Source organism: Hippoglossus hippoglossus, chromosome 19 (genome assembly GCF_009819705.1).
Source record: "Hippoglossus hippoglossus isolate fHipHip1 chromosome 19, fHipHip1.pri, whole genome shotgun sequence".
NCBI classification, from domain to species: domain Eukaryota; kingdom Metazoa; phylum Chordata; class Actinopteri; order Pleuronectiformes; family Pleuronectidae; genus Hippoglossus; species Hippoglossus hippoglossus.
In genome coordinates this window covers 2,871,327-2,943,415 of record NC_047169.1, presented here as the reverse complement: position 1 = coordinate 2,943,415, position 72,089 = coordinate 2,871,327, and the positions used below count along the sequence as shown (strand labels likewise).

Sequence of the window (72,089 nt, the reverse complement as noted above, 5' to 3'; positions counted from 1 at the left end):
TGATCATCTGTTCCCACCGACCCACTGCTACAGGTGTCACTCATGCCCAGTCGTACTTAACTGGCCTCGAACAACCTCAACCGGGTCATTGTTCTGAAACGGTGATTATTATTATTAACACATTTTTTAAAATCGCACAGAAGTTTGACCATTAGTTCTGCTGGTGAGGCCTGAAGTGACGCTGCAGTGTTTTGGTTTTACAGCCGTTCTCTCTTTACTCTTTTTGCAGAACAAGCGTTTAGAAAATCCATTAACACCAACGTGCCCGGCAGCTACAAACAAGACAAAGTTAGCAACTAGCTGGAAAACAGGATGTTGGCAGAACCGTGGAGACCAAAACAAAGAATATTGGGTTTCGTGGTTTCTGCACAACAGAGGCTTTATTTACACAAAAATCTATAATCAGGACACCAGCAGGCGTATTTTCATATCACCACTTAGATGCACAATGAGTGCTTTGGAATATTGCGACACAGAAATCAAACTCGCATAAACAGCAAAACATGTCAAGACACTTGTGCTTTTTGTGTTAACATGATAACTGATTGCCCGGAGCATAAGAAATTGGGAGGAAGCGGAGTTTGTGTCTTGCTCAAGGGCATGAAGACAGATGCCAATCCATGTAAACTACTTATAGCAATGTTTATTGATTTGTAAAAGGATTCCAACCCACGTACTTTCAGTTACAACCAGCCTCCCGGGTACACGCAGCAGTGGTAGAAACAGTAGATAAAACATACATATGGTCAATTTGTTTTTAATGTCCCACTTCAGAATCCTGGTCCTGTAAATAGAGTCCATGGTTCAGAGGCATGGAGACATGAGATGAAAGCCCACTGGGTTTCCTAGCACAATGGGGCCAGTTTCTTTCCATGTGTGTTTGTGGTTATACTTGCTCTCGTAAAATAAGCCATTCATGTACACGTAACTCTTGGATTACCGACCGCACTAAAGCAAATCCCTTCTCCTCGACGACATCAAAGTTAGCATTTGAATCAAAGGGACGGCTTCTAATCGGTGACACGGCCCAAATAGTTTCTGGTGTTTACTTGGAGCGGTGGCATAAACACACACAAGCTGGGCCATATTAGAAAAAAATACATTCGAAAAAATATTCATGTGGAATCGCTCACTTAACTAATCTCGCACGGCCCCGGCGCAGATTTTCGTCTCCTCCGCTGATTTGGTCGTCGACCTTTCATGTCTGGCTGCTCAAATATTTTGAAGCCATTTGGGTTTTTACAAATATTTTGGAAATGTTGTGGACAGAACCGTAGCCTGCCAGCCGCCGAGCGGGGTCTTGAGAGGGTAGGAGTACGTGGGCTTGGCACACACACAGGCTGAGAACTGGCTGGCCCTGGTAACCTCTGGCAGCATGGCACTCTGACTTGTGCCTTGTAGCATTGACCTCCAACCAGCTAGAGACGTCCCAGGGAGCCATGGGGACCAGTGATTAAAATTTGGGGGGCTTCCTATGAGCCCTCTCGTGGGCTCTAATTAAACAGATCACATTCCTTCAGCTGGAAAGCACTTTGGTGAGCACTGGGGAGCGCCGACTTCACCCCTGTAACTCAGTTTCCCACAGTATCTGTTGGTAAAGACGATTCCAGTTCTGCTGAATAATTAATAACTCCTTGATTTGGACATTTGTCTGAGGAGCGGAGACGTACGGTTTGTTTGGATAATAAACACAATGCTGGGCATGGGCCAGGAGACGCGGCCAATCTTTTACAGACTCAGAGATTCAGATGTTCAGCGGGACAACAGATCTGTCAACAGAAAATAAAGGGATGAGATACTTTTGCTTCCCAGTTCATGATGTGGAGACTAACGATTCCTCTGCGGTGCCATATATGAAAAAGTGTTCTGTGAGTGAATCATTGCATCATTTCAGAGATATTTGGTTCCGGAGCTTATTTTAGCGGCGTGTGTGTAAAGAAATGTGACAGCATCATCAATTACATCCGCGAGAGCCGTGATTTGTGATAATTTGCATACGAATAAAAAGCTTTTTCTTGGCCTCTGCCATCGTGCAGATTTCATGGGAAATCACTTGAGGGGTCCAAAGTCCAAAAGGTGAAACTGCAGGTGTGGGATACGTTTTGTGTGAGATGGAAAAAGGGGATAAAGATTCAGCAACGCTCACGTCCAGCATTTGAAATGAGGCGAGACCTCACCAGGGATCCGGGGAAAAGACCGAGGAGGTAAGGTGAAAACTCTTGTAGCATTTACTCAATTAGCCGCCTGGAGCTGCACCAGTGTAAACACGGGCTTGATGAAGAAGTGATCGCAGATTCTTGACAAAAGAACTTCCAGTGTGTGACCTGCATGTGGGGTTTGTTTTGGCTGGTGTTCATGGCCCGTTGCCACTCGGAGAAAAAGAAAAATCTCTAAATCCTCTTTTCTCATTAGACTTTATTCAGACCACAAGGACCTCCTGTATCAGAGGAGGCCTTTCGGAGAGAGAGAGAGCTGGAGTCTGCAGCTACTCAAGAAGATATTTATTTACTTCATATTTCAAATCTGGATCAAATTGGTGGACGGACCGACTGACTGACTGAGGGACAACTTGGCGTCCACAGAGCCTGGATTCAGCCTGGATATCTGCACCACGTCTCCCGTTGTTGTCTGTTGCACAACATCTTTCTCCAAATTGCACTTTCAGACATGACCTTGGGAAAATGTCCACAAAATTGTTTTTTCTTTCACCCATGAAAACCACAGCAGGAGATCACAAAAACAGCAGAATGACGTAGAAATTCTGCTGTGGAAAGCTCAGTATTTATTTTTCCAGCACATCAACAACAGACCTCATCATCTAAAGCTCTCAAATCTCGTTGCCCTTTTCTTTCACCCTGAGGCTTTTTCATTTTTACAGTTAAGCGTCCATCGTGTGTTAGGAGCATCGTCAACACGCCCAGTCGCTCGCTGAGATTTACCTGCTGTATTTTCTTATAAGCTCACTCTGACATTTTCACAAGTTCCAGAAAATGTGCAGAGCAACTGACTTGAAACATAAAACTCCTCTGGAAAATTTCAGGAAAACGTCCCAACTTCAGTTCATGTCTGAAAGCAGCTACAGACTGTGCCTCTGACTACTTTTAAAGACATATTACATATAGATTTCTCCAGCTACGCAGCGGTGACAGAACCCGCCTACACACCTACAAGAGCACATGTTCACACACGGATAAAGGAGCGGAGGCAATCATCCACACAAGGACACTGACCCGGGCCAGACGCTGTTTTCTCATCAGCAGGTCGGGTCAAGGAGAACAAACAGAGCTTCAAACACAGAAGAAATGGGATTCAGGTGTGTGGGAAGTGGAGACGTACAAAGTGCAGCAAAGCACTTGAACTTGGCTGCGGAAGCATTTCTGAAACTCGGAGTGGGTGAGACGGACACAATTCAGACATCGTGTCCCCGGCTGTCGTCCTGGAGGACACAGGGAACAGAAGATGATTAAATGGCGAGAGGCAACAGAGGTAGAGCGGGTCCGTCCACTAATCAGATCCCCGGTTCCTCCAGTGCACATGTCCAAGTGTCCTTGAGCAAGGACACCGGACGCCAGAATGGCTGCTGAACAGCTGTGTGTGAATGGGATGCGTTTCAGAGTGGGATGAGCAGACGGCTGTGAGTCGTTGGGTAAAGGGCTGCGACTGGTCGTTAAAACTAGAAAAAGCATCATTTAAATGGAGCCCGTTCACCATTTAACGGGGTCATCCTTCATCAGATACTTAAAAAAAAGCTGCTGTTGTCCACTTCAGTGAAGGAGAAAAGTCGGTTTCTGAGAAGCGGAGGCATCGCTCGGGTATTTATTCAACATGAGTGGGTGTGAAGTGACATTGTTTATGCACAAAGTTGTGCGGCATGACATCAGCTGCATCTGTAAGCGCTGGCTCTGCGCGGCCACGATCACGAAAAATTAATGCAAAGCATGAACCGCGTCAAATGATTTGCCAGACCCCCACAGCGTGAAGCCGTGTGCCATTTTTCCTGGGAGGCCTTTCTGCACCCCCGCCCTCTCCCTGCCCCTCCCGTCCACCGGTGCTTCTTCTTAATGTTGAAGGGCCTCTTTAACCCCGGTAATCATTTTAAGATGTCACAGACAGAGAGCCCTGCTTTTTGTGGGCAGAGTATCTATCACAATTGATGTCTGTGGCATTCTAATGGATGTTAAGCTGAAATGATAAAGGGGGCGAGTTCAAAAGCACAGAGGAAAAAACTCCCTTGTACCTTGAAATCTTTAAAAGCCCTCCTCAAAGCCTCTCCGCCGGGCACCACCCTTTCATAAATTTGGCTCCACTGCCGGCGACTGCCAAGAATGTAATTGATGGGGGCTGACCAGTAATACTTTGAATGCAAACACTCTGGGAGGATTGTGATGGTTCAACAGCATTTCTAGGAAGGGCCCGTGGTCTCTGGGCAGTTTACTGGCTCTCTGCGACCAGTGGGAGAGGTGAAGCAGAAGGCTGACGCGTAATGGACACTGACAATAGGCCCTGGTTTTCATTTGGACCTGCGTTTACTGCATTTTCCACCATTAAGTCTCAGAACAACAGAGAATCAGCCTAAAGCCCCTGTGCTGGAGCAGGGGACTTAGCATCAGACTCTTTCAAACATACAGCGCTGCGTGTAGCTGATGCGTAGAGGAGGACAGCGTGTGCACGGGTAATGCAGCTTGGATTAATTAACCCGGAGCACCTTGAAAACAGAACTAAAAGCTCCATCTGTCAGAGCGGAATGATTCCCAACACACACAGCGCGCCTGCTGGTACACACAGAGCCAGCGAGCAGAGCGACAGCCCCTCCAAATATTTAGGCCAAACGTCTTCATAATCTACTGTAACTAAATCTACATGGTTCATCTGTGCATGTGTATATTAAAAACCTGTGTGTGTGTGCATCTGTGTTCGGTGCTGGAAGAGTCTCTCCCATGCATCGGGTAGCGATCGGACAAGATGTTTTAAACGGTGCACATGTCTGTAAATCGAGGAAAACATCGGGTTCGGGTTGAGATCGGCAAACTTTCTCTCTGGTCGGATTTTGTACAACTGGTTACTTGTCAAAACAATGAAAAGAAACAGAAAAAAGATGAATAGATGAATACTGTGGATATAATTAGCAGTTGTATAGCTGGAGATATTCTTATATCAATCAATTCATTGTTTGGTGAATGAAACATCAAACCAAATCATCTATGACAGAGAAGAAGTTAAATCAACTGTTTGTCAAAAAGACTTAAACGATTTCAAACTAGTCAATTCTTTAAATCAACTAATTTATCTCATTCTAACTCTACGAGTAAAGACTTTCTGAGTTCAAAAGGAGAAGAGGCGACGCATGGTGGTGACTGGAATGTCTTCAGGAAGCTGCATGTGAACAGACTCCTCTACCTGTAGGGGTCTGTTCCCCGTCTGTCTGCACTTGCATGTGAAGTTTGAAAACAACCCTCACTGGCACAAGAGCAGCAGAATCCTCCAGGATCTCATGGTCTGGTAAAGACCCCGAATCCAAACACAACCAGGACGTTTCTGCTACACTTGATTTTATCACGCAGGAAAAACATAGTTACTCTCTTCACTCACTCCTGATTCGTAAGTGGAGGTTCTCCTCCGTGTGCCGGTAGACTCAACATGCCCTTATTTAGAGAACGAGGGGATGAGGACTGAGAATGGGTGATGGAGGGACGGCGGGGCAGGAGTATGAGGGAGGCATGGATAGTGAAGGATTATTGGTTCGGCCTCGACCTCTGGGCTCTGCCAGGTCGTGAGACTGCGTCCCCGGAGATGTCGGCGCTGTGAAACCCGAGAGATGGAGACCGGTGATAAGGCCTCGGAGGCTCCACCCGTTCTCACTATCTCCATCTGTAAGTGGGGGGGGGGGGGGGGAAGAAAGGGGTACATTCCAATTATTAGCCTTAAAACCCACAATCGACCTTTGCATTTGCGTAATTTCTTTGTAAACATGTTTCTGCACAAACAACAATCGCTGCACGGGACCGAATCCGTCTTAAAAACAAGCATAAATGATGATGAATGACCGGTGCAGCTTTTTTTTATTATTTCAACTTCTGCACATGTACACCTAAAAAAAGAAAGATAGCTGTATCATGTTTTACTCACTTCACATTCACCAAGGAGAATAAATCCTCGCTCCTCAGTTTTATAACCGAGAAATGTGTTTACAGTTTTGCCTTTAATCCGATCTCTTTATGCAATTGTTTTTAAATCTCGAGATAAACGTGTTGCTCAATTGGTGAGCGCAGGAGAAACGAGAGTTCCCAGCATGAATTTAACACCGGATTGGTTTTGATGAGATGTAACTGATTTGAATTGGGAGATCCAGTGCCGATATCCAGCCTCACTTCTCTCTCACACACACACACTCGCACACACACACACACACACACACACACACACACACACACGCACACACGCACACACACACACACACCCTTCCTCTTACTCCAGTCTATACCAGCTGCATTCCTCTAATGCCCACGGGATGGCTTCATTCTTCTCTCCTCATGTTTTGCGTATGTTATGCACATGTATGCTGCAGACACACACACACACACACACACAGACACCTCAACACACACACACAAACGCAGACGCACTCGCCGCCACAATTACACTCTGATCTTAGATGTGATCGATGTACGGGGCCCTCGGTACAACATGTGCACCGTGTCAAGCCCCGGCCCCAGAGAGAGATGACTAAATCACTCGTTGAGTACATGCTGACGATTGTGTAGTCGTTGTCCGTTTGGAGGAGGTGTCTGACATCAGCCTTTCACTGCGGCGATGAGGTCTCGGGCCCCGGGTGGACGCCAGTGATGCTGCTTCCCCCACATCTGAGTTGCATTTGTTTACATTCATTTATCAAAGTATTTTGATGGAGCCTTGATTTATTTGCATGAGCATTTTTGTTTGTCCCGGAGGAGGCTTTGAACCGAGAGCTCGGAGTTCATCAATAAATATTAAGCCAAGCAACATTTATATGAGACGTCCACCGAGGCTGGTATAAAAATACAACGTTGGCTTGACGGCAACATGAATCTAAAAGGCTGTTAAAACCTTTTTCTGAAGATAATGTTGGAATATAAAAGACATTTGCAGGACATTATGATATTGGCTGAAAGATGACCGCACTCATTAACATGTTGCAGATATTGTCTGTGAATCTGGAAATCAACTTTCCTTCTCCAACAATAAACAAATCTAACCCTGGAGTAGAGTTAAATGAAGCGTTTGATAAACAAGGAGGTTTTTATGGACTTTTCACTGATACTCTAATAGAAAATGAATGTACACATTAAAGACTCAATTAAGTTTTGATAAACAGTAAGTTCTGGGATCATTAAACCTTGTACTCCTAACAAGATGTTGGTTTATATAATATAATCATTTTATGATATGTTATATCCTCAGGTTCTTATGAGTCGAGCTTCACTGAACGTTGAATAAACAGGTGACGAGTCCAGCAGCAGGTTTTTATTGTTCTCGGCTCAAAGACTGAAGGTCAGAAAGAAAAAACTGCAAACAGCATCAGTACAAACCAAACAGGCAGAATGATCGCTGCAGCGTTTCTCTGGTGTCAATGACTCAAAGTGCTTTACAGTAAAAGTCACAGAGATCGAACCACCAACCTTCTGCTTAGTGGACGACCCGCTCCAGCTCCTGAGCCACAGCTTAACGAACCAAATGAATAATAATGCAATCTACAGTGAATTTGTTTTAACGTTACAAACAACTAACGATTGCTACCAAAACATTTGCATCGACGGCAGTTTGAACCAAAGAAACAACATATTCAACACAACTCTGAAAGTTAGTCTCTGTGTGGGTCTGTTGATCCTGGGAGATGTGTTGTTGGTCTCTCAAGGCAGATTGGGCCCAGGGGGAGGGGCCAGACTAAGAGTGACCCCTGATGAAATGGTCATGAGCCGTGGGACCTTGCACAGAACAAGGACAATGGGGGCCCCTCCTTGAGTCGGATCCAGGAGGGGCCTTGATCCAGGAGGGGCCCCGGTTGAGCTTAACCCGAAATAGCAACACGGATCAGCCGCCATATGGAGCAAACCACCTGCAGGGAAAGGCATCAGGGTCAGGTGCAGCGTCACAGGTTCTGGAACCACACTGCTCGAGGAGCTGGAGTCGGGCCACTTGATCCACTTCTGACAAGTATTAATCAGTGCAGATGGAAGTCTGTGCAGGACGGGGACAACGTGCAGGATGCGGTGTCAGACAGCTGCACGGGGATAACGGGTTCATTCGTTACCAGGTAGTGTTCAGAGAAGTGGATCTGTCGGCCGAGCAGGGCTGGAGGGGGAGGACGATGCTGGCGATGATGATAGCTCAATTCTTCCATGGAAAAGCCTGAGTCACAGGGTGAACATCCTCTGTTACATGTGTCTGAAGGAGTGGGCCGCACGTCCATGGTTATTCGATTACGGCTGTACCTGCTCGCCTTGCATTCCCCAGATGAAAGTGGTTAAGACGGCCCAATTAGGAAATTACGCTTGATGTTTTTAATCAGGCACTTGGCTAGAACAAAGAGAAAGCGGCTCACCCCGGCCCATGGGGCTCGAACGCACGCATGTGGCCACAGATATGTGCGTTTGCCTTCATGTGAATGACCGAAATAGAGAACATTGCTTCAATCACTTTTGCACAGATACATCATTGCTCCCCAGTGCCTCCCTACTTTTCTCCAACAATAATTACAATTTTGAAGATAAATATGGTTTTCATTAACGAACTACCCAGCCCGCCTTAAGTATGACTAAATATCCTGGTCACGGTTGTTGTTTAGTTGTCCGCGAGGACCTCGCTGCAGGTTTTCGTTACTAAACGGCCTTAATGACATAGAAAATATCATGTTCAACCACAAACATTTTACATAAATTGCACTGCTTCGAGCTGCACTCATTTTTATGGACCAAGTTCAGGCATAGTCTGCCACGTTTTTGTTTTTTGACCCGAGTTCAAGCGAGAGAACGGGGGTGATTTTTGCAAAAACCCACAAAAGCCAACCGTTGTTTTAACCATTTAAGAGATTCGACCACAAGCCTGTGTTCTGCAACAGGATCCGCTTTCATGTGCCTGCAGAGCCACTTTTTTCACACCACTGCGCCGCATGTTTGTGCCAACTCTGGAGACAGAAATGCTTTTGATGCATTGTTAGTCGGTGCATGCAGAGTTTAAGTTTAGAAGCTGGTTCCACTACTGTCCGTCCAGAGAAAAGAGTCTTGTTTAGACTTTGTTGTGATCCATTTTACAGGTGACAAATTCGGGCTACACTATAAAACTACATGAGATATCATCTTCTAAGTGACAGCAAGTCTTCTGCATTTAAATTTTAGGGTCTTCAGCTGCATCAAAACAAACACTGCTACTTTCTTCCTCAACCAATGACAAGGCGATTTGCGCAGTAGAATAAATCCAGCAGTGAAAAAGAGAGCGGGGCCTCATTTCTCTCCAAACGTGGGCGAGTCCGAGAGAAAACGAACCGAGCACCATCCAAACAAGACGTGCAGTGTAAAAACATGACCGACCCGACTATCACTTCAAAATGTTTGTCCGTCAGGTCCCGACAGGCGTGCGTATCCAAAACACTGGATTCAGACAAACTGATGAAAGTCAAAACCATATAAAATACAGTCAATTTAAAATGTACCACAAACATTACAAGCAGTGTTTTGCCATAGAAGCAGCGCCACAAATGTCACGACTGTAACGTGACGAAGCCGGAAAGGCCAAGAAAACGTCACGTTTCCCTGTTTGAGGTCAATGAGTGCAGAGAGTCGTGCAGCCCTGTGACAAATGCAGTTTGCAACGGAAATCAAACAAACGAGCCTCAAACCTGAAGGTTATCGTGTTTCGGTCGATGCAGAATCATGGAGCGTTACACCAACATTTCCACGGTGCATAGAAACAATAAAAAAACCAGGATGAAACAGACTTCAGGCTGCACATGTAAATAAGCATCAGGCAGTTGGCCCATAACACTATCACAATGTAAATGTCTTTTTCCGGGGCTCATGTTATCCTAACCGCATTGGGAAACCTTAGAAATCGGGAAACCTGTGTAAAGTCACTGGAGTGTGCAGGGCTGGAACAAACTGAGCAGCTGAGGTTGTCCGCGGGTCACGTTATGAACACGAGGGGTCATCGTTAATATCCTCTGTGGGGGAGATCACATCACTCCAGAGAGGGGGGGGGGGGGGTTTGGCAACCGTCCACGAGCCATCACTTCGTCATCGGTTCACCTCTTCATACACTTCTCCAAAAAAAAAAGCTGTGAGCATAAAGTCAAAGCCACGTCAAGTGTACTCGCTGCAACTTGGCTGTCATGTTGGGTGAACTATCGGATGGGAGCAGTCTTCACCTCCTCCTCCTTCTCCTCTTGGCGGCTTTATTATCACCGCTTCTCTTCATCCCTGTCCGCCGGCTCCCAGGAGGGCAGAGTGCGGTCGTAATGAAATTGTTCAACTCGACTTTGGAAGCACTTTAGAAGTAGGGTTAGACAACTGTTAATGCACGGCCCTGCCAAGATGAACAACGGCCGCCAAAGCAAGCAGGCTGCCCCCTTGGAAGCCGAGTTAAGACAAATGCACTTCAGGAAACACGCAGTCCATCTCGCCTCAGCCGACACGTAGCGTTTATCTTTCTACTCTTTGTCTTTCGGTTTTTATTCCAAGATTCTTTGAGTGTTGTTGATCTGGGTTTGCGAGTCCACCACTTCTGGTGGAGACTGTGAAATCTCAACGACTGATGGATGGCTTGTCATTAAATTTTTATACAAACAGTCGTCGTTCCCAGACGATAAATCTGACTGGATTTGCCTCAACCCCCTGACTTCACAGTAATATTGTAGTGTTGAGTTAAACGTCTCAACTACTTCACAGTGGATTCACAGAATGGATATAAAGATGGACGGGTGAGTGGCTACTTGCTCTCATGGTACAAATAGCTGCCATCATGTACATGTGCAATTGGGCTTCACCTCTGAGGAGCCGTCACATCTTTATTTACAGTCTATGGATGAATTCTAATGATTTGACTGATCCCCTGATTTTTTATCTAGCCCCATTATCTCCAGGCTTCAAAGCAGCAGTTCACAAACCAACGGGTGACGTCACGGTAGGTTCGACACTTGCATAATTTGCCGTGACCCGACTCAACATACCCTGAACCGTGAAGTACGCTCGCTCCCTGCAGGATCATGCTTCTCAAACCAACTTGTGTCATGACGTGCTCGGGCACAGAACGGACCACCAGAGTGAGTCCACCCTTAGTTTAGCTCATTTCTGTTTGAGGTGAAGCAGACTCAGATGTGGCCGGTGCTGCAACAACAACATATTTGTACAGGTTTGTGTCATCACGATCTGTGTTCATCTTTATTAAAATGTCTCCTGCTTGCAAAGCTCCCTTGACACAGAAGAAGAAGAGGCCCAGTGAACAGTGAGTCTGAGTCATGGGGGTTTAAGGCCGGTTGACGTCTCCCAGGTGCCTTGTATAAGGCCTGCGAGCAATGGGGTGAGTGTGATGATGTTATGGGATTATTTTTATAGAACTGCAGCATGAGGACACTTTGCCTGCGTTGCCATGAATTATTCAACCCCCATCTGCGTTTGTTGGAGAATGCAGTGTTTCTTTTGGGAACTCAGAGAAAGAGAGAGCTGCTCTTTTTCAAGACGGAGATGAAACGCTTGTGGCAGTTTTTTTTTTTATATGACGCGTCACCTCAGATGTGCGCTCGGCTGCCAGTGCCTTGTCCTGGGTGAGCTGTTTAAATTCACGACGGCGCTGCCTGCTCTCACACCAGGCGCTCAAACCCACGTACCAGGGTGCAACGTGCCACACGCTCCTGTGTCTCTGCATGAGGAGCCAGGTTGCCAGGTTGGCCTCCCTGCCAGCTCTCCCTTTGAGCACTTACACGGCTGCATGAGTTGACTTATAGGCTGAAGACCACCAGGAAGGTGGATGAGAAAAACCTGCCAGAAAAGTGCAAAAGTTGCCAGATTTTGCTGGTTTGTCAGCTCGGTGCCAAAGCACTAAAAACCCCACGGTGACAGTCCACCCACACGCAGGTATTTCAAAGCCTCGGCTCAGACTGAAGTCATTTGTTTCCCAGAACAAAGTCTGAAAACCCTAAAAGACATCAGCGTCATGCTTCGGCGCGGCATCAGTCTGCGACGCGGGACCAGCTGTGGACAGGTGAAATGGCTTGAAAAATAGGTTTCAGTCAAAAAAAGTATAAGCTCAGGGGAGAGCCCTCGTTTTCCTCGCATCATTAAACTGAAATACGTCTTGGGAAACATAACTGCTGAAACGGCTACCACAGAGCGGCGCGTGTGCCACGTCTGGCACGGGCCCCGGACGTGTGCATCACCATTTTCCAGCGCATCGTCAGTAAGCGTGGCCTGATTGGGCAAGATGATAAAAATGACAGTCACGGCAGATCGTCAGTCGGCTTTCAGCAGAACAGGCGAGGGCTTCGGTTTGCATCTCCTCAGTCAGTCAACGCCCCATGACAAATACTCCGAAAATATAAGGTTACCTCCGACTAAATCTGTAAGACGGAACGAATTTGCACCCACATGTGTTCACTCACTGGCAGCGAGTGCCCCAGTGTCTCCCTGCATTAGGAGACGTTTCTCTAGATTTGTGGCAGTGGAACCTGACGCAGTAATCAGCCTGGTAAAGGTTGAACGATGTGATTCGAGAAGATTGAAGACAGCAGCAGATGAGCAGGAAGAAAACTCCCAAATAATCTGTGTCTATAAGAACTGCCTCAGCCGAGGAGGTTACGAGTTTGTCCATGTTCGTTGAGAGGCAAGAAACAACAACAACTCAAGATTGGTGGAGATCCAGGACTTATTTTAGACTTTCTTTAACATCGTGGGGGTGTTTTTTCCAAATTGACCTTGATTTCTTTAGAGAATTATTCATAGAGCTTGGCAGAGGTGAACGCTCTCTGGATGCCCTGTTGAATTGTGGGTATGGTGTGTGTATGTGTTGGCTTGTTTGTCAGCAGGGTTACGCAAAACAACAACCGAACGGATTTCCACAAAACGCTGTGGTAGGATGGAGCAAGGGCCAAGACAGAACTCATTAAATTAGATTCAGACAATTGGGAGGAACCAGGAATTTTAAACGATTAAAATGTAAAAATCTGACACATGTAGGGAAGTTATCTATGATTGTGTGTAATTTGGTGCAGTTTGGTTCAAATTAATCGACCGTCAAACCAAAACACCACAGCAGAAGTTAGACTGGAATTAAAGAACCATATTCTTAAACAACAACCTTAATTCTGCTCATACACATCCTTATTAAACAGAAAACATTAAAAATCTGTCTAATCCTTATAAGGCCCAAAATCTGCCTGTTACGAATCCCAAAGCTCAAGATGATTTCTTCTTCTTCTAGATATTCAGTTTACAGTTATAAAAAAACAGAAAATATACATTCTGAAAAAATTACACCTCCTAAAAAAATGCATCAAAATGTATGTTATTGAAGTTTATCGGTGTTGATAAAAAAATTCTAGATATAAACCAAAATGTTCTTGAAATAATATCAAATAATGTTTAAATCTTTCAAAATAAGTCATTTAACAACAACATTTAACCAACATTTCCTTATTCGATGCTCTGGGCTTCTCAGTAAAATAACATTTCAGTGAAGAAGTCAAATACCAACTTGTGTGTTCAATAAGAGATTTATCTTATCAAGGGAACACGTGTGTTAATATTGCACTTTCATAAATATCACAGTTTATTAATTTGTGTGTTTAACTCATGATTGCAATGTTTTTTGATCGCCAAGAAATAAAAAGTGAAAGTTAAATCACAAGAATTGGAAAATTTGGTTTTCAAAATCAATAATTTCAGTGTAATATACAAACTTCAACACCATATATTCACTAGTGACTCTTCTTCACCAGCCTAACACTTCATAAGACAGCACTAGAAAAACACTTTGACCGTGAGCGCGGCAGAAGAAAACAAGACTACGAGGAACGAGGGAGAAACAACTTGACACGTCAGTGGGAAGGAGAAATAAATTATACGTATTTTTGTAAATACTTTGAGGTGCGGCTCCGGGAAACTAGACTCGAGAAAGAAAACCTTCGTTCTCATCGTGTATTATATCGAATAATAAAAAAAGAAGTCGAAGACATAAATAATGAGGTAAATAAATCTGTGGATTGTTGCTGCAGCTGTCTTTGAATCCAACACTCCTCTTTTACAATGTATTTATTGTTAATGTGTGACACTACATCATGTTGTTATACTGTAGGAAGAAGGTATGTGCACGGGCTGTAACATTAACTGAGTTGCTCTGTAAATCATGGGCTGTAATGTAAAGGGTTATCCAAAAGTGAAGCATCTGTTTTAGTCCCTCACAGGAGTGGAACCACAGTATTCTGCATTTTAAACTCTCACTTCGGCCAAATCAACACAAAAAAGGTCTATTTTTAGTTTGTAAACATCCTAAAGAATCGTCTCGACCTCCCACTGCAAACGTTCTCTGGACTCAACTCGATTGTGTTCCAAGTTTATTCTGTTAAATCACATGTTTCACTGCCGTGTAGTGAAAGCTGGAGCAAATACTGCCGAAGGTTTTTCGCAGGAAATGTCAGCGCCGCGGTCCCCGGGCTGACCTTTGTCTTTAAATGTCAGCAGGTGTCATCAGGACTGTCAGCGGGTCTTTGTGGAGCAGCCAGCGTTCGTCACAACACGCCGTAAAATCATCATCACTGTGTGTTCACCGCACTCTGGTGGTTCCAGAGGCGTCCACCCACATCTTGCTCTTATCTAGGGATGTTTTCCACAGGTTCTCTGCCGATACCATCACAGTGAACATACTGAAAACTAGGATGACACTCAAGGGAAAGGGGAGCCAACGCGGGAAACCTGCAATCTCGCAAATGACCATTAGAGGGCGACTCCACGAGTTGCAGCGCAAAGTCAGTTTTTATAGAAGTCTAACGAGAAAATGACTTGATTTATGACGTCAGTAAACATTTTGCTCCGGGGTTTGTTCCAGTTTTAGAGTCTGTCAGCATTGGGGGTTGGATACCGTGTGATTGACAGCTAGAACCATCCAATGGGAGCAGGTCGCAGGGCCAGCATCATGACTCGATGCCCAAACCACCTCGACTGTCCCCGTTCGACATGAAGCAGCAGCGGTTCTGCCCCGCGCTCCTTCTGGACGTCCGATCTTTTCACCCTATCTCTAAGAAAACTCTCTGAGAAAACTCCCCTTGTGTCCGTGACCTCGTTCTTTAGGTCACTGAGCAGAGCTGCTGACCACAGGTGACGGTTGGAACGTGGATTCACCGGTAAATCGAAAAGCTTTGCCTTCCTCCTTCTTCAACACAACGGTTCGGTCCAATGTGAAACTGAACCACACACAATCAAAACCCTCAGCAGCAACAAATATACATAGAGCAAAACCTGGTTTGCATCGGTTATATATCATAAAATCTTATTCTGTTGTGTTTTACATTGGAGATACAGTGAAGAAGTTGCTGTTCTGTGTTTCTAACAGTCTCTCTTCCTGTTTTTTCACCCGAAATGTGCAAACCCCTCGGCTGATTTACTGAGTGTCACAGAAGTCGTGATCTCTGGACTTTACAGACAGCCAGTGGCAGTAAAACACACTCCCCATATGTAACCCACCTCCTCCGCTAATGAAGCCCATAAACCAGACTGTTTGACAAGCGGCAAACACAGCTGAGCGTGCAGGCCGATTTTAATCGGGCCTCTGGAGGGAGAGCCTCACCTACGGGGAGAGGACCCCGGGACACTCGGAAATACATCAGGCACGACAGGGAGGCCCGAGGCCCCACGCACGGTTTGAGCAGGGACCTCGACTGCACAGGTGCACGATGGAGTCACCGGGACAGAGGTCAGAGTCAGGCTCCCCCCCTGCAAGATTGGAAAACGCTTTTTGGCTCTTGTGCTCTTTTTCTTCGGAGTCAAATCGTGGAAGTGAAAAGAATTATGTCATCCATCAGTTGTGGTTACTGACCGCTGTTGTTACTGCGGCCTGGAAGGGTTCGTTTTTTGGACCTTTCTGTGTGTTTATCGCTGAGGTAGCCGAGCAGCTTTTGTTGGAAGAAATGTGAAATACCTTAATAACATCATATTGTAGAGGGTTGCGCAGCCTCGGTAGCAGTAATTGCCGTAGTTTTCAAGATCAGACCGAGAGGCCAGCTGTGATTTATTACTGCCCTCAATAAATTTGTCTCTTCAGTTGCTATTTTATTACTTGGTTTTATCTTTTTTTTTTTTTTTTTCTGTTTTACGACTCCTGTGTTTAATTGCTGTGATACTAAAGTAAATTTTACAACCAAAACACGCAGAGAAGAGGCGATTTTACACCGGACCTGAACCAGAACCAGCCATTATCCCTGTTTATTTAAACAAGCTCACTCCATTTCAAATGTCCTGACCTCTATTACGCTGTTATCGCCGCAGGGTCGGGTTTCGACTGATGTGAAGACATTTTTTCGAAATTGGAGTCAAGATTCAGGACGTATTTCAAAATCAAGGGCTAATCCCTGCTATTGTGAAAGATTAATCAATTTCACATGGTGCAAAGAAATCATTTGGGGCGAAGAAGAAAAAATAGAGCTGCGAGATCCATTGGAAAATAAAGCAACAGATGCTGAACCACTCGGAGTCGCGGGCTGCCAACCGAGGGTTTAGGAGAATGATTCCCCGGCCGTTTTTTCCCCCTGATCTTGCAAGGAAAATAAAATCTCTCCTTGGCTGCAGATTAAGCATAAATAGAGGAGGGGGGTCAACCTTGCTCATGCCTTTTCATCATAATTTATCCTCCATCTGCCAGCTCAATCAGCACCTCAGAGACACCCTGCTGGCCCCGGTCATTCCTCATGGATGTCGCAGCACCTCCCGATGCCCACGGCACAGAGCAATACAACAATCTGCTTTGCATTCACACGACAAGGTATCAGGGCCATGCTGAAGGAAAAGAACAGTAATATAATAAGAATGGTGTCACAATATTATGAGAAAAAAGTCGTAATTTTCCTGAACCACACAGATTTGAAGGAAATTGCATCTTTTGTGTTGGAGGAAATGTTTGGTTACATCTCTGGGGGGGGTTATAATTAAAATTACAACTTTATCTTGTAATATTACAACTTGATCTCATGATATTAAGAGTTTCATCTCAATTATGACTTTATTATTGTAAAATCACAACTTTTCCTCATAAAATTACAACTTTATCTCGTCACATATGGTCATAAAATTACGACTCCAAATCTTACAATATTTGTATTTAACATGGCACAAATACTAGTTGTACATTAATGCCCTTTCCACACTAATGCAGATATTTTGCAAAACAAACTTTTTCATCCTCACCTTAAATCTAAGATTTTCTTCCAAAGAGCAGATTTTCTAAAACTCACCCGTGTGCCAGAAGGATTTTGGACAAGGTGACGAAACAGATGTTAAACAACTGTGAGCAAAGACACAAGTAAATCAAAGTGATGAGTTTCACTATTGTTTCGGTTTTGAAGTTACAGCGACCGAAGGAGAATGAGTTCACTGAGCACGGGGCCAGATCTTCTTCTCTGGCATTTGTCGGATTATTAATGTAGACTCATCGCCACCTACTGGCCCTGCGTGCTCGTATTGGCGTTTGTCGTCAATTGTGTGTGTTGAAGTGGTTCTGTAGAAACAGGAGGAATCCGATGGCACCGTCTTCCTCCCGATGCACATACTTGTGTGATCGTGGATCCAACAGGGAGACAAATACACTTGCAAAAAACTTTTTCTTCCTCCCTCCGGTGATCTAAGGTTTCGACACAACAGCCCATTTGGACCGGGCTCTGTTGCTGCTCACAGGAGGACGCATGTTTATAATGGCGCAGACATCAGTGGTGTCCTGCGGCCTTTTGTCTCTCCCCCCCGCTTGTTGAACTTGTAACATGAAATCAGATGTTTGCGGAACATGTCAGATACTTTTGGCGAAACGATCCTCAGTGTTTCAAACTGGATCCATCGAGTTGAGCATTTCAGTGCAGCAGAGAGTAATCCAACAGAAACGTGTCATTACAGCTAAGCTTTGTTAAATTGTGCTAATTCTGTCCTCTGGGCTCCTTGTGCCTGTGGGCAATGAAATATCCCAGAAAATATTTGGATTGCAGCTGGTTTGAAAGCAAAACATCCTCCCAGCAGAATAAGACACATTTCAAATGTAGGGGTTGAATTACACAGTGAAATCAGGTGCTATTTATTTGACACACAGTAGATTTAAGCGACCTATTGACATCACGCATGTATAGAGACATTAATAAATATGCAGAACACGTATGAACACTGTTGGATAATGAACCTCGGGGTCACTTCCTGGTCTTGGGCTCGTTTGTATGTTTTACCTTTGTTGCCGTTTTGTACCTTCTCCCTGTAAGTGTGTGTCTGCTGGCTGGGCCTTCAGCTCAGGCTCCTCCCATCAATCGTCCTCCACACCTGTTAAACATCTGGAAATCAACGCCACAGCTGTCGTGTGTGTCTGTGTGTGTCTGTGTGTGTGTGTGTGTGTGTGTGTGTGTGTGTAAGGACCAGTTTGATCGTCACTTCACCTCATGGAGCTCAGGCTGCAAACAATCCTGTTGTCTGCGGTTTTAATTTCTTTGTGTTTTGATGCTTGCCAAAAAAAAGGGTTCGCTTTTTCTAATCATATCGGTATGTTTGCTGAAATGAAAACTTTTCTTTACAGGATGAACGATGCAGAAAACATGTGTATTTACATTTTTACATGGGGAAAAAAGGTTTGGTATTTTAAAGTTTGGTTAAATTGTGAAATATCAAGCCTCAGTTATATTTCTTTGTCAATAACATCTTTAGAAATCATGTACATGAAAAAATCCATATCACTGCAGCTCTACTTTGGACGCTCTGTTCTCTGGACCCCCTGTTTCTCCTCATCCTTCCCGGTGGGTCAGTTTCTCTCTACAGCACATTCATTGTTTTATTACTGAGATTCAGCTTGTGTGTCTATAATCTGTTCTGCACATTGAGTCGAGCCATTCCACTAATCATAACACACACACACACACACACACACACTCCATGTACTCTATAAAACCACATGCATGCATACAGACCTATATAAAGTAGAACACGTGAAGCTGAGTGAAATTCAATGTTTTCTTGCCTCCTAAATCACACGTGCTCCACCAGCTCGTTCGTTTCTCTCCACAACCTGAAGACCTCACCTGCAGCCAATCACCTGTCAGCTGTCAAAGTTTTAAAACGTCCTCCCTCCTGTCATTCAGCTGTCATTCAGCAACATGGAGCAGTACCACCGGCAAATTGTAGGGGGCAGTGTGTGCGAGTGTTCAAGCGACCCCACGTCCGCATGTTGCGATGTATTTAATGGCCTCACTGCCCTCTAGAAACGGCCGTATCTCTTTTTGTACGTAAAGGCAGCAATTAGCACAGTTGTTGTCTCGCACCAAAGCTACACTGGCGTAAGCACTCAACCCACCTTATTTTTGTTTGTTGCATTTTTTGTGAAAGCTGTGATTTTGCTGTTAGCGTCCAGAGCAGCTCTTTACAGACTCGGGGGGACGTTTGCCTCCTCGTCTGCTGAGTGTTTGGTCTGTTTCCTAACAAACCACGTTTTACAAGCGGAGCCCAATTGGCCCCCGCAGACACACACCGTGCCAGTGAGTTTATAAAACAGCGTTGGTGTTTGGAGAACCCCTGAAATGCACTAATTGTTTGTTGACCTATTTACTTCTAATCGTAACCCTCCTGGTTTTTGACGAATCGCAGCTGCGGAGGCATCGAGTGAAGAAGTTATGAATTTTTTTGGGACAGCTGTTCCACTGCAGAAAGACGAGGGAACGCCGAGTCCTCTGCTCTTCGTCTGCCAGGTGATCAGATCACAGACGAGATGATTAATGGGTCACAGGCCACAAACCAAGAGCTAAATCAAAAACAGTTATTCACATTCTACCTTTTTTATTTGATCTTATCACAATCGCTGGTCACAATATTGAAACTTGTATTATATTTTTGAATTTGGGAATGCACTTAGATATAACGTCTGTTTTCCCTCCGTCCTGCAGAGACACCAGGAAATCAGTGTTCCCAGCCAAAGACATGCTCGAGGACATAACGTCCTGTAAAACGATGCTGATTTACACTTTGTTTTTTGTTTCAGATAAGATTTGTATAATTATTAAGCTCTGTATGTGTTGGTAGGACGGAGCCAGCTGCTTCCACTCTGTATGATAAGCTAAGCTAAGCAGCGGCTGGCTGTAGCTTTATAGTTAAAATAATTAAGATGGACGACATTATACATCCAAAAAAGAGGAGCTGGAATCTTTTGATCGCCCCCTAGTGGCTGTCTGCAGTATAGATCATAAACCATATTAAAATGAGGTGAAACGTCATGATTGACAGCTGCGACTGACCCACGATTGGTCGAGTGCTTGTGGAGTCGAACCCTCGACTCGGCGGCTCCACACCACGATCACTCCCGTGCAGATCCTGACTCCACTTGATGACAGCGTTCGTATCAGGGATATTTTATCTTAACTTCTGGATGGTCGGAGGAGGAGGAGACGTGTCATCCATGTGTATTTAGTCTGGTTTATACGATCCCAGTACTTAAACTTTACTTCCTTTTACATAACACCAATAGCTTATACATCTTACACGATGCCAGCAGAGCTCTTGATGTTGTACTATCAGACGAAAGTGGATTAAACCAAGTATGCTCTCCTCTTTGAACCTTCACCGCTGCACTCTCGCACACATGTGCTGTTCCTCTCTCTAGTTGCTGTCAGATGTGACATCCGATACCGCAGAGCCACTAAACATGGCGTCGTACTCTAAGCCCCTCTGTGGCTGTGGAATATCTCCACTGAGTGACGTGATGGCGCTCAGCTTAAAGAGGACGGGAGACGGAGGAGGAGGAGGAGGAGATGGAGGAGAGCCACTTAGGCGCTGACTGGCTGGCGACTCCGGCAGGAACAGGAGGCACCTGCACAGAGTCATGAGACAGCCTGTCCCGGGGCCCCGATGGAGACTTATAGGTGCTGTCACCGGTCCAGGGCCGTGTCCTTACTGTCACGCTGCATGATGGAGCCCAGAGAGAGGAGCTATATCATCAGGCTGCGTTTCCCACAGAGACACACACTCCCTCTTTTCACCGGGGCCGCCGTGAAGTGGCTGTACCAAAGGTTGAAGCTATTGAAAGGGATGGATGATAAGAACATATATATATATACATACAGCAACTATTATGGACTTTTCTAATTTTATTTATTATTTTATGAGAATCTAAATCATTAGCTTGACTATATTATGTTTATTAATAACTAACATATATAACTGCAGGCATGATTTAAAATGTTTTCATTTAAATGAATAAATACAGATTTTAACTGTTTATTTATTCATGACTTATAACCGTGGACTTAAATTGTATTACTTTTTAATGATAACTTATTTGTCTTTATTTCCACTTATAACAACACATGTTATATGTATGAGATGTATACTTCTCACTTATTAAAACTGCAAACCTATTGGTTTATTGAAATGTGAGAAATGATTTATTAATGCCTTTTTTATGAATCAACAGCAAATCTAAAGATAACATTCTCTATGTCTTATAACTGATGTATAATATAAAAAAATACATGATATTAAAACATTGGTGCAAAGTTTTGTGAGTTTTCATGAATCCTAAAGGTCTGAATTGTGTTTGTAAAATGAAAAGTTTCCTTCGAGGTGAGCAGACTGATCTCATCAAGTTTCAACAGCACAATGATGATGTCATAATCTTTCCTGATTTGGAAAATGATGCATTAGCTCTTCAATAAATCCATAATGATTGATAGAATAATAAAAAAAGTGTGAGGTAAAAACACTCGTGGGTCTAAATCTCTGCTGTCGAACTATGACTTCAGTCTGATGCCGAGGAGCAAAAAAATCCCCCCCGATATTAAATGTCGGGAAAGTCAAAGACGCAGCAGTTGTTTGACGATGGAAACAGACTTAATGAAGCCTGTTCATTAATCAGGCTTCTGCTCCTGCCCAGTTGTGCGGTCCCGAGGAATCCCGGGCATGTGGAGTGTGGTTTTCAAGGAGTGGAAGCAGCCACCTCTTCACTCTCAACAACACAATGCCGTCAACTCCCTGAATGATCCAGCTCCGCTCTCTGGGATGACTATGTGAAACCCGGGGAGACACAGAGAGTCCGTGGCATTCTCCGTATTTAATTAATCAGGACGAGGTGAGATCAAAGGGCCTCCGCCGCTCCCACGACTGGGAGGGGAAAACACTGGAGGTGGGGAATTTCACTGGTTGAGATCTTTTGTTTTTTTTTGCAGCCGCAGCAGAAGGTTTTTCTTTGGTTGTGATTTTGTTTTTCTTTTTAGAGTTTAAAAAAAAAATAAAGTGATAAGTGACGATAACCAAACACATATCTGGGCCCGGCCCCTCTCCTGGTAAATGTTGGGCTTTATTGGTCCAGATGCATGTGTTTAAAAAAGCTTGGGAATCTGCAGCACAGTCTAATTTCAACACCTGCGCTCCACTCCCTCATAAAAACCACTTGGTTTCACTCCCAGAGGTGAATTCAGGGCACGACCGACACCATCGCATCCCGTCGGGCTGCGAGCGCAGGTCCCACCAAGCGGCCGGCGGACATTCCTCCCAGAAGTCATCTGTGATTGTCGTCATTGGGCTCCGAGGGGCTCCGAGATGACCTCATGATTACCGCGGTGATGGATGCTGAAAAGGCCCGAAGCGGTTCGAGAGAATTGCTTGAATTATGTCAAGTTTTATCAGCTTTTTTCTTTGTCTTTTTTGTGTCTGATTTATCGTAAAGCAATTCCACGTTGATCTTTAATTGTTCAAAGATTTCAGTTCGTATTTAGCGTACGATTTTAAATGAATCACACCTGGAAGTCTGAACCAAGCTTCGTGTCTTTGTTCCACTGTTTCCATTTGATCTGGTTAGTTTTGGTTTCACATCGTCATTCACTTAAGAATTGTATGATACATACGTCTCCTGTCGTCATCACCTACGTGCGCTTCGTCTATCTCTACGAGTAATGGTTTGGTTTGTAGACGGCGTGTGTGTCTGATGTTGACGTGTTGTCATTTCGTTTCCACTGTAATATCATGCTTCCTCTTTTTCGTCTATTGTTTAATGTCTCAACTTCCTGCAAAAAGTTCGAACTATCCAAAAACAAAGCTGCAAACAAACCAAACCATGGTTCAGTCTGATCCGGACCCTCATGACCTGTTTTGGTCAAACTAAACTTTGGTTCCCTTGGTCTGGTCCGTGGTTTGAGGAACCTTTCACACCTGCTATACCAAACAAGATTTTCAGATAAATTTGAAAACCCAAAGACCGACAATCCTCATAAAATCCTTATTATTCTCAGCTGTAATAATTATGAGCATTTACAGACGATATAAAAGTCGCTGCAAGTCAAAAGTTCTTCTGATCCGATCAAAGCTGTGTTTTTTTCATGGCCCTGCGCTGTATCTCACGTCCTGCATTAACACCTGTGTGGCTGAAGATGTGCACGTGTCCACTCCGCCTATATCGGCAGACTTATGTGCCCGAGGTGTGCACTAAAACTTTAAATGAAAAACCTGTTGACACGTCCACGGGGACGAGGGGAGGGCTGGAGGGTTCGCTGCTCTCTCCTCGGCTCAGCTGGCCCAATAGCTAACGGGCTGCCATGAGGTGTTTAATGGCTGTGTGAAGTTCCCACAGGGGGACGGCTGCTGGGAACATGGATGAATCCGGCCCCCCCCCTCCTCCTCCTCCTCTTCCTCCTCCTCCTCCTCCTCCTCCTGCTGCTCCACAAACACAGCTCCAGCCCGGTGATGGATGAAACAGGCCGGAGCCTACCTTGGCCTTATTTATGGGAGCAGAGAGCACTCTCCCCGTCTGTCCGCACACGGCGCAGTGAATGCCATTACATGTTGTGGGGAGGGAGGAGGGGGGGGGGACATCTGACATTGAAATGAACTACACGCTTGTAACAGTTCTTCTGGAGATGGGAAGTGATTGCAGTTTGTAATATGGACATTCCAGAGGTGGAAGCCGAGCAGACCACCAGAACTACCCCGGTCTGTTGTTCCAATCATTTGGGCCCTGAGGGGCTGTGGACCTGAAGTATTCACTGCAGCGGGTGTTTGGTTGACGTGTGACTGTTAAACATCGAATTCTAAACACGTAAACAGGCTTCCTCCGCGCACTGGACAGGGTTCTGGCCCAGGTATCCCCCGTCTGCACCGGAAGCCTCAAAATATTGATGACGGTTGATGGCTTAGTCGATAATCATGACATTTTACCACGTTTAAATTGTTGTTGTGACCTTTCTAGCATTGGTAAAGTCAACAAACTGTATACTGCACGATAACATGTGGCACAACAACGTTCCAGTTCATCTCAAAGGTGTTGAATGAGGCTGAGGTCAGGGCTCTGTGCAGTTTCTACTCCAGAGGATTATTATCTAAAGCATGGTTGTTTGATATTCTCCTGTGTCTCCATGTGCACTGGGAGGTGCCTCAAACTGGGACCTGGAGTCTCCCCACTCCGCCTGATGAGGGACTTGGCTGCAACAAGGACATTCTGCATTTTCTGGACGACACAACAAGAGGCACAAGTGTCTCTCCACTTCTGGAATTCCTTTAACGCTCTGCAAATCAAGTATTGTTTTTAAAGTCGGTGGAATGCGAGATAACAAAACACTGACATTTAATCAGAAAAGTTTGACTGGAATTGTAAATTGCGCTGCTCTTGCTTATGAGTTCCAGTTCAGCGCTTCAATAAGTGTTTCATCACCTTCCAGGCGGAGAACCAGAGTCTGAACCAGACGCAGAACACATCATTCATGTCGCAGCGATTGGGGGGAAAGCACTGTCTGTGCTCGGTGATTAACTGTTGACACAACAGCCGTCAGGTTTAATCCTCTGGATATATTTTTGAATGTGCGTCGTTCGTGCCAAGTTGTGACTAAATATGATTGATCGTGTCATAAAGAGCTCGCTCCCATTGAAGTGGCTGTTTTTTAAAGAAGGTGTTTGGCCTTGATGCCTGGCAGCCATATTTCAACTGGCACTGAGGCATGTTATTCAGATTTGGTCGATTGAAAAAAAGAAAATGCTTGATTTCTGTAAGCAAAAATAGTGCAGATGTGTGCAAGTTTTCTTCCAAAGTCAGTGATACGCTGCGGGTTTTCTCTTAAAGTGCAGGTTTTTTTTTTTTTTTTGGTGATATTTGCTAAATTGAGGCACCAGTAGCATGAGATGGTTTTGTAATGAATTTAATTATCTCTACTCCTCGAGGTCGCTTGCCCAGAAGCATCTGCTGGGTGCATCAACTCGCTCCCTCCTCGGCGGAGGTAGAGGACACAGCGTTTCCCTCGTGCTGCTTTCTGCTGACTCGGCTCGCCCGTGACGAGAGACACGAGACGAACCCGAGTCCAGTGACACTCGGGCGTCTGAGAAAGAGTTAAAGAAGCGACTGCAGCACTTTCAGCCGCCGTGAATAATTTATCATGATTGGGGTGTTTTTGTTTTTCGAGTTTAGAATTTGGAGGCGATGCGAAGAAATGTTTTCAAACCGGAAAAAATCTCTCCGCACACAGACAGATGCAGGACGACGAGTAATAAAAAAGAGATTTTCTCATAGAACCATTATGAACAATTAAGTTTAGCTGTCATAACTAATAGCCCTGCCTACGCCTGAGAAGGTTCTCACACCGCACATTTCCCTGTGAGGAGAGTAAACACAGTGTTTGATAGCCGTGCCCGACGATCAATTGCGCTTATGTCAAGAAAATTCAGAGCTGCCAAGCACAAATTATATTTTTTTTTTGTGTGGAAACAATTGAGTTTCTTCGGAAAATGTGATTTTACAGCATCATAAGCGTTGACAGATCCTCCCAGAATCATCTGTTTCACTCAAATAACCGTACTCGTGGGTTATTATTTCTCACCACAGAGAAACGACGTCGTCTTAGGGGCAGCTTCTTGCATCCTGGGTCAAGACCGGGACACGGGACTAAGGCATGTAGATCCAGGGGCTCTTTGACATCTGATAAGGGCGGGAGAGCTGAATTGATCCCGATCTTAAACTTTCCTAAGCTGAGGAGATTGTGGAGATATGTGCCTCAGCCTCTCCTGGGTCATGCACCCGTGGCCACACAGATAGGAAGCAATTTCCACTGCACTTGGAGCTGATTGCACCGAGTTGGTCTAAGGGGGTCAGAATAACGTAGGGGGGGGGGGGGGGGTAATAAGAGAGACTGTCGCCTGATAAATCGACAACAGGCTTCGCAAAGAAAACAGCTTCCCTGCGGGGGGCGGGGGGGGGGGTAGTCCAAACGTAGTAAGTCTGTGCATGTATTAGAGGAATATTATTGAAATGAGGGGTGGAAGATCTCAGGGATCTCATAACCTCCTCGGCTGAGGAACGATGGTATAAACACACAAACAAGCAGAAAGGCACCGTCCTGTCTGTGGAAGTGGCCCTCAAACCCTCAGGGGCAGGAGCATCTTCGGTTTGTTGTTCTGGGACGGAGGATGTGCCACTGTTTACTCCTGCGACCCGGCGCAGACCCTTCTGCGGTGCTGGTGAGCAGAGCGCGGTGTCTGTGGGTTTTTCCAGATCGGCCGCAGTGGAGCTCCTCCTCCAGGGAGCGTAGCACCAGTGTGCGGTGGCGCGGTGATTAGGGACAAAGATGCTGTTGTCGTTGGCCGGCTCCTGTCCAGAGAGCTTTGTCGTGATCAGAATCAGATGTAATGGCCCGAGACCTTTTTTTTTTTTTATACGAGTGTCAGCGAAGGGAGGGGATCACCCAGCGATCAGCATCATTGCGGTTAGCGATGATGACATCGAGAAATTTGGTTTGATTCACTATTTAGGATTGAAATTGCGAGGAGAGGTTTTGGTTAGAGAGCGACTACTGCCCGTCATAAATCTGTCTCTCATGGGCGGCGTAATCGGCGACATGCCACGACCGCCGCCCACGCACATACTCAGCTCCCGTTTTAAAAATCATACGCAGCAGATTTAATTGTCTGTCTTGCAGGAGGCGAGCTTTAACGATGCCCCTGTTCCGTTTTGTTTGACAGAGGTGCCTGCTGAATGAAATCTTATTGAAAACATGCTTCAGGGTAAGTGTTCTGGGTGACCACCAGCTTTGTGTTTGTGTGTGTGCGTGAGTGAGCACACGTGTGTTTCTTTCAGCGTGTTCTCTGCAGGTCAGGCCAATGTGTGGATGTGTCACTAAATTTGAAAACACTACTCCTGCCATTGCTCAATAAATGGATCCAGTTTGCTCGAACACAATGCGGTCGCTGGTGGAAACTGGAGGAGAATAAAAACAGACACATTTCAGATTGTGATGAGAAGCAGCAGTTGTGGCACTCAGAAGACATTTTGGTGCTCCGCCCTGGGAGGGGAGCGCTGGCTGGGCGGGGCTTGTGTGCGTAAAGACCCGGGGTCACCGTTAAGTCACCTCATTAAATATGAATTAAATTAAAATTTGCAGACGTCAAACGGTGAAATTACGCAATCTGTCGTCAGCGCTGCAAACGTCTCGAACGTTCCGTGTCTGTGGTTTTCTTCGGTCGGACGTAATTCGACAACAGTTGTACGACCAGTTTCGTGATTTCTAGCACATTAGAGCTTTGGCACGGTCGAAGGCAAATTGTTCAATTTAACTGTCGCTGCTCGTGCTGCCAGATTCGACTTCTGATTGTTAATATAAAGATGGACGATTTTAGTTTTTCGAGTTCGACTCGTGTCCCATCTGCTGACGTGGAGTAAACCCAGAAGGTTCACTCCTACGTCTTCACTGAAAGGAGGAAACATCCTTGCTGTGTGTTCTACGTGTACGACACTACAGTTTACAACACGTCAGATGTATACACACACTTTAATTGCTTGTGTGTGTGGAGGAATCGAAGTTGCTTGAATAAGTTTTCCTTGAGACGTCAGTTCCGTTGACGTGAAGCTAATTGCTGACTGACATGTTGTGCAAACTCTTGTTACTACACATGTTTCGACTGGCCTGGACATGCCCCCTCGAAATAACACACACACACACACACACACACACACACACACACACACACACACACACACACACACACAGACACACACACACACACACATCATGTAGTGTGCGGCAGTTACACCTGACACTAAACTTTATCTCTTGGATTTAAGACTCGTAAGAAGTTTACAAGACACTGAACTTTTGTGATTCTACCATAAATATTTACAATGTTGCTTTTCATTCCCCGATTTCAGAATCTTATTGTTTGAACCATGACATCGACTGAATGTTTTCATCGATGTCTCTGCAAGATGCAAACTCCAGAAGGTGCTGATTAAGCAAGGAAATGCCTTCTGCCTCCAGAACCTTGGAGCGCGCTGTGGCTGTTTAGAATTGTTTGTTGACAACGCTGTTTCCTATCCTCCGCACCTCCTGTTGTCCCGCGCACATGTGGTTGGCTCGCCCCGCTGCATGCCTGGCCTCAGCTGAGGGACCGAGGCTTACATGGCTCGGTAGAAGCCCCTGACCCGTGCGATGCTACCGTCCATCTCTGCAGCAGGAGTGTCGCCCTCGTCTAAAGACGCAGGGAGAGTCGGCTTCGTCGAAGTGACTCTTAGATCGGAGAATATCAGTGCGAGTCATTTACGGAGATGCAGGCTGGACTCTGAAGTTAACGTAGGAGGACGTCTTCGGGTCTCTCCTGCGTCCTGACCCCGGCTTCTCCCTTCCCTGTTGAGAGTTGCTCTCTCGGCTCGCAGGAAACACGATCCACCTTCCAAAGCCTGCGTCGTCGTCGGAGGAGCACGGAATTAGTTGAACTTGAGCTTTTTCCGCGTTCCTCATCCCTTCAGGCCGCCAGACATCTCTTCTGGTTTCCATTTGTTTTAAGCTATTACTGCTCATGACCTGATAAGGGAGTGGTTGGCGACGCACAAACATCCGTCTCTCTGAATACATCCGTCATTGTCCATATGTGTTTGACTGTAGCAATAATATCCGCTCCTGGAAACGTTGGGCTGAAAAGGCCTGGATGTTGAGCTACCAGGGTGCGGGAGTGACTTTGTGTAGCCGGGCAACAAAGGTACGAATATTATGTTTCCTCGTCCTCACTAAGTATGTTCTGTCTCCATGTTCTGTCTCCAGAAACCTCTTGGACTCGGCGCAGCGTTGTTAAGCAACTGAAGTGCACAGGCAGCTGAGCAGAAACACTTACAAGACGTTTATGTGGGTTCATTTTATTTGGTAGAGAAAGTGCTTCACATGCTATGAATGTCACCTCCAGTCAGTTTCCACTGGTGCTTTCTTGAAGCTTGTTTGCTTTTTTGCACGACAGATACTCCTGGAAAAAAACACATGCGTCCACCCAGCGTCTCTTTATTTGCAGATGATGAACGGTCGACTCTCTGCGACCGTCTCTTCTGAATTTGGCAGAGCATCAGTTGAGTCTGTGTTGACAGAGTCTGAGCCCTTCAAGTGGCTGCTTCTTCAGACGACTCTCTGGCAACACGCTGAACAATGAGCTCGCGCCACATGAGGCTGAAATGAAACATTTTACAGAGCGAGTTCAGACGGGGGGGAAAGCGACCGAAACAAGTTCAGGCCCGGAGACGTGGCGACAAGTCGATTATCACACTTTGCTGCAGGATGCTGCTGCGGGGAGGGAGGGGGGGGGGATTATCTAAAGAACTTATCACTTGCAAGATAAAATTAATACAGATTGCACAGAGGAGTTGCTCATCTGGCTGCGTAAATCTTCTCTGGCGCAGCCCTAACATTTCTCCCACTCCCACTCTAGGACAAAGGAAGCCACTTATAATTTACTGTGGTCACTTCTATAAATACTCGTTGTAGAGATGTTGTGTGTAAACTAATTGAATCCTGTTCCTAACACTTGTAACACGGTTGGGGCAGAACCCTGCATGGATCCAAAGCTCTGGACCCGTAACCTGCAATTATCTCCAAGTCAAATCCGGACTCGACCCGTGAACCCGTGACCCGACCCGCCAGCTGTGATAAAAACACAAACGCTACGTAAACACTCCCATCAACTGGATTACGGCCTCATCCTTGTCCTCCAAGTTGTGTTCCTGGAAAAGTATCTGTCAAAGTTAGTGCAGCGGCTGCAGCTGTCGATGTGTTTCCTCCAGCGTGTGGAGAACAAAAGCTAATGCTATTTGGAACATTTTACATTTGAACTTATTCACCACTTTTTGTCTTTGTGATGCATTTTGATGGACTCACTACTTCGCTGTTAGAAGTGACAGGTTCTGAAGTGAAGGGGTCAGAGGTCGTGTTGTCGGCTTTTCACAATAAAACTAATTCTTTCAGCTCTCTCATAATGTAATGCCCATCCGTGTTTCGTTCAATTTTACTTGTGCCCATCTCCATGAATTAAATTGAACTGGGTTGGGTACCAGGACTTCTGGTGCACCTCAGTAAGGGTCATTTATGGGCCGCAGTGTGTGTGTGTGTGTGTGTTTGTACAGTAACGCAGGGCAGATGCTTTGTCAGCATCAATATATTTAGTAACCGTTCACGTCCCGCGTTCTTGAATTTCTTGGGAAACTTGTTCCGCGCTCGCTGCCTGAGTGAAAGCATGGCATGTCTGTTCTCTCCTGGAAACCCCGTGTTTGAAAACGACATAATGACCACACATTATGGATGATGTAGTGAAATGCAATACCGTCTTTTCTGCAGTGGCACAAGTTCCCAGTCAGTTTCTGCAGTGACTTTCTGTTTTGTGTTCACAGTGAGTTTATTCGACGCTCTGGGGGAGCCTTTGTCCCTGTAATTAAAATTACACTTTGCATATAAACACCTCATTTAGCCCGGTTACATTCTCAGCGCCTGGATTGTGTAACTCCCGTTTCGACTGCTGCACGTCAGCGAGCGCTGGTGCTGCCGGAGAGCAGATATGACAAGCATCCACAAATAAAGCGAGGAGGAGAAAACTCTGAAATTCACTGAAGCCTTGAGGGAGGACAGGCAGAGAGGAATGAGTGACGGCTACGGCTTCTACACACCCCTCGCAAAACAAAGGAAAGTTGTGGCGGAAATCTCAAGAGTGAAGACAAACCTCAACCTTCTAATTGGCTGAATTCCTCCGCGCAGACATCAGACGTCTAAATTTGGAGATTTTCCAAGCATGCACGCACAAGTCAGGGCAAAAGAGCAAAACTTTACTTTAACCCCACATATTTAATATTTATATAAACAGTAATAACACGATATAATGTCGCTCTGCACATATATAATCACAGAAGGAGTTAAAACATGAATAAACACTATCACAGCTATTTTAATGTCAGTGCTGGATACAGTTGGATTAAATAAAAACACACGTTGAATATGAATAACAACAAAACAGCCGGTGCTTTCAAATATATCTGCCTTTACTTTATTCATGTACTGTACAGTATTTCATTTCCAAAGTCTCTATCACACTATATGACAATAATGGCTATCATTTACTACAAAAAGGTTGCATAAATAATTTAAATGTGGAAATAAAAAATAAATATGCAGTTCATTCTTTATAGCAGTCCTTCTTTTGTGTCTGTAGAGAACAGCCCCCCCCCCCCCCCCCCCCCCCCATCCCTCCCTCCCTCCCTCCCTGGACCTTCGCTTCAACACCCCACGTCAGGAGACCCCCCCCCCCCCCCCCCCACCAGGTTTGTATCGCAGCTCCCTTCCAGTTGCTATTTCAAATTTAGAAGTCGTGGAGGAGGTGGGGGGGGAAGCAAACATTTCTCAGAACGACCGGAATCAGGAAGCAACATGAGCGGAAACAATCTGTGGAAACATTGTGAATCTTCTTCATGAAGTTGAGTCTGGTCGGAGGAAGGAGGTCGTGTTTGTCGGCGTTGGCACCGACTTCCTCTTCCTGTCGGATTTTCGGAGTCGATCCAATGATTAAAAAAGTGAATTGCTGTTTTCTTTTAGGTTATTTCTGTTCCTATCTTTCCTGTCGGAGTTATTTACAGAGCAGAGCCGAGTGGAGGTGTCTTGAATCTTGCAGGCGGACACAGAATTCTTCTTTTTCTTTTATCTGGCTGCGAACGGTCGCTCGCTGCTCTGCTTGGCCCGTTCCAGAAGAATTCCAGTGTGGGCGTGTTGGAGAGCGCTCTGCCCCTAGGTAACAGCACGACCACGCACAATTTTCTGATGCCTCCTACACACATGTGCGCTTTCTGTGTGTGATTCCAGCAAACAGGAACTGGCCGGAGGAAATGGCTTTTCATGACCTAAATCCTAACACAGGATTGGGCTCATTTAGTAATTAAGAGGAGTCACCGGAATGCCCAGTGCCCCCTGTGGTGTTTGTTCGCTGAGAGACGCTTTGCTTTCTCTCCTGACTCACTGCGTCTGGTCGTGGGAAAGCCGCCGCTGTGACTGACAGGCCGGGTTGGGGTTGATGCAGCGTGGAGAGTGCGGTAGGTCTGTCCCGATGAGTGAGGCCTTTAGTGGGTTGTCGGGGAGCTGCGTGGAGCCTGGGCCTCTCCAAGACTGTCAACATCCCACCGCCAGAGCCCCTGAGCTGCCACCATCTCCTCCACACGCGGCCAAAAGGAGATGGATTACAACCAATTTGGAGCGGAGGTACACCTTTCCAGCTTCTCACAGAGCGGCGGTGCAGCGGAGCTCTGCATCCTCTGGATGTTTGTACAGATGGACTCGAGGGCTCGGGGAGCATTTAAACGAAATCAGTTTGAGTGGAAGAGAGAACGGAGTCCAGGGAGGTTTTGAGCTGTTAGGGTGATCAGATACTCGGTTCGTATTATCCATCACGGTGCTACATCTCCTGACCAGTCACAGTCGGGCCGGGCCCGGGCACCGACTCATCCCGTCATGCAAATAAGCAAAGTTCACAAATATGCTCACAGGTGGCTGAAAAAACAAACAGATGACTTAAAGTCAGCCCAGCAATTAGCTTATGAATTTGCTATCTTTAAACTTGCATCTCCTCCGTATTTGAAGGAGATATGTTGGTTTGTGTGTGTGTGTGTGTGTGTGTGTTTGTGTGTGAATGTGCTTCAGTCTTTGTCCTCAGATGCTGCCGAGCTGCATCAGTACGAGTTTCCCACCAGCGGCGTGTTGTTCTTTTTCCGATCTTGAGACAAGCGGCCGTGCTTCTTGCCGCGTTGCGTCTTCGGCACCTCCTTGGCCTCTGATTGGTTGTGGTGGGGCCTGAAGCGTTTGCACTTGCAGGAGGTGACCACGCGGATTTTGTAAGTCCGAGTGTTGCCGTTAGGACACTGCAGCTGGACCCTCTGCGTCCGGGAGTGAGCCGGGATGCAGCGGTAGTCCGATGTGCTGCTCCTCCACCACTTGCCACGGACGATGGAGTTTGGCATGAGATGTGCCGGCATGCACTGGCCCGAGCACACCAGCTCCCTGACGGGTTTGGCGCTGCGGCAGGATCCGTCGGTGATGTAACGGGTGGAACGCAGCTCCCTGCAGCTCAGCTCCGAGGCACCTGGGGGGTTGAGGAGCAGGATATCACGGTTACTCTCATGGCGTCGGCCCAAAACAAACACTTTGAAGTGCCGCACGCTGGAGTGGACAGGTTAACTGCTTCAGTGCTGCAGCTCTGTCACAGTCCAGCATGAGCACTGATTTCTCTGGCTCTGTTTATTTGGTACAGAAATCATTTATTTTTAACATTTCATCTGATGTTGTTCTTTCATAAATTCGACCTAACTCAACAATGTGTGTGTGTTTTTAAGTCCAGATTCAAGCCAGTGAGATCATATCAGAGTCCCTGAATTGCCTTCATGGTCCGATCATTAGCCGACGGTGGGGCTTGACGAAGAAATCCAGCTGGCAGCAATCAGCTGATAGCAAATCCAGACCAGAGGACCATTAAACAGCTCAATCAAACCCTAATAGTGGTTTGGGCTGGAAGGAAAAGCTGGCATTCTGCGCTGGCCCTCAGGAAATGTATGTGGTGTCGGAAGAGTAAATAGCTGTCTGGTTATTTTAAGGCCGTGCTGCAACTGTACAGTTTTGAACACGCTGGACATCTGCCAGACTGATTTGAGACAACACACTCGGCCTGTAATCCTATATTCCAGCCTCGGCTTTTTAACAGCCGTACGCATGAGTTATTGTCCTGTGTGTGTGTTTTTTTTTACAAGCAGCGCGTTTAAACAAAAGGGGGGCAACGGAACTGTCGGTTAAGAAATGATACACTCGGAGAGGGATCTGTTTTCCTCTGCGGCTTTCTTGGCAAGAAAAGGGCTGAACAAAGGATTTATGTGAGGTGACTTCTCTTTTTTCGCCCCCCCCCGAGAATCTGATCTAGTGTTATTCTGTGGCCGCCACTGACGGGACCGCAGGAGGACACGGCATTAAAAGCACGCACCGGATAGCGGTTTGCACCAGTTAGCACCGTATCTAAAAAAAAGTCAGGTTGTCTTGTTCTGCGTTTTTAATCCAGCCTCACATTTCCTGCTCTCGTCTGTCAGCCTGTAAAAATAATGACTAATGAGGGTGGAGAGGAAAAAGCCTCACACACACTAGACTACTGTACGGTTGCGTGAGCTGCTCGTCTCCCCAGTGAGAGACGAGCCCTGGGAGAGGACTGGAGCGAGGCCAGGCACTGGTCAAAGCCTCGGCTGTGACCCCACAGGGACCATGAGAAGCCGTCCCGGGACAAAAGCTAAGAGGCTGATGAGGAGAATAATCCAGGAGATTTCTGCCTCCCTGTGTGAAACCCGACACATGTTGCTGCTCATCCGTATGAAAACAAGGAGGATGCTTTTTTTTTTTCAGCCGTTTTTTTTGTCTTTGGATTTGCATCTTACGCATGTGATTCCTCATCCCATCTCCTGACGTGTTGATGTCGTCAACAGACATAAACGAGTCTCACTAACAGATCCTGACTTGTTAATTCCCCCCCCCCCCCCACCCGTCTGCTGTCGTTATTGTAATGCACTCAATCATCTTCTCCTCTCATCACCCATTTGAGTGGCCGTGATTTAAGTGAAGGCAACAACATCCGCACCACCCATCTTGACTCGGAGAGAGCAAGTGTGAGATTATCCTACATGCACGGCTCCATCCACCTTTACATGGTCACAGGTGGGAGTCATTCTCACAGGCGCTGTTTAAGTATTTAGAAGACAATTTCCCAACCAAAAGACAAGTTCTCCTCTAGAACAATCTGTGGTTTTTTTCTATTTAGGACATGTTGTTGCAATCAAATAGTTATGGCGTAAGTAGAGCTTGACTAATAGTTTAAAGAGAGAAGGAAATAACCTGGAAAGACAAACGCCCTGATGTCTCTGTGAATGCCCCACTTCAAATTGTATATAGGGGAAGAAACCACAAGAATGTGTGTGTGTGCGCGGCTCTTCACCCTCAACTCCGGCAACAGATTGAGCAAGAAAACAGTTTCCCTCCGAGCAGAGCTGCTGTTAATCAGGGAACCGGAGTGAGAAATAAGTCTGATTCCAAAAGAGAAGAGGCAGGTTGAATTTCAGCGTTTTTAAGTCGGGTTGTGTTGAATTCAACGTGTTTTTTAAATTATCTTTTGATTCTAGGAGCAGATTTTATTATTTTAATTACCTGAAAAGGTCAGAATTCAGTAAATAAATATTTTATTCCCTCTGTGAAAAATAACCTGAAGAACGTGTAAATCTATTTTAGAACTATAAAATATTAAATGAAGAGTTTTCACTGACGCACACTTCACACAAACACTAAAATCAACTTAATTAAGGTGGAAAATATTTTCTTTGACAAAAATCCCAAACTTAAACCTAAAGTTCTAAATATTGCAGGAGTTTAAATTCAATTCGTCCTCACTGAAAATTGTATTATGGAAGTTTTCATGTTCACTTCACATGTGGTTTCTTGTTCAAGCCAAATGTTTTGCTGATACTGACCTGAAACGTGTCCTGACATCTACGCGTAAAAGCTTCCAATAAAACCCACTGAGCCTTTTTAAAACAATTTTACGCACTTTTACGCACGATTAATTCTCGATCTTCTGCTTTCAGTTTCCTCTCTTTCCCAACACGTCAAACTTGTAACACATTATTCTACTGGATACTCACTGTAGGAGACTGCGTTTGCGTTTCTTCCACCGTTTTTCGCCCTGTTATTCACTGTGTTATTTCGGCCGTTGCTCTCCTGCGGAAGGTTCGCGTCCAGTGGGGGCGTCCGGGTATTTTCTCTGTACTCCGGTAAAATCTCCGTGGCGTCGTTTTTTAGTCCCTTCCATCCCTTCACGGCGGTGCAGCATCCCTGGAGCAGCAGGAGCGCGGAGCTGGAGACGAGGAGGGCCACAGACACCTGCATGCTGCTGGGTCAGCGGCACGAAATGAGCCGAAGCGCACAAGGAGGTGGAAGAAGGAGGAAAAGACGCACTGGCACCTCCACACACAAACGCACAAGAGATAACCCTCAGAGAAAGACAGAGGCGCGCACGGTATTTAAGCTTTTACGCAAGTTTCGTCAAGACTGACAATTAAGTGCTTACACGAAGTGGGAGGGGTCGAACCTGGGAGAAGGATTCATTGAGAAACGAGGAGGTGGGGAGAGATGGGTGCGTGCGCAAAGGGAGGAGAGGAGAGTGGGGAGAGATTCGGGGAAGAGTTGTTAAAGGGAGGGAAAGGGTGAGAATAAAATAGGAGAGATGACAAAGAGATGAGAGGAGGGGAAATGATAAAAACAGGGGGAGGGGGGGGGGCAGGGAGAGGGAGAACAGTGATGAGAGGAAAAGAGCAGCAGTGGATGGAGGAGAGGGTAATAAAAGAAAGGAATAGAGGAAAGGAGATGAAATAAAAGAGATGGAGGGGAAGAGGTTATAAAGAGGGGAAAGGGAGTGAGAGGAGAGGAAAGGATGAAAGGGGGAAAGTGTGAGAAGAAAATAGGAGAGAAGAAAGGGAAGAGGAAAAAGTGAGGAGAGAGGAGAAGAAGGATGAAAATAAGAGAATGGAGAAAATAGGAGAGATGAGAAGGAGTAAAACAGATGTGGAAAAAGGATACGAGAGGAAAGGGTGAGGTTCAAATAGGAGAAATTAAAAAGTGAGGTGAGATAAGGGGGAATGAGAGAAGAAGAAAAATAGACAAGATGAAATAAGAGAATATGGGGGAAAGGTGAGAATAAAAAAAGGGGGGTAAAAAAGAGGAGGCAAAAGTGAGGGGAGGGGAGAGAAGAGGAGGTAAAAAACATGGGATGAGGAGAGAATAAGAGGAGAGGTAAAAGGAGGGGAAAGGGTGAACATAAAGCAGAAGAAAGAAGAGGGGGAAAGTGAGGAGGAGAAAAAGGAGAGAATAAGAGGGGGAGGCGAGAGACAGAATGACAGACGACGAGAGGACAATAAAGGTGAAGAGACTCTGAGGGGAGAGCAGGAGGAATGGAGGAGGAAAGGAAGAAGAGGTGATGAGGAGGAGAAGGGGAGACAGTAGAGAGGAGATGGGAGGAGAGATGGAAAAAGGGGAGAGAGGAAAAGGGAGAGGAACAGTGAATGTGAAGCGTGAGACAGAGGATCCCACTGTGCTGTTGTTGTTGGAATTAAGTGTACAAATGCATCTTCTCCCCCTTCTTAATGATTTCCGCTGCATTACGTGTCTCCAAAGCATTTAGGCTTCTTTCTTTTTCCTTTTTTTTTGTTCTGAAGCTGGTTTATTTTGGATCGTGTCTCAGGGCGAAGCAGAGGAACGAGGCGGTTCCACTGCTGCAACATCCTCCGCATACACGAGTTAATCATTAATGCCTCACACTCATTACCCAGCGTTGTACCTCTCAAACTATAATGACATCTTCACAAATACCAGCTCTCTTCTTCCTCCTGCAGAAATCCACCGACCTTTTAGAAAACTCCTTCCTCCAACAGGGTGAAGCCGATATTCTACATCCTCGTATCTGGTTTGAATAAGATAAAATGCACCGAGGACGTCGTGTGCGCTCTCCTCCAACTTTCTTGGCATCCCGGTGGTTTGATGAGTGCTGACAGATGGAGGCTCTCTCACTCAAACACTGCCCTCTTGAGGGAGAATAAACAAATCCTCTGAAGGGGAAATGATGGGATTAGAGTTCATTAGCATCAAAGTGGCCTCTTTAAAATGTCCAGCTCTTTATGCTGAGCAGAGGCAATTCAGAAGAATGGCTCTGGGAGAAGAAAGAGCCGGGGACGTGGAGGGATTATCTTGGTCGATATCGTCTCTTTGACACATGCTGTACCCATTCATTTGTGGTGCAGAGATGCCTCCATAATCATACACGTCCGTCCAGATTTATTCAAGCCTCAAATCAGGGTTTGTAGCTGCAGCCAACTGGTCGTCCGTGGGATAACGCTGAATTAAAAATAATAACTTTGTCAGATGAGGCCTAAATAATGTTGGTCTATCAAGAACATTATTCTTTTCTTCTGCAGGACGACTCACAACAGAACCGTTTGCTGTGGTCGACGGCCTCGTTAAGTTAAACGACAAAGAGAATGACTTTGAGGCTTTGAGGAATTTCGGTTGTCACGTTCGATTACTTGTTTTTTGTAGTTTTACCACAATGATAAAATTGAATTGAAGTGTGTTCAACCGATAGTTTGAAAAAGAATTCTTGCTTAATCTGGAAAATGTGTATTTTTATCTGGTTTTTATGGTTCTGGCTATTGTCTAATAAAAACGTTATTGAGCTATATGCTATTTATTTTTAACCACTTTAGGGAAGAGGAACAAACAATGTTGACATATAATCACCCTGTAAAGTTGTGTTGTTTTCACATGTTAGCACACGATTACAAACCATATGTCTGCAACACAGGCAGATTCAAGCCAGTTTCCACTGAACTCTATTTTGGTTTTCGAGCTCCTTTATGAAAAACGTTGATTTATGTAAATGTTCCCTTTAGCCAGTCGCTAACAGATGTGTCACATTTCGGAGATCTCCGTTTGGGGCGGATAGCTAAATAAAAATTTGATCGGCAGTCAAATGGATCATTGTGACCGTTGGAACAATGTTTACATTTGCTTGCTAGCCATTGTTAGCAAAACCCATTCGTAATGACGCATTACGCGTAATTTCACGCATCTTAACGCGTCCACAGACAGTAATGTGACTCTGTATGTGACAGATTTAAAGACAGAATTGCTAATAAACAGTAGAAACTACAGATTTTTTACTACTGTTGATAAAGACCGCAGCCATCTTGGATTTCGAAGTCGGGCATGGCGAAGCTCCTCCGACGTCCGAATGGTGTTAATGAGAGGCCGTAAATGTAACTGGAAAGTTGGGTGATAATTCTGTGCAATAACTTTTCACACATTTTAATTAGTACTGTAAGAATATTTGGTAAAAGGAAAGTTTGAACTCTCGTAAAGCGACTGGTTCTGTAGCCGTCACGTGCACAGGTCGAGCCGGGGACTGGAGAACGGCTGCAGGAGTTTTTTGAGCGTGTGTGCTGCGCTGAACTTTGTCATAAATTATAAAAATCTCTTCAAGCTGAGATTCTGGCTGTTCACTAATTCTTCTTCAGCCATATTTTATGACATTGGCAACAGCTAGCATGACGCTGAAGAGCTCGTGGGAAGACGTTAGCAGTGTTAATGAGGGTCTGGGCTGACGGTTGCCAACATGTGGAAAACACGCGGACACGTTTTACACGGGATGAGGCGGCTGCTCGGGAACGATGCACCGATCATCACGACTCATAACGAACAGGTACCAAAGCTACGTTTTTAAGGTTATTACGTGTGTGAAGGAAACTCAATCCTCGGTCTGCTGTCGTCTGAAATACGCAAAGAATTGTTCATGTTTGTATTGATTTGGCTGCTGCTGTAACTTTGATAAACTCTGATGTTGAGCACGATTCTCCTCCCGCGAGCCAAGAGGTTCATAAGTAACGAGAATAGACAGCTCTTCCCTCCTATTGTCTCCAACCTTCCAGCTCTGAGGTCGTGCCAGAATGGGTTTTTTTCCTGAGCGATGGATGGTCCCACTGCCGACACAAAGCCAGCTCTGATTATAGACTTTCTCGCCGACATTGCGACGGATGTCAGTCACAGGCTTAATTTAGAACTCTCTGGGTTTCTGTGCGGAGCCCTCGGGCCCCGGCGCAGTGTTTTTCGTCATGATAACAGCACAACGAGGCCCAAATAACAATCAGATGCTCACCAGATTGCAAAAAGAGCCTCCAGCACTGCAGAGTCATTTTTTTTTGTTTTTATGGAAATGGAGAAAAACTGTTTTTCAGTCCATAAACAAACGGCTCCAGCTCCTCCCGAGTGTTCGGTGGATTCATCGCACACGTTAAAGTGCTCGGTCGCACAGGTGAGGAACAAATTCTCCGTTCCAGGCCAATGAAACCAAATACGGAGATTGTGTGGAAACGCTGCAATATTTAACTGAGTTTGAGGGTAAATTATTCACAATGTGTCTGCTGCAATTATGCAAAAGGGACTTTAACCTTCTGGTTTTTTCCACACCGATCCCCAGGAAGATATTAGAGTCAAAGCTTCATGAATGTGAGCGAGCAGGCTTGTTTTTTTCATGAAGCAAATAGTGACGCATTGTATGAAGTGAACTGTGACCCTCACCATGCTAACATCAGGTAACATGGATCATTGTGAGTAAAATTATCATATTTCTTTAGCCCCTCAGTTGGAAAATGTTTTTTTTTTCCCCATGTCATTATGGCTGAGTGTGTTTATAGAGAGTCTCCGGGCTGAGGAAACTTCGTATTGAATTTCAGGTGAATCTGTCAGGTACTGGAAGGTGCCAGCGTCGGGGTTGAACGTCCCCACAGTCTCCACCGGCATTAAAATATTATCGCAATATTTATTTATCAATTATCAGCACTACCACTTAGATTTAATAATATGCTGATTAAAACTATGCATTTTATGCAGATGGAAGGAAAACGCTTCTATTTACAAGTTTTCTTTATAAATCATATATATATCATGATTTAAATTAATATAAAATATGTCGGTATGTGGTTCGGCAATATAAATCCCAACGATTCAATGTTTGAAAACTCCTGAATGTAATTAGATTTGAAAAGCTGTCAAAAACTGTATAAATATATATAAAAAGAAATTGCAACGCTTCCTATTTACAAATTGGGCTCTAAAAGTACAAGAACATGTCAAGTCTGACGTGAACAAATCTCAGATTAAGTTACAGGCTGTTCTAGAAAATCTGTGGTTTGATGTCTCCATTCAGATTGTTATCCAGATTTTATAGAATCTACATTTTACATCCCAGCACATCTGGATAGATTCAGCTCAATTCTTCAATTAGACCAAATCACATCTGGAACTGAAACGTTTTCTCACCTTAAACTTGCACTTTTTATTTTAAATGTATCACTACTATATATTAAAGTGAAACTATCTCTGGACTAAAATCCTCTTAAACAAATGTGTGTATTTTTGTTTTTCCTTTCCGGTCATGATTTGTTCACATGTCGACGACTGAAGTTGATCGATTGCTGCGTCGACTCTGGACGTATCTGAAAGTGTTTCAGTATTGGCCGAGCGGCGGCTCTGCTCTGCATCACTTTGTATATCCCACCGTGTGACGGGCTTCCTCCCTCACACCACTGATTTATCATCCGCTCGTTTACACACGACTCGTTCCAAGAACCAAATCTGTGCATTGTCGCATAATTAAAAAAATAATAAATCAATGTTCAGCTGGAGAGAAAGTCCCAATCTTCTCTTCCTGCAACAGACTGAGGACACGTGAGGAAGAGAATGAAGGGTGACAACAAAGATTATAAAATGGATGACAGCTCAGGATGGTGCCAGTAATTAGTATTTTTGTTTTCTTGAGTTTGAGCCGTTGGCACAGTGCGTCCGTCTGCTCGCAGCCGCCCCCGGTTTCTCGGGAGGAGCGGGAGGTCACGGGGAGTTGACCGACTGCTGCCGGCGAGCTCTCGCTGAGACGTGATAAGCCTCGAAGCCCAAAGTGGGATTCTTCTTCCCCTCTGATCTTTCATGTGGTTTCCACACGGGGGAAACCGGGAGATTTAACCCTGGCTGTTATGAATCACGATCCAGCCATTTCCATTGTTTGTCTTTGGGTTTTTCAGAGACGCATCAAAATAGAAAGAACGCCCATTGAAACAGCCTCGCAGCCAAGGAGAGGGAGCTGTGGGAACTGGTCTGGCCAGACCTCAGAGACCACACTAAGCTGTCTGCTAACCACCCCGAGCCTCTCAGCACACCGCTCACCACCGGCACGCTGCCTGCCAGCCAGCCGCAGGTGCTATTCCTAGCAGCTGGAGAAATTAACCAACAAATGATCCGGCTGCACAAAGTCGATCTGTGTGTTTTGTGTGTGTCTCTAACACACACGGAGACGAAAACAAAGTGTGTTGAATGCATCGTTGCGTAGTTAAGACATATCTAAGATAATGCAATCGAGTCTTCGGGTTCTTTTTTTAAGATCTACAGCGAATCGTCTGAAGTGCATTCGATGTGTTAGAGTGTCTCTTTGAATTTAATTAATCTGCACCAGGTTGCACACACTCATACATCACTTCCCCCAAATACGCCTTTTTTTTTTTTTTTTTTAGATCAACAATCATTAATTCTTTTCTGGGAAAACAGTGAAAATGTTAGAAAACGCCCAATCTGACAATGTTAAACACGGTAATAACAGATTCCTGGATCCGGATCTGCACCAGACCTTTATGGGTTCTTTCCTCACCAATAACAAATCCTTCCACCCTGTTTCGTGGTAATCTGACACGTAGCTATTTTGTAATCTTGCTTCAGCAAACAAACAATAACAAACAGGGGTGAAAAGATAACCTCCCCTTGCCTGCACCCTGGGTTCATGATGTAATGGTGGATTTAGATTTAAATTTAGATTTAGTCTGATATGAGAAGTATGCGTCTCCTCTAACTTGTCTTAGTTCAGTCAGATACAGTTTCCAAGTCATTTTACATAAGCTGTAATGTTCTGGTTACACACATTTAACACTGCTGGACCATCAGGTGCCAAGAGAGGGATTGACAAGTGTTTTAGCAAGCTGTAAAAAAAAGTGATGTGTCTTATGAGAATATCAGTAGAAGTGATATATGAAGGTGTAAAAATGTGCTGCTGCTCCTCTGCGACGCCCGCACATTTCCTCCTCACTGTCAAATCCCCCAGAATACTTTGCGAGGTGTGTAAATTAAGCATGAAAGCAGCAGCAGGCTCGGCTGCCGGCGCTGGCGAGCGCTCGCTCCGTCTCCTTTCTTTGGAGAATCTGCTGCAACTTTACGTCCGTTTTACAAGATTAATAAAACAAGATAACGGGCACGAGAGAATAATACCTTAATCTTTATATAAGAGGTTAATTAGAAGCAGAGGCGGTTAAAGGGGGGGGGGGGGGTCGTGCCTCGGCTCGTCGTGTAAAGGTGCTGCAGCTCGACGTGAGCTCCAGGGCCCACCCACCCTGCAGCTTCTGGAGAAAGTCCAGCCATTTTGTTCCTGTGCTGAAACGCTGCTCTCATGCACCTCTTCACGGAGCCTGACCACACGTGTGCTGCTCTCGATCGAGACGCTCGCATGCATCGAAGACATGATTGTTTTCACGGCGCGGCCAAGAGGATGTGGCAACAGACCATTCATTCGCTTCGCTTTGGAGACTGATTACTTCATGAAAAGAAACTCAGGGTGGATCCGTGTGCACAGAGGAGCTGTGTGCTGACTGTGATGTAAGAATACATAACGTGGACTTACACAGTCGTGCGCATATATTTACGATAAATGAGTCGACACCTTTATGATTCCTCACGAACAGGACGCAGCTTCACTTCCTGTCAAAACTGAAAAGCGGCGTTTTCTGAATAAGCTGAAAAAACCTTCACGGTGACTCAGGTGAACTTATTAAAAAAGACGTGACTAACAGAAAAATAACGCTCTTATTAATGAGCTGCTGCAGCGTGGAGCTCAGCAGGCGACTGTGTTATGAATGTGAGGCAGTTAACTTTGAGCAGGTGATGCTAAGTGAGTGGTACAGTCCATCTGGAGCAGCTTAAATTAAACGTTAAAACCAGAACAGGCACAACAGGTTCGAGCAGTGAATAATCCAGTGTTTTCTATCTGCGTTAAAACTTATCTTCAATGGGAAACTTTCATTTCATCACTGAAAGCGACTCGATGATCGCAGAGTCAGAATGTCGTACTCGAGGTGACGCAGCGGGCTGATGATGTGCAGCCCTTTGCAATTAAGTGCGGCTGCAAAATCTGTTTTACAGTCGAAAACGAGGCCTGTGTTTCAACAATGTCGCCTAAATACTTTCCACGGCTATTAAACGTCCCCGTGCAACCGCAGCCACCGGCTCCCAAGGATGATGTTTTGGTTTATGGATGAGTTCAAGACGTTGTTCCTTCCGCAGTAATCAATCGCTTCCCCATGAAGTTTGTCTCCTTGTTTCTTCACCACAAACCAAGCACCTCCAGAGTCTTCCTCGCCGGCTCGTGTCTGCACCACGGCAGCTTTTTATCCTCATATCTGCGTGGGCTTGATGTCTAAACACTGGACACAGCAAGTGCAGTAAAACACGGCCTGAGGGACGGAGATGAAACAGGCAAAACCACCACGGGCACAGGCACTTGGAAGAGGATCTGAGGATCGCTCAGCTCCAGAGCCCATTCTCTCCGTCTCCCTTGTTCTCAGTATTTCCTAATAATTAGTGCTGCGTCGCAGATGTGCATTTCTCCCTTTTCACCCTCCTGTAATTCCATCCTCTCCACCCTCCTCGGATGTGAATGTGGGATATTAAGGATGAGGATTTAAAGGGAACATCATATGCTTTCTATTTGATAAGGCCATTAAAAGAGAGAGCGAAGTTGAAAGAGGAATCGCCCATATGAGGAGGGAAGGGAGAAATTACAGGCAGGCATATTTGAGGACTATAATCATATTTTAAGAGGTTTGATGAACCCTAAACACGTGGGAGGAAAGAGAAAAAGAAAAATGCGATCGACTTTGGTGGTTTGGAAATCGAAATCAGCGAGCCCGGAGCAAATGAGTCAACAAGCAATAAAAGTTTCAAAGGGGACTGATAACTTCATATTTGCTGAGATTACGGTTCGTCGAGGTAAAAATATCTGCAACTGATTGGAAATCGTTCTTTTTGCACCAGTGACTCATTTCCCTCGATAAACATGAATCACACACGAGCTTCCAGCCACATTATTCACACAGGATGAGAGACTGAGCAACGAGACAATGATGCAGGGAGCACTTTCATCTGCAAGATAAAGTCTGACATTCTGAAAACGACGGTAATATCTCCACCCTGAGTCAATAATTAAAGTGCCACCAGTGCCACGTGACTGCCAAACAGGAAGTAGTCTGCGCGGATTCCGGCCTCAGCCATAAATATTTAAAAGCTGCACATAGCTGGAATATATGGCACTTCATCACACAGAGGCCTGCGAGCATTATTGATGAGATTTCAGAAACAAGCCTCCTGGATTCCTTCAAATAAACGGCAGAGGGGGACCTATAACCTGCCGCAACACATAATCCCTCCATTTTGCTCCAGCTCCTTCCTGCCCCTCACGTCTCCCGGCTGGAAGCTGTACCTGGCATGTTTCTCCGTCAGAATCAGACACCAGTTACCGACGTACAGGCCCAGAGGTTTAAAAAAGCAGGGATCCTGCTATTTCGATACGTCCGCCGTTATCCACCCCTTTTTCATACCACATCGATTTGAAAATTCTCAACTCGTAGCGGCGGTTTGAATCCAGCCAGATCAGGGAGGAGGTCCCTGGTTTACTGGGGCCCCCTGAGGGACCACACAGCTGGCCTGCGGTAATTGCCGTGCAAGGGGACCGCGGTGGAGGAGGGAGAAGGTAGAAGGGAGTGAGTCAGATTGGTTTGAACCTCCTCGCTGACCCTGCTGGACGCCACGCTGCGGGAGCGCTCCATCACAGGTGGGTGTCCATGGCTTGTGAAACATAAAATAGCATTTGGACGCTTTTTCTCTGCTCTCCTCTCGCTCTGTCATCTCATTCCCACTCCTGATGTCATTCCTGACTTTCTCTGACTCCCTCTGTTTCTCTCAATTACTCTATTTTTGTCATTCGTCCTCATAGCAGAGTTTAAAGTGGAGTTCGAGCAGGTGTTTGCCTCCATCTAGTGACAGAGATGTGCAGCAGCACGAGAGAACTGAGGTCTGTGCTTCCAGTTTCCTGAACTGTGTCGTCATTGTTCGACTCTGATGTTCATGTGCTTGAACTAAGGGGGACCAGGGTTTTACTGTCAGGACCCTGAGGCCTGTTTCCAGCACTTAACCTGTTTTTAAATCGCTGCTTAAAACGTGGTTTTATGGGACAGACTTGATTTGAGGATTCAAAGACGAACTGATTAGAATCTGCTTGTCAAAGGTCAAGGTCACTGTGACCTTACAAAACCTGTTTTTACCTTGTGAACGTCGAGAGAGAGAATCCTTTCAACTTTCACAGAGATGTTCACTTAGACTCACGGATTAACTGGTAGGACTTTAAACCTTAAAGGTCAAAGGTCACTGTGGCCTCAGAAAACATGTTTTGACTCTTGAACAATGTGTCCTCTCGACACTTTGGCATCTGGGAAGATAAAGAAACTGGTTTAAAATATAAAACCATTTCAAGTGCACTTTAGAAGAAAGAAACAGATACACATACATTTATATTGCAGTAGATCTACTCTATGTACACTGAGAAGTACATAAAACTGTGTTTGCAGATACTTTTATCTCCTCAAACTCAAATCCTTCTGTTTCCTGGTCGTCACAGTAACAAACCACACGTGATCAGATGTTAATACCTCAGCCATTTATTTCTTTAACATAAGAAAGAAGGGACTTCTCCAAGGTAAGAAAAGACAACATTGCAATTTAAAATCAAGTGCACTTCATCAATGTCTCGTTCTGTAAAGGGAGACGTTCCTTCCCGCTGCGTGAAGTGAGATACACCAACTCAAAAACTTTATCTGTAAGGCTTTGGGTGGGGGGGTGGGGGGGGTTGTGTCTCTGCTGTCGCCGGGTGTTCGTCTGGATGTCGGCGGCGGTGACGAATGGACGTGTGACCCACAAACAGCCGATCCTGCACCGCAATAGCTTCCCCTGCGACGTTCGTACACGAAGCAGCGATGCAACGAAGGCGCCGGCGGTGCGACGGACTCCGAGGCGAGTCGGGCAGTGGGCTGATTTGTGCTGGAACTCCTGCTTTAAGCCGTTTGTCAGAGTGGGAGCCAGGAGACGATGACAGATCTGGAGTCAGCACTTCACCTGGGCCAAGCAGTGATTTCCGGTGTTTGTTTGAACGCCCTCAGGAGAACCAGATGAACGGGGCTCATTGCATCATGGGCAATTCGGGATAAGTTCAGCCAGATGGGTTTTCCATGACGTAAGATATCAACTGTCACTTGCGGAGGGTTTTTAACGTGTCGGGCCTTTTGCCTACTTCAGCGCAGATGGCTGAGCTGCACCTCGTGGGAACACGCAAATCACAGGAAATGATTTGTACGTCAATTTAATGTACTTTTCTGTGATAAAAAACCCGACTACCTGGCTCGATGCTCGATGGTTTCAATCCCGCTCTCTGCTCCGGTAACTCAGGTTTAAACAAGCACCGTGGATGAATCACAATTACAGCCTGGGCCCAGGTCCGGCTACTATTACGTTATAAACTCGTCCTAAAACAACAGGGATGATGACAATTAGCCGGAGAAGTAGGTCACAATCACACGTGTGCGGACAGTTCAGTTTCCAACGGTACAAAAAAAACTCACCTTCTTTATTAGAAAAGCCAAAAATAATAAACGTGGAATCAGCTTAAGTCCTTTGCAACGGGACAAATGGAAATAAAAAGGTCAAGAAAAAAATGCACTTTCAACGCTGAACATACACAACCGAACAACCTGTATACTGTAATAGGCAAGTTATGACAGTAAAATGCAGCAGTCCACATCTGCTTTAGTGCGTGTTACATACTCAGTATATATAACAATATACATCAATGGCATTTCACGTTTGACATTCTCGATAATACATAAACGTACCTGGAGTATAACCCACAAAGTGATGCTGGTACCTTGTTCAAAGAAACTTTACACTGACGTTACATTTCACATATAGAGAAGAAGAAAAACATGGGGCTGGATCGAAACGACGTCACTCAGCAGTTTAAAAAAAGAAATTTGTGCAAAAAACCACGAGATTTTGTTGAACAGCAGGTGGCAGTGTTTGTCTGGTACTCAATGCATAAAACTAGACTGGAGCCAGGAGGGCAGCCATCATGGAGGTTTTCTGTTTGTTACTTTGATTTAACCACGAAGAATAGAGCCAAATATTAGGGAGTAAAAAATTTCTGACACCGATATATTGGCCGATATACATGTTTTTCTTTTTAAATTGCCAACGATTTGTAAGATGTCGTTATCAAGAAGCTGTGGAAAAACATGTTATTTAGGTTTGAGATGTTACAAACACTAAAATAGAACTTGAAAATGAAATATAAAAATAAATGCTTATCTGTAAAAATCTAAGTTTTCACATCAGCAAACATAAAAGCTGATACCGACCGATATATCTGTGAAAGGCTCATATTGGTCAATCAATCGCTCGGGTTCTGCGAAAACTACCTTTACGACTTTGTCCTTTGACAGAAAACTTCTACCACGGCTTTTCCTCCGGAGCCCAGAACCGTCGATGGCTGAATCAATGAGCAGGTTGGTGCAGGCAGTTGATGCTGTAAAGTACGTACCCTCGTCCTGGACCGAATTCAAAGACGTACTGACGCTAAAAACCCAAACAGGAAGTTGCCCAACTGTGGAGAGTTAGTTGTTGCTTTTCGAGTTTTTCAGAAGGAGGGCAGTATCGCAGAGCAAGATGGAAACATTCAGATGAGTGAGACCCCGGTTCGTCTATAAGACAACAGGTCGCCGATCATAAACACAAGTACAAATGGCTTTTGCACAATACAGTCGGTCGCTTGGCACAATCTCGGTGTGTGTGTGTCGTTGGGCTCAGAGGTCAGTGGTTCTCTGTCTGTAGAGTATTCCTTGTTTTATCGTCTATTTAAAAAAAGGGAGACCTCCAGTGTTTGTGTGGTTTTGGGGTTCATGATGAGGTGATGGGGGAAATACAGAGCGACGCATGCGCTGGGTTACGCTTGAAAACGGTCTCAGATTCGAACGACTGCGCCTGATTCCTCTGGTTTCAGGTGTTTGAGTGTTTGTGATGTCACAGATCTGAGAGATTTTCAAGTGTGTGAGATGATGCAATGACAGGACGCCCCCTGCAGGAGACACCGAGGAAGCTTTGCCCTCAACTCCGACTCCGGGCTGACAAAGAGAAAGAGGTCACAGCACCACTGGACGTTTCAATGCATGTTCTCACAGGTTGGATTGTATATGAACTGATTTCTGTATGTTTAATTAAATGTAATTTGATTAAAATTACTTTAACGTTTAATCAATTAATTATAATATGATTAATGAAACAAGGTGGGACGTTCTCTGTCTACAATGATTGCACAGCTCCCCCTGGTGGAGAGTCTGCAGCCTGCTAAGTGTAAATCACTTTTAAAAACACTGCATTGAAATGTGAAGTGTAGCTGGAGAACCGAGTTCAGACCTGGTGTTCACATCCGTCAGGAGTGATCACGAGTGGACGGCGCTGAGTTTGGGTGTCTCAAGACGGACGTTAAAACCCGGTGTGAACGGGACGCCCCGAAAACTCCTGTCAGGAAAAGAAAAGAAATGTTCCGAAGCACAACACGAGGAGATGATAGCATGAGCGTATCCTCGGCCGTGATGACGCAGTGACGTCATATGCAGGACAATCTCAGGAGCTGTCATCTGATGACGGATCAGCCTCTGGGGGCAACGACCGATATGTTGGACCAATATTCGCACTACACTGTTTCGTCCGTCTGGCTAACGAGTCGAACGTTTCTCCGCAAAAAACCCAAACAGTGACACTTTTTGAGGTCTTATATGTCAGGACGACATTTGAAGAAGCGTCCGGCCCCCGAATCTCGTCCCTCGGCTACAGACTCTGCGACATTCCGAGTATAGAGATGATTCGCAGGTTAACCCGTTTGCATCCTATGCTGCCACCTGCATCTTGGTAGTTATGGCGACTGAAACTTAAAAAACCTGCGTAAACACGATGACGTCATGCCTCAGTTTCCCCCGCTGAGCTCGCAAAAACCCCTCCGTCGTGGTCAGCGAGTTTTGCACAATTGCGATAGTTAAAAAATATCACAATTACACAGAACACTGTACATGCACATCATATCTGAATATCAATGCACATGTAACTCACCGTGAAACAAAGTAATGGAGTACTCTCTGATGCCATATACAAATATTATATGATATATTAGGACATACTGACAATACCTACACGTTATAGACACATTGCTCATACATTCATATATGTCAACACTTAAATATGTATATACAGTATACATGTATATATTCATATGTATACAGATATATATCCAAGGAGGAATAAATAGTGCCATTAATGAGGTGAGACAACCTAGTTTCCGTTTTTTCTCTCTGGTCACACAAACGCTCCAGGGTGTTTTATTCTGGAGGAAATTTAGTTGTGTGGCTGTGTTTTTCAGTTTGAAGAGTTCAAACTGAAACTAACTCTGACTTTCCATCAAAACGTCTCTAACAACAAACGCCACAGTGACCCCAAGGTGCGGGGATTTAAAAAAGCACCGCGTCACTTCCCCCTCCCCGGCTCTAGGTCTCGTTTACAGTATTACGCCCAGTACTAAATACAATGTCACTCAAAATGTACTCTTGAACTATATGTAACAACCACAGCCGGAATAGTCATATTTATATGTGATTACATTCTATATATCTGATGGGAGTATTGACATATATTGCAATGCTTTAATACGTACAAACGAAAAGAAGGCGTTTGACCCTGTGTGTGTGCGTAAAGTCGGGCGAGTTAAATTACTGCACGACACACACACACACACACACACACACACACTCCTCAGGGTGAGACATGTGGTGTGTGGACCTCTGACAGACTGTGTGGATGAACGGTGTCGGGACACGGGCCGAGCGGCCGCGTCGGGGAACTGGCAGTGGACGACTCTCTGGCGTGATGACCGGAACTTCCAGGTGAAGGTGGGACGACATCCTGCTGCTTGTTAACACTACAGGCCTCTAGTTTGAAGGTGGGTAACGGACACAATTAGTTCTAACAAGAATTAGTCAGTCGCTGTTTCGGAAAGTTCAGGCTACATCCACACCGATACAGGTCAGTTTTAAAACATCCTTTTTATGATCTCGAGAAACGCTTTACGTTCACTGCTGGTGGTCGAGTTGTGACGGATGAGAACCAATCAGCAAGAGAATGCGTTTCCAAACACTACGGTTTCAAACTGAAACACATTCGGCAGCATTTGCAAACGTCTCAGTTTTTAGGCGCTTGTGTTGACGGCAGACGTGAACGTAGCAGTGACGGGTTTTCAAAGTTAAAATGTAGAAGTGTGGACGTGGCATAAAACTGGCAAACGATTTGATTTATATTACGTGGAAACATGGAGGACGAAAGTAAATGTTTGGATAATGGTACGAAACTTTAACTTTAAACGTTAATGGTGCCATTTCACATGTTGCATATCAGCTTTTTTTACTAACATGTATAGCCCGTTATCGTAAATTTTAAACTTTTGTATTTTAGACAGTTTAACCGTAAACTTTCTAATAACTTTTTGTATAAAACGTATGGCTGCTGTTTGAGCCGCCGCTTTCAAGCTAGAGGCCAGAAACTGAAATAAGTGAAATTCTACACAAAGCTGCAGTTTGATGGAACAGAGTGTGAATTTCTGTGTTTGTGCATTAAACATCTGTCCCTGCAGAGGGGACGACTTTAAAGATCGTGTGGGCAAACTTAACTCTAAAGGGGCTTTTTCTTTTAGTTTTCCTGGAATGTTTGGACTAATCCATATTTACATATCCGACTCGTTTTGTCTGCAACATTCGGCGTCAGTGACCTTCGATATCTAGGAGTTTATCAGGAACCTATAGAGAACTCCTGCTGGCGGAGACATCGCTGACATTCCCGGCAGTGGAAAACTATGGAATGATTGTGCTATAATCTTGTATTTACAAGTTTTTAAGGATTTTTTTTTGTATAAATCAGGGCAGAGTTTTCACCGTCTGAACTTGTGGGAACTTGAGGAATGCTTCAAGTGGCTCAGCTCAAAAAAGATATAAATTTAGAGCTTTCAGGTGCGAGCGGCGAGACGTCTGCACATCTGTTCGGTGAGGAGGTAACAAAGGGGGGGGGGGGGGGGTGGGGGGTTGAGGGATTCGTTTGAAGTATTTGAGATCACACTCTTTGTCGGAGAAGGCAGAGGACGGACAGATGCCCCCCCCCCCCCCGCTGAGCAGCAGGGAGACGTGGACCAAAGATTCAGAAAAGAAACAGCGTGTGTGTGTGAATGAGGAATAATTATCTACACAGATCAATGCATGTATGTCTGTGATTCTGAATAATACCCCTGGCGCGTCAGATGAGTGCTGGTTTCGTCTGGGGGGGGGTGGGGGTCAGTCTCCGAGAGCAGCTGAGGCCTGTGAAAGGCATGATGGGAGGAGACGGGGGGGCGGGGGGGGGGGGGGGGGGGCGGAGGGTCTCTTAATATCATTTGGTCTTTAGTTTTCCCACCTCGCCGTTCAGCTTGCCCTCCTTCGCCAGCTTCTCGTTCAGTTGGGACAGTTGGCGAAGGAAGCCGTCGTTGGGGCCGATCTCTCTCTTATGCCTCACGGTGGCCACCGCCAGCCGGGCGTCCATCTTGTGGCGGAGCATGAGGTAAGCGACGACCATGGTGGGAGAGCGGCTGTAGCCTTCTCTGCAGTGTACGTACACCTTCCCTGCAGGACACAGATACAGAGACAATGAGATGTTGGTGTTATATAAAACGCACAAAGCTGGATTTACAGAATCACGACAAACATTACCCTCCTGCCAGTGCAGTTACAGTCTTCGTACATTTTCTTTTCTCAACTCATATGAGGTCACTGTGACCTTAGACCAGGGAAATCGAATCAGTTCATCTGTGAGTCTGAGTGAACACTGAGCGTTCATTAGATAACGAGTTCACAAGGCAACACTTGGTTTTGTGAGGTCACAGCTTCCTTGACCTTCAACCACCGAAATCTAACCACTTCATCTTCGAGTCCAACCGACTAATTGTACAAATATTTGAAGAGATTCCCTCAATTAACACATGAAACATGTTTTATTTCATTGTGTAAATATGAGAAAATCGTGCAGGATTCCTACGTCGTGGTGGCTTTTCAGGACAAAAAAATAAATAAAACAAAAGAATAAAAAGGAAACAAAGGAAACAAAGGAGAGCAGGAGCCCGGGGAACATGTGCTGTGAGCAAACTTGCTTAGCGAAGCATTTTCTGAGCCAGAAGATGCAAATCCAAGACCTGACCTCTGCTGCCGACTCGGCAAAGTCAATCATCTTCACTGCAGCCTCATCTCACATCGATTCCTCATCCTGCGTAAAAAAAGCAACAACACTGTGCACACAACATGTATGTTCCCCCGTATTTGTGTTGTCAGCCCTGTTTGTCTTGTTTGTGTGTAACTTTCTTTAAAGACGAGATGGAACCTCAGGAGGGATTCGACTTGGCAGCTGATGTGTCGGGCTCAGGTCACATCTGCAGATTCGGCACTTTATCTGAAACCCAACACCGATCTGTGTCGCTCCCCTGGTATTATTCTCACATCTCTCGCCTCTCCGCTGTCATACAATCGCCCTCCGTCCTCTCCTCTTCTATCCTCCTCTGTCCTCTCCTCCTCCTCTGTCCTCTCCTCCTTCATCCTCTCTTCCTCTTTCCTCTCCTCCTCCTCTGTCCTTTGCCAATAAGACAACCTCTTCAGTATCTAATCTCGCTCCCTCCGTCCTCTCCTCTTCTATCCTCCTCTGTCCTATCCTCCTCCGTCCTCTCCTCCTCCTCTGTCCTCTCCTCCTTCATCCTCTCTTCCTCTTTCCTCTCCTCCTCCTCTGTCCTTTGCCAATGAGACAACCTCTTCAGTATCTAATCTCCCTCCCTCCGTCCTCTCCTCTTCTATCCTCCTCTATCCTCCTCTGTCCTCTCCTCCTTCATCCTCTCTTCCTCTTTCCTCTCCTCCTCCTCTGTCCTTTGCCAATGAGACAACCTCTTCAGTATCTAATCTCGCTCCCTGCCACAGATCAATGTTGATTCTACTGTATCCTCTTGTTAGACACACTGCGTCGCTCACTACCTGCCAATTTTTCCTTTCTTCCTCCTCTTCCCCTCTTCTCTTCTGTTTTATTCTTTCACTCATACGTTAACTCACTCTTTCTTGTGCCTCCACCAACCCCTCCAGGCTCAGGTCACTGTGACCTTTGACCTCCCAAATCTAATCAGATCATCGTTGAGTCCGACTGAACGTTTGTGACAAATATGAACAAAATCCCTCAAGGTGCTCTTCTGGTATTGTGTTCACAAAAACGGGGCGGACCACCTGAAAACGTAACTGGCGACACCCATTGGCCGGAGGAATAAAAAGAATAAAACATACGACTTAATAAAGTTTATAAGACAAAAAAAACATGAGCTAAAATATGCTGAGACTCTTTATAGACCTGAAAGGAACGAGATTATTTTTTCCTGCAGATTAAACGTGCTGAGAGATTCTCATTATAAAACTTTACATAGATGCAGGAAGAGTTTGTAAACATGTCCAATTCCCCCACTGCAGCCTCGTGGCTTCATTAGATTCTTATGAACAATGCACCGACGCAGTTTCTCATTAAAATCCTGCAGCCGTGACCTTTTCACTGCTCAAAGCTGAGGGGTCAGAAAATGTCAAAGATAATGTTGCACACAGCACAACGGCAAACTCCAGCAAAACCAGGCAGCAGGAGGTGAGACGCGTTCTCCTGCTTCTGCTCCTCCTTCATCCTCTTCACTCCTTCACTCTCTCGTTACAGTACAGAAAGTCTCCTGGGATTAATCCTGTTAATCTGCTAAAGAATATTCATATGTCAAATGTCTAATTTAAGACTAATTTCCCCGGTGATTTCTTGTTTTATTCCGTTACCCAGAACAAACGTGTCACAGCTTCTGTTTAGCACAACCAAGCTACTGTTTAAAAAAGAGGGGTGGAGCTTTAGCGCTACAGGTGTGATGTGCGTGAGGGACATGATCTGATAGTGGAATGTGGAGCAGGGCTCAGGAGTGGGTCAGATTTAGCCTGAGACGGTCACCATCTTCACCATCTTCATCATCATCATCATCATCATCATCATCATCATCATCATCTCCTGTGTTCCCTTCACAGATCCACAACACTGAAGCACAGGGGCGAAAAAACATAACAATAAAAAATAAATGAATAAATCAACGTACCTTTTCCGTTATTGTGTGCTAGGGCCTTGTCGATGAAATCCGCCCCCTCCTCGAAGAAGGCACTGAGGATGAACTTCTCCGTGTCGTTGGCCTTGATGCCGTGGTACGTGATGCCCGTGCCGGCGTAGAACTCCTCACTGGTGTTGACGTGCATGAAGGAGGTGCCCTCCGCCACGTTGAGGACGTGCGTCACTCCGAGTTTCTGCAGTCGCATGGCGTTCTGCGCCACGAACCTGCGTGGGGGCGAGACCAGGCACATGACCACAGTTTAACAAGATGGAAACAGACGCTGAAACAAAGTTTGTGTACTTCCTCTGATGGTGAAATAAAACCTGTTTGTGATGAGAACACAGCAGCAGAACAAGACGTCTCGGACAAATAACAGCACGAATAATCACACCTGACAGATACTTCTCTGTGAGGAACACAGCGCGTCAGCACTATTTACTTTGAAGTGATATTCTAACAATGTAGGTTGCATCCTTTACGACGATGCTGCTGCTGCTGCTGCTGCTTCGTGCATTTGGCAGCGTCGCAGCATCTCTTGATACGAGGCCAGATACTGTAAATCTGCAGCTCGGTGCACAAGCAGTTCTACATATTGTTTCTTACAGCTGTGGTCGACCTGAGGCTAAATTACAGACTAATCTACACGTCTGATGATCCGTTACTGCAGAAACTGAAAATTGCTATAAAGCTGAAGTGGAAGGTGACACTGAACCTCAGAGAAATAAACACTGTTTGTTTTTTAAATAAATATTTAGTATTTACTAGTTTTAAGGAGCTCATGTTTTTACACAAAAACTACAGAACTGATTACACCCATTGAATTTTCAAGCAAATCCAAATCAGGGGCTGAATCCAGGATTATTAAAATAATTTCTCTAATTTTTTTAAAAAGCAAACACACATATTCCTAACAAACAGTAACACAGCGTTTGGCTGCTCTCGTCTGATTGGCTGAGTGCCTGTGTCCACTGCTGCGATCCAACCTGGCTGCAGGCACTGTCCATTGATTCTGAATGAAATGACTCTTCTCTATACGTTACATTAAAGTTTTATGAGGCATTTAGTGTCGCTAATTAACCGAATAGAATTTATGTTTAAACACAAAAAAAACATGCTGCAGCTACTAAAGACATCGGATTCTCGAGTGTCTCAACACGTCAGAAATGGAATCACACCAACGCTGTGGATTCCAGTATAATGACAGATTAAAAAGATTCTCATCTGTATTTGCTTTATTTCGTATCCGAGCATCATGAATCTCCAGGTAAAACAGCGATGTGTGCGTTTGTTGCCGTGTCTGCTTCCAGTCGATATGAAGCGGGCGCGGCGAGGTGACCCTGCAGCTCCCTGGAGGTGGCGGCCTGCAAAGCCCCCTCTGCAAGAACTAATAAAACCAATCCTCTCTGCCACCATTTTGCCTTACTAGCCACAGGGGGGAGGGACGCAGCGACCCACCAGCGACCCACCAGCGACCCACCAGCGACCCACCAGCTCACGGGTCAGTAACGCTGCCATTTTACATGTTTGTGTGCATTTGGACTGAGTGTATGCGGGTGGGCATGAATGATTGAACATGTGTTCACCGTACGTCCTTGCAACTCCATGCAGAGCAGCGCTGGGTTCAGCCGAGTTCACACCCTCTCTTCCTCTCTACCTGGCCAGTCCCTGCCTCCTCCTCCTCCTCCTCACCCTGGGATCTGCAGTCCCACAACATCCATTATTAAAGAGCAGCTTCACAAAGAGCCAAAGTGTTCCTCGTAGCAAACAACCGCACCTCGAGTCCGTCCCTGAACTGCACACGGTGGGTTCAAAGTGCTGACGGCCACAGATCTGAGAACAGGGCAAGAGTTCAGGAAATATTGTGATTTATTTCCGGATGAGAGCTTCTCACCGGCTGCTCACTTCAAGACAAGTGCTGTGCGAGTCAAAGTCTTATTGAGCTGGATTTACCTACAACAGAAAGGAGTTTTTACCCTTTTATTTCTATTTTAATTCTATTTGTTTTGAGCCTCTGTTCATGCTTTTTTTATTTTACAGCCCTTTGGTCGACTGTAATATAAATGTGCTTTATAAATAAACTTGACTTGACCTGAAAAACACTAATTTAAAAAACACTCCACAGTAAAACTATATATTCGGAGCTAAAGATGGTTAATGGGTTTGACTCCCGTGGGATCTCGTGACTCATAACTGGAACTGGGCCCATTAACCTTTTTTACATTTGACGAGTTTAACGAATATTCTTACAGACAGATTGTTTCTTTCCAATTTGACTCCTGTAATTAGACTCCACCGTTTAGTATCAGTGCATTTGTTTGGATCTCGTTTCATCGGCCTGCTACACGGTTTCGGTTGTAACGAGGTGCAACTAATACCAGACCTCAGCAGAAAGGCCCAGCGGCTCCCAGTGGTGGGAACAGTGGACAAGGCTCAGGCTCTAATCAACAATCAATATCGCTTCTCTCTGGCTGAGCCATGTGTGCGAACAGGTTTCTGTACACTGGCCTTGTTTTGGACCCCGTAAGATGTACTTTAATATTAAAATACTCCACTAATGGCCTTTGATAAGAGACATAATTCCTTCATCAGACATGAAGGCGTCTCCCTCACGGAGCAGCCGGCACATCAGAGTCTCTCCTTCACGCCTGCAGCGTTGTGGCGCTCGGCGGCGTCCAGGCTCGGGACTGCCAGCACTTTGTTTCAGAGACTTGGCCGAGCAGGTCGGGCTTTTCAGATTGATTTTGTAGCAGCTCTGAGGTACAGTAATGTGCATGTGTTTCTTCCTGCACTCCGCCGGCAGAGACTGGAGCCAAACTGTCTCATCCCCGGGTCGCTTCTCTACCGTGAATCCATACAAGTGAGATTAAGAGCGGCTCTGTAAAAGCTTATATTACATTACGAGTCAGATAAAAGGCATTTGGAAAGTGTATTTTTTTTCCCCATTGCTGCTTCTCGACGTCTGTTCCGACAAATTTGACACTTGAAACCAGAAAATCAACGTTTTAGAGATGCACAGCAAATATCATTGTTCAATTACCGATCACAATAAAGGCACTCTGTTCCGTTCTATATAAATATATAAGATTATAGTTTTGATACAAGTGTTTTCCTTAGTGTTTAATCGCGGAGTCGCACCGTCATGTTTCTACGGAAGCCCAGAACGGACAAACTGAACACCGTCTCCACATAGAGCCTTTCACAGGATCAGTTGGTTGCAATCTGCCACCTCACCACTAGATGCCACTAGTTCCTTCACACTGGTCCTTTAATCTGCACCTGCTTTGATCATCGTTTAGCAAATATCTGTTGGGAGCTTGGCGACAGAAGGAGGTGGAGACGCATCATCCATCTTTATTTACAGTCGCCAACTCTTCATCACTGACTTATTCATTCATGCATAAGTTTAATTTGAAAGTGTGAACAAGGCTCGATTAGCAGCTGACATGAGTGAGGATTAAGGTGTGTGGTGTCTTTCTTTGTCTCTTCGTCTTGCAGGCGGATTATTCTTCTCGTACACGTCAATGCTGGAAATACCAGGAACCCTCTTTTTTATGGAACGCAGGGCTATAAATTCCTAAGGACTCGGCATGTTCATTACAAAACCAATAGCGCCCAACAACCATGGATTTATGGTTCTGCTTCTGCCTCGTGTGATATGAAAATACAGGACATCCACTGCATGTATGTTGGTTTGAGGGCTCAGCACATCTCACAGCTTCACATAGCTATTATTTATCTGTCTGTTAATGTGATTAAACACAAAGAGAAAACAATGTGTTATTTATTTATGTCCGAATCACTTGATATGGACATTTCCCGGACATTTTAGTCGGGGTTTTGGCAGAAAAAGTTCCAGAAAATATCCAACAATTACCTAATAACCTGTTGCTGACATAATCTTGCTCCCCCGCTGAGCCGCGCTCACTTTACACTTTAACAATAAACACCAGCACTAATCAGAAGTTATTAGGACACGTGCAGCGCTTGAAGTTTACTCTAGAGTTTATGAGACACGTATTTAAAAGACATTCAGGACAATATTGCGTTAGAAAGGTCATCAACCCCCCCCCCCCCCCACTCCAGAGGAAGATCTCCTGCTGTGTTCACACATCGGATTCGCACGACTCTCTGCGGACTGTATACGAGGAGGCCAGGCGGAGAAAGTCCGCAGATAATCCGAAGTCTCGCACTCGGACACTTGGGCTCAGACATGCACCTCCTCCGGAGAGAGTGGGGAGAATCTCCGGAGTTCAGTGCACGTGTGATGAAGGTGAATATCTACAACCTCTTCATCACAGGAGCATCTCCCTGTGTCCAGCTCTTTGTTCTGACACAGGAAAACACTCCTGCTCCTGTGGGTGATGAAGAAGAGGAGGAGGAGAGGGGATGATGGAGGGAAACACTCAGGAAACACGGGTCTTTGTGTCGCCACAACATTCCAGTTCTTAGAATATGTATAATTCTTGTTGTTATTGTGTGACAGTGTTGCTCTTCCTCCTCAATGTCGCCGCTGGTGCGTCGAGGACAACAACAACAACAACAACAAAAACAACAACCGCCTGTTGTCGTGATGACAAAGTGGAGGCGCCACAACAACAAGCCCGCCCTGTGAGCGTGCGTGCGTGCGTGCGTGTGTGTGTGCATGCGTGAGTGAGTGCGTGCGTGCAGACATGCGATACGGTTGTCATTGTCGCGTCTGGAGGAGGAGGAGGATGATGATGATGAAGATGAGGGAGCGTCTCGGAGAACCGGTCCTACCTGTCAGACATCTATGGAGGGATAGAGGGAGGGATGGAGGGATGGAGGGATGGATAAAGGAGGAAGAGGAGGAAGAGGAGGGTGACTCACGCGTTCCCGATGTATATCCTGGTGAACACCTCGTTGAAGTGCTGCGTGGGGAGGCTGTAGAAGCCGCTGCCGTCGGACAGCAGCTCGTTGAGTTGTTGGACCGTCACCTCTCCGGTGCTCGGGGCCGGGACGTCCGCCGGGGCGGGCGGCGGCTGCTGCTGCTGTTTGCCGGGACTCTGGTGTTTCTTCATCGCTCCTCTTCTTCTTCTTCCTCCTTCTTCTTCCTCTCCTTCTTCTTCTCCTTCTTCCTCTCCCTCTTCTCCTCCTTCTTCTTCCTCCGCTTCTGTCTTTCTCCCACTAACGCTCGCGCACATCCGGTGACACGCTCGCGAGCTGCATTCCCCGCTCCGCACGTGAGTCGCGCGCGCGCCGCCTCCTCGCCCCTGAAGGTGTCTGACGGGGCGCGAGCTGCTCCACCGGCTTGTTACCGACACCGCCGAGCGTGACGCGGCGTCAACAGGTGGTTCCGGGCGAACCCCTTCACAATAAAAGCGTCCACTGAGCTGCACTTTGTCTTTGTCTCTTTGTTGTTTCAACTTTGTTGTTTTTATCTTACTTTTTTATTTCATTCTTTGGATGTTCTTTGCTTTACTCGCTTTGGCATCTTGAAAAGTCCCTTAAATAAAGTTATTATCGTTGTTATTAAAGGTTCAGTGTGTGGAGTTTAGTGACATCTAGTGGTGAAGTTGCATGTTGCAGCTGACTACCCCTCACCTCAGCCTTCAGTAGCCTTCAGTTGTCATTGAAACTCAAAAGGTTTAGTTTGTCCAGTTTGGGCTACTGTAAAAAACATGGCGGCCTCCGTAGAGAGGACCCGCTCCCGATGTAAATAGAAAGTATTTAAATGTATAGGCTCAATCTAGGGTAAAGAAAACCACAACTCGTACGATTTAGATAAAACACACTAGTGAAAGTATCACTAGGATTGTTTTATATTAAATTTCTCCCAATAGATGAATTTCACCTAAATCTTACACTGGACCTTTAACAGGAATTTCACCAGTTGAGCAGCTTTCAGAGCAGAACTGACGTCTGGACGTTTTCTCTAGAAATCTTCCATAAAGTCTGAGTCTGTTGGTCCGGACGTTTTCTAGAACTTTTCCCTGCTTGCCCCTTCGTAAAATGTGAGCTCATGTGAGAATATGGCAGGAAAATATCCGGGAAATTCACAGCAAGCAAAGAAACTATCCAAATAAATTATTATTGTTGTTGTTGTTATAAATGTTCAGTTTCAGGGCTTTTATTTTAAAGAAGAATTCGTGCAGCTTCCTGGTTTGTTGTGTGTGGCTTGACTCTCTCTCTCCACTGTCTCCAGCAGCCGAGCAGACACACCCCACCTCCAGCAGCAGACACTCCGGAGACTCTCCTGAACCTGAAGGGGACAACAGGGAGGACACCGTGCTGCCTTCAGGTGCAGCTCGTAACATCCTAACACCACCCACAGCACATGTTTCGTAACAACACACTGACATCAGGCACCGACATGTTCTTCCTTCACAGAGGAGCTGTTTGTGGAGACACAGGTTTTCTATGCAGGATCTACAACAAGTGGTCATTGTAAACTTTACCCCTTAAAACAACAGAGTCTTCCTGAAGTTAAACTGTTAAATGACTTTTAAACACCCAGTTTTAAAAAATAATATCTATTTAGTCTATTTATGTACTTTATAAAATCCAGATTTCACTGTGATCAGTGTGAATTATATGATCATACCTGAAGGACAATAATAATAATAAATGTTTCTCTCTTTGGGCTTTTTTATGAATTTTAATCTATGTTGTATTTCATCTGGACCCTGAGTCTATATAATAATAGTAATAATAATAATAACAACAATCACAATAATAATAATGATAATAATGACAATAAACAATGTGTTTGTTATAAAATCGATCTATCATCTCATTAATCACCTTTATAACCATAATAATAATATTTTTTTCTGGAGCAGATAATTTCAAGCATTGGAATAAAAATATCCAAACATGAAAAACATGTCACTGGTTCAGTTTGTGTGATTTAGTGGCATCTAGTGGTGAAGTTCCAAACTACAACCAGCTGAATCCTCCCTCGCCTCAGTTCACACACATCCTGTAGGAGGCAGTGACTCTGTTCACCACTAGATGTCAGCACCAGCCTTTAAGATGCTGTTTATTACATCTCGTGGAGCCAATGAGCCTGAGCTCTGAGGTGGAAACACTATTTTTAAAACAGCATTTGTAGAAGAGCTGGAAGATAAGATTTCACATCAGTCACTTTTCATGATTATCACGATAAACGTCACTTTGTTATTTAGTTTAAAGTTTTGCTCCTGAGCGAAGGTTCTGGATTTAAACTCCTTAAACAAACATGTTTTTAAATCTAAGTTAAATCAATCGGGTGTTAAACCTCCTCCCTGTGATTAATAAGTCATGTTGATATGTACTGAACCTTTCTCATGTTGCTATGGATGGAAACCATATTGCAGTAATTGATGCTGTTTTATTCACAGCCCTAATCTGTAGTCTTAGAATGCAACACAGTTCCCTGGTGCCTCTGAACAAAGGAGAAAAGACCATAATGTATTACATATTATGGTCTGGACATGAATGGAGCCTTTAGTTTGATTGTTTCTGTCGTCTGGTCTCTGTCACTCGACTTGTTTCTCTATTGTTGTCGTGTAAAATCCCACTGAGACCTCTCATGTGATCCTGTATTAATAAAATAAACGATATATAAAAATAAATGTGGTTTGACTTCCCTCAGATGCTCTTGACCCACTTCACTTACAGCCCCATGCCAGGCATCAGTTTTGTGTTTCCATGGCGATGTAAGGAGATGCAGTGCAATACCATGGCAACAACACATCCTGGAAACTAAATTTGAGTTTCTTTTTTTGGGGGGGGTTTCCTCTTCGGGATCCGTTCCAGCACAAACACTGACCTCGTCAGGACCAGCAGACCTAACGGGGACCGAAGCTCGGACCTGAAGAGGCTGCACTTCACTTCTGAGGCCCTGGTCGAGGTCAGAGGTCACAGGTGAACGTGGCAGGTGACATGAAACCTGGTTCAATCTCAAGCTGTAAATATCAATTTTGGAGGAAAACAGTTACATATTTTTTTGATTTTCCTCCAAAACTGATATTTAAGGCGATCGAAGAACATGTTAACGTTTGGAGCAGATTTGATAAAAGGGGTGCATCCATTTTTATACATCTTACAGGGAATAATTCCTGGATCTTGGTGAAGAAATCTAATTTAAGGACCTAATTTGTGAAATTTGTTGCAGCTTGATTAAATTCAAAAGCATGTTGGGCTTTGGCAGAAGTTTAAACTCTACTCAGAGACATTCTAGATTTAAAACACTTGCACCATCCTTCAAATCTGCCGTTGTATTTCATTTTCTGCAGCTGTGAGGTTTTTTGCGTTACAATCCACGTAATCACTTCTATTTATTGCCCGTTTAAAAAAAGACAGAGAGAAACGTCTGCAGCCATAAAGTGACATTAAGATGAGCAGCTGAATTAAAGGGGAGATTCTGAGATGGGATGTCACCACACGTCCCATCTGGCTGAGACAAGTCAACACTAAACATTGATTCAGTTGCGTTTTTATTGGCAGTTTCTCCCTCGTGAAGCCACACGACCAGTTAATCTGACGACCACCACCTGAGTCCCTCTGCAAATCAGCTCTCGGTGACGGGAGGTGGCCTCGTAATGAGATCAGAGTGGCACCGGGACCTGGCTAATGTCTGATATTAGCTTTCTCATCTTAATATGAAAAAAACCCAAGTGGAGTCTGTGAGAGGCTGATTAGAGCAACAACATCTGAGTCCCACCTGTAAATCTGTATTTTATAATATGAATAACTATTTCAAACGTGATCTTTTGTTGGAAATTATATATTTTTCTTTTCCTTGTCACCAAAAATCTTTCCCCAGAGGATAAAAAGCAACTGTGGCTTGAAAATGGTTTTATGTTGCATCCTCATCAGCAATGCAGTGGATTCTGGAAATATTCAGAGCCTTTAAAAATGTATTAAAAAGGAAAATATCAGACTCTTTCCTGTGACACAGCTGCCTCTCATTTCTCTTGATCGTCTCCTGTGATCGATGCACCTGATTGGACGGGATCCGGACTCACCCGCTCACATCAGGTCTCAGAGCTGAGGCTGCACGTCGCAGCCGTGAGGTCACAGGAGCAGCCTGCGGAGCTCGAGGCTCAGAGCTGAGCTGCAAAACATTTCTGCTGCTTATATATAAATTAGAACGTGGGTCTATTCCTTTGCACGTGCACATCTGAAGAGCAGACACAATCATTCTCAGGTCAAAGACTGAAATCCTCTCTGAAACCTGTGTGGGCGAAACATTAATACATTAATGGGTTTTTCTTATTATGATTTTATGCTTTAAAAATACCATTTTTAAATTGTCACTGTCCAGGAAGCACCAGCAGAGGTCCACGTGTCACTGGCCCGTCAGCGTCTTCCCTGCTACTTTAAAGCTAAATACAGAATCTCCATATCTGAGCTCCAGGTTGGTAGTTGAGTTCCAAGAATATTCATGACCCCCGGGAACCTTTTCTAGATTCAGTGTCGACTCTTCAGAGAGAATCTTCATTAAGATCTAAAATAAAGTTTCCTCTCAAAGAGCTTTCTGGATGAAGGAGTTCTCCCCCCCCCCCCCAGCCTTTGCTTGATTATCCAGATGGTCTCTGCATGTGCTGTACTCCATCACTGAGAGCTGCCTCCATACATGCTCACGCTATTGTGATGCATATCTGCACGTGTGCCTTTTAGCAACGGGCTCTTTTCACGGCAGAGCCTCCATCAATCTGAGCTCCTTTCACTCCCGGTGACCGCGGCTCGGTCCGGCTCGCGGCCCGAGGCTTTGTGGGACGTCAGTGGAAGGTTGTTTGTCTCGTGTTGGAGGATGTTCAACAAAAGAGGTTTCCACAGCAGGAGGTCGACGACAGGGCTGATGTGTTGATGGATCAAACCATCTGCCGGCCGGACACCTTGATCCGACCTGAGGAGACGGAGCTGGTGTGGAAAGATCTCAAAGGGAAAGATCAGAAGAAATCTGAAGGAATACTCGTACTACTTATGATAAAAATACTAATACTTCTAACATTACTGGAAAAATAAAACAAAACACAAAACAAGTAGTACAAAGAATTATAATAATACTAAAAACACACAAAACAAATAATACTACTAAAAATTCAAAAAACTATATTAATAAAAAAATATTTAATATTGTAAGAAAATACAAAACAAATACTAGAAATAAGAATTCTTTAAAATAATAAAGATAAAAACAAATAATGCTACACAAAAAATACAAAACAAATAATACTACAAAACAAAAAATACAAATACTAAAAAAATAAATACAAACAAATTGTGAAAGGTACAAAGGTATTACTAGAAAATAATACAAAAATGAATTACATCTATATTGATCAATGTCACTGGTAACGATTAATATTCGATGACAGAACAATAAGCAGCAACACAAAAGCTACAGGACTTGTAAAAAGCAGGTCATGTAGTTGTGTGTTTACATTTTCCCGTGTAACCAGATTATCAGATTATTCCGCTGTGCATTGTCACAAGAATCCAGTCATTGTGATATAACGTGACCCCGTGAGATTATATAAGAACTTTTTCAAATCTAATTCAACACAGAAACATTGTTTAACAAGTCGGAAACATTGTCTTACATAAGGACCCATTATATATATATAATATCTCGTGATTCATGAGCGAGGCCCTGTTAGACAAACGGCTCCTCTTGTCTCCCCCCCCCCCACGCTCTCTTCCTGGGGGTCATTACTTCAATCCGTCCGAACACAGATCACCTCAGACCACACACAGTTATCACATCATCACTCTGTGGCTGAATGACATCGAGGCCAAAACGACACGAGAGGCCATAGTGAGAGAGAGACACACAAACATGTCGGCTGTAAAATCGCATTTCAGGAAAACATGGGGGGGGGGGGGGGGGGGGGGGGAATGTTAATGAGTTAAACTCTGAGCGGAGCCTTGGAATCACAGTGAGCTCGTACAAGCCCGTGTTGGATAATCACGGAACGACCTTGTTTTTGTGAATTATGAGAAGTGGGTTTTGAAAACAAGGTGAAAAAGATCTCTTCTCTGTTTTCTGCACGATATGAAGGACCTGACAATAAAAGATTCATTCATATGACTTGATTTATAAAGTTCATAATTCACATGATTAGAGGGGAATCGGTGAAGATGCGTTGTTTGGTTGCAAAAATCGTAGAAAACTAACACTAAACGCAAAAGCTGATTTTTTGTGAAACTCAAGATGAATTATTTGAGCTTAAATGAAAAAAAAAAAAAACGTCTCCATGTTAGTGAATAGGACATGGACCAAACTAACAAATACACGTAAAATAATAACATTTCCAAGATGTATGTTCGAGTGTTGATGTTTCTGGTACGTTTGGTTTTAATTGGTTATTTGATGCCGTAGAAACAGATTGAAACAATAATGATTGACAGCTGAGACTGACTCGTGATCGGTTGTGCACGTACGGACTCAGACTCTGGATCCGCCATCTTGCACCGAAGCGTTTAGATCCGGAATATTTTAACCATATTACACGGAAACAGAACCGATCCTGGTCTCACTCTCTCCCTCTCTCCCCGATTTTTCTCCCCTCACCCCGAACGCTCAACGCTTGAGTCCGGTGCTGCAGGACGTTTTCTCTTTTTCCCACGGTCGCCAAGTGTTGGGTTTTTCTCTAACTTTGTTCGCTCTCCACCGTACTGTGTGAACGGCCTTGAGATAAAGTGTGTTGTGATTTTCAGTAGTGTATATAATCATCCATCTTTATATCTGATCTATAGATAGAACAGCTCCTTCTCCTGGGCCATTATCAGGCTGATTTTGTGCCTTAGAGACAAAAGGAGTCGAGGTTTATCTCCTGATCTGAGCCGCGCGAGTGTTTTATCCCCGTTTCTAGAGGAAGCTGCCAGATTCCCAGAGCAGCTCCAAACGGATTAATGGAGTTCCTCAGAGTGGCCTGTGTGATGGAGCTGTGATTAGCATTAGTCTACTGGGCAGCGTTCACTTCTATCTTTAGACCCCTGCCAATAGTCGGCTGGATATAGCCGGCGAGACGTATTGACGTGTGGCTGAAGTAGATCAGCGTGTCACTGCTGCTGCCGATGATGTAATTCCTGTTTAATTTAGCACTTAACGCTCACGTTTGTGCCAAATGCGATTAGTGAGAATTTACTTATAGAAACTACACGACTGGCTGAGTAAATACAGCTCAAATCCCCGGCGCTGGGTCCGCTTGTCCATCGGTGCCGTGCATCCAGCGTCGAGCTCTGACTCGGATCACAAACACGCATGACTGAGGATCATTTGAGAAGATAAGAGGGAAGTTGGAAATGTATTTCCATCGCCGCAGGGCTGGTAAGAAAGCAGGCGTTCTGCCATGTTGTTCGGTTTTCTTCATAAATCATGTGAGGGTTTGCAGGAGATGGTGGGAAATAAAAGACGGTCAACATATTTGGAAATGCTGTTTATCCACGATGCGTTAATCTGAACGACACAATATCAGAGGTGCAGACAGGTGACAAAGAGAAACAGGAATAAAATGGAGAGAATATTTCCCCTCACAAAACACAGTGATACTTTAGGTCCAGACGACGTTGTGGCTCATCTCTATCAACGTCTATCTCCATATGAACGCAGATGAATTTAAAAAGCAGATGGTCGACGCATTTCTGTCCCAAAATCTTGTCCTTCACCTGCAAACGCTTTACACTCACATGCAGAATCTGTTTGTAGAGAAGACTCAGGTCCTGACAGCACTTGGTGAACTAAAGATGAAGTTTAACACAGAAAATGTCCACACGCAACAAGTTAATCTACATTAATTTAAAGAGTTTTTGTCGTCTAATAACCAGACAGGGTGCAGACAGTACAATACAAACTGTATATAAGTCTCCTGCACTTCATAATTTGAAAACTGTTTGATTTGCAAATCAATATTCGACCGCAGACTGGCATGATTTGTAATTTCCAAACTACACTGAGTAAAGTGAACAACCCCACAGACGATGAATAATTCAGAAAATCAAACCTGCTTCTCTAACTTCTACAGAATGAATATTTATGATACATCAGCGTTGGATCAAATCTTTTTCTGCTCATTAAAGTCTTTTGGACAATCGTTGCACAATATCCCACAAACGCTCAATTACCTGAGCTGTGGTTTGTGCCTCTGCGGTTGATAAAGGGCTTCTCGTGCACTTTTGCACTCGTGCACTCCACCGAGTGCCTTCTAGCACTGTGCTATCTTTAGCTGCTGTTGAAGCCTTTACCACTGGCCTCCTCTTCCTCCTCCTCCTCCTCCTCCTCCTCCACCCACTCGTCCTCCTCCTCCTCCGCTCCCCTCAGCCCACTCACTGGCTGCACGTGCCAACATGCACACTTATGCATGCTTGCACACAACCATCAAGCCCATGACTAACATGCACACTGCATAACTGTTACCGGGCAGATTGGTGGGAGCAACCTACTTCTGGGCTGACATGAGGCTGATGTTTGTTTGCTCCGTGCAGAGTGAGCGCCTGACTCTCGTTTCCCCCCCGAGTCGCCCTGATTCCTGCCTGAAGCAGAGTCGTCAGCCTTCAGCTTCACAGGAAACACACATGTAGTCACTCTGATGAATGATAATTGTTGTAACCCGCTGCCTCGGCTTTTTATAACAGGCCACATTTGTATTATGTATTATTATTTTATTTGCTGTTATGCTATTGCGGCTAATGGTGTGAAATGTATTCTGATCGTGACGCCCTTTAATTCGCTGTTCAGATGCAGCCACGGAGAAGTTTTATGTTGTACTATTACCAGGAGCTTTTCCAGGGACGTTAGGGGCCCCTGGCCAAAAGGGACATGGGAGAGGGGGGGGGGCCACATCAACCACAACATTCACAATCTACAATTTTTTCATGTCAAAATCATAAACAAAGTGCATAGTGTGATGACATATGAATAATACAGTTTAAGGGCAAACCAACGCATCACACAAACATTGTAAACTTCTAGAATCCTCCCCGTGTGTCACAGGGCCTCGTTAGGGAGTCGTTTCCTGTACATTGTTGATCACAGGATTTGAAGGGGGGGGGGGGGGGGTTCTCACGAAGTTGTCGTCGCTCTCATTCTCAAGGGGGCCACAGGCAATTATCTGCCTTGTTTACCCTGTTGCAACGATAATTACCCAACGTTTGACTTGAACGTTGGCCAACCCAGCAGGTCGGATTCTTCATTCTGGTAAAAGCAGCTTCTCGTCTGGGATTAATTACAACAACACAATCTCGTGTTTCTAACCAAACGGTCCTAAACTAGTTAATCGCTGTTATTCCTGTTAATTGCTGCCATGCTGAGGTTTAGATGAGATCATTCAAACCTCAGCTTTTAACCCAATTAGGGTTTTGGACTGAAGAGGCTTTAGTGTAAACATGCAACAGGCTCTCAGCGCTTTTCCATGAGATCGATGCTATTTTATACAAATGCAAACAATAGGTCAGATTGATATTACAAGAGTTAAGTCAAAACCTTGAGCTACATCAGATTTTTACAGGGTGAATATCAGAGGATCAGCCTGTTGCCTGCGTTAAGATGAGGAATGTGAGGAATCTTGCAGTCGTACTATTTTATCGTGTTAAAGAAAGTGGGGAAAAAAATCCTGGGTTCACACGTTTTTTCCGGATCTTCTCCAAAATCTATTCAAAATCTTTCTCGGATCATACCTGTCAATTAAATATGAACCTCAGATATTTAGCTTAGCTTAGCATGAAGACTGGAAACAAGGGGGAGACATTGCTAATTAGCTTATTTCCCTAAATGTCTTGGCTGCACAGCTCGAGTTTGTATTGAGCGACTCACTGCAGGACAGAGGTGAGTTTGATTGGAGGTGGAATCAAACCAGCAACCCTGAGATGCTCGACGTGTTTCTGCAGGTGAATAAAGGAAGGAAATCATTTATACAGTCGTCACACAGTTTTGCCATCGAATCGTTCATGCACAGATAAAATCATTGTCTAATAAAGGTCATTTTACACAACACAATGAGAGTTATTGGGGTCAGCGTGCACCTGTAAATGTATTCCCCCCCCCCCTCCTACACTCTGTTTCTGCACTGCAGTGTCTGTAGCTGTCAAACTGTGGCAGGTAACACGAGACGCACTTCCTCCGTCCTCCTGCTTCACCTTCTGAGCCGCGGTCCCCTGACGCAGGCCGGGCTGCAGCCGACAGGAAAGTGTATTTCTCTCTTTTCGCTCGGCGCTGCTCCTCTTGATTTAAATAACCAAGAGAAATCACATCCTTCTTCTTAACCAATATTGAGTGTGTATCTTTTTCCTGCTTTAACCTCCTGCTGTTTTTCTCCCATGTCCCAGTATGTGTGCTTTAACACAGATACAACTCAGCTGGTGAATAATGAATGAAAAGGATAAATGTGCTCGCTGCTGCTTTAATAGATCGACTGCACATCCAAGTTAACGCTGTCGTCTGAAATCCTCTGCGTTTGCCTCAGTTTGCTCCGTGTGACAGTTTATTCAGCTGAGGCGCTTTGTTTTTTTTGTTTTTTCACTGTTTCCCTCTCCGAGTTTCCATTCAGGTTTAATAAGTTCCTAATGAAAGAGGAGCAGCGGAAGCTATTCCAGTCAATCTCCTCTGCACAGTTACAGATCATTGGGCGCTCCATTTACGGCCAGTTAAATGTGTGCCATGGGACATATTCCAAAAAGCCTTCGCACACTGGCTCTCCATTTGCTTCCTCCCTCCTTCCTCTCCTATTATAGCAATGGAAGCGGGGGCGTCTCAGTCGACAGACAAAGGAAAGCACAATAGTTCTCCCCCCCCCTCCTCCTCTCCTTGAGAAATGTCCTGATGGCTTCATGAGGGCAGCCTGGTGTCATCAGAAAATAAATAAATAAGTGGAGAGGAAGAGAAAAGGTCCCTGTGCCAACTCTCTGCATTTCACCGCACCGCTCCACGTGAAGAAGACATTTGGTGAAGCCCGAGGAGGAAGGACACGAGCTCAGCGGTTATATTCTGTTCTTAAGATGAAAGATGTGAATCTGCGAGAGAACATGTTCTGCCTTTTTGCTTTCTCAGAGAAATACTCGGCGCGTTGGCATCCTTGTGGTGTCGTGGTGGAAGAAGAACAACGTGTAATTATAATGTTGACTCCAGCGAGAAACCGGAGATTGAACGCTTTCCCGTCTTCTTCTGTAGCCAAACGTGAATTCTTTGAATCCCAGAATAACGGGAAAAAAAGTTGTGAAAATGTAATAAAACTTTATATGTGACATTTATCAAAGAAATCATGTAATCTGTGGTTGTTGGTCAAGTTAGTTTACTGTGGCTCCTGCAGTGGAATTGAAGAGCTATTTAGCTTCCTCACCGGCGCCCAATGAATCCTGGGACACGTCGGATCGAGAAGGATCCACCCGTTGGATTCTTTTGCTGTCTTCGAAAAAAGGAAGATACATTTAGAAAAATGGAGGAGTTCAAGTTTCCATGTTAACGTGTGCAGGGCAGAGCCACTGACATACATTAAATGAATCACTTTGTCCCACAGAACCACTCGATCATTGCGCAGGACACGGGTCTGCATATGCTGGGTGTTAGCATCCATTAGCTCCCCCCCTGTCTAGACAGGACTTAAGGCTATTTGTGACCCGCTGGGCTCATTGCGCTGGTGATCCCTGGCAACTCTCCCA

General features: G+C 45.1%; 2 protein-coding genes and 1 long non-coding RNA gene across 3 annotated transcripts; all 3 read right to left on the bottom strand.

The window, feature by feature from the left end:
• Positions 1 to 31,482: 31,482 nt before the first annotated feature.
• On the bottom strand, positions 31,483 to 31,861 carry LOC117752972. The gene is made up of 2 exons (XR_004612171.1): positions 31,757 to 31,861; positions 31,483 to 31,664 (listed from the first exon to the last, which is right to left on the bottom strand). It is a non-coding gene; the product is annotated as an uncharacterized LOC117752972 (long non-coding RNA).
• Positions 31,862 to 32,049: 188 nt separating this feature from the next.
• Positions 32,050 to 36,771, bottom strand: sost (sclerostin). The gene is made up of 2 exons (XM_034570727.1): positions 36,169 to 36,771; positions 32,050 to 33,584 (listed from the first exon to the last, which is right to left on the bottom strand). Exons 1-2 carry the CDS (start codon positions 36,410 to 36,412, stop codon positions 33,175 to 33,177), a joined length of 654 nt encoding a protein of 217 aa, XP_034426618.1. The 5' UTR covers positions 36,413 to 36,771; the 3' UTR covers positions 32,050 to 33,174.
• A 15,246-nt stretch (positions 36,772 to 52,017) lies between these two features.
• Positions 52,018 to 60,781, bottom strand: dusp3a (dual specificity phosphatase 3a). The gene is made up of 3 exons (XM_034570726.1): positions 60,336 to 60,781; positions 55,479 to 55,711; positions 52,018 to 52,959 (listed from the first exon to the last, which is right to left on the bottom strand). The coding sequence occupies exons 1-3, from the start codon at positions 60,647 to 60,649 to the stop codon at positions 52,730 to 52,732; spliced, it is 777 nt and encodes a 258-aa protein (XP_034426617.1). The 5' UTR covers positions 60,650 to 60,781; the 3' UTR covers positions 52,018 to 52,729.
• Positions 60,782 to 72,089: the final 11,308 nt, after the last annotated feature.

Bases quoted from the DNA above. Each gene is read 5' to 3' on its own strand.
- dusp3a (XM_034570726.1), bottom strand. From the start codon at position 60,649: ATGTGCGCGAGCGTTAGTGGGAGAAAGACAGAAGCGGAGGAAGAAGAA. The intron at 55,712-60,335 runs GTGAGTCACCCT...GCCCCCACGCAG, and splicing joins AGGATATACATCGGGAACGC to GTTCGTGGCGCAGAACGCCA. The intron at 52,960-55,478 runs GTACGTTGATTT...TGTGTCCTGCAG, and splicing joins AGCACACAATAACGGAAAAG to GGAAGGTGTACGTACACTGC.
- sost (XM_034570727.1), bottom strand. From the start codon at position 36,412: ATGCAGGTGTCTGTGGCCCTCCTCGTCTCCAGCTCCGCGCTCCTGCTG. The intron at 33,585-36,168 runs GTGAGTATCCAG...TCAACCCCCCAG, and splicing joins CGCAAACGCAGTCTCCTACA to GTGCCTCGGAGCTGAGCTGC.